Genomic DNA, 72,089 nt, shown 5'->3' on the forward strand with positions numbered 1-72,089 from the left:
TTGGCGTGTGAGAGGATAGTCCCAGAACAGATAACCTTCACTTGATAAAAACAAACAAAAACTTTGCCAACCAAAAGCAGTCAACATCTAGCCTCAGTAGCAGCGACGATGAGCTGCCAACAAAACATTAGTCTTTTTTAATTTTTAAGTAGCGTTGACTTTTATTAGCCTTTGTTGCTACCTTTTCGTCAACATTAAATATAAAAAAAAAAAAAAAAAAAAAAGGGTGAAAATCGGTACCTTTACACTTTTGACTTGCATTCATTTCGATTTTTTTATTTGTTGTTATGCGCAGATATGTAATTTTTGCGCAGATATGTAATTTCTGCGCATATATGTAATTATTTTGCGCAGATATGTAATTTCTTCGCAAATATGTAATTATTTTGCGCAACTATGTAATTTTGAGCTGCGCAGATATGTAATTAAATTTCTGCGCAGATATGTAAAACACGACCTTTTGGACTTAGTTATTTTTTGAAAAACTGACTCGATTTTAACATTAAATTTTCAAAGTATTTAATCGCATTGTTCTTGGACTATGACAGACATTTGGCGATTGTTGTTTTTCTTATAAGCATCATCAGAATTTTTGAAATTTTTCTCAAAAATTTATAATTTTTGACCAATCTTTCGAAAATTCTTTCACCATCAACCAAGATGAAGAAGATTCTTCGCAGTAGCCGAGTCAGTCCACCATCACCATCACCCTCTGCATCTGGCGAGCTCAATACAAGCATAGAAGAAATTCAAACATGCCGACCATCGCATTGCATCACAGATCGTAAAAAGGACCGTTTTAACTGTACCGAATGCATGAGAAGTGTACATTACTCTTGCACTGAACTTCCAGCTTATTATATACAGCTTATCAAAGATAAAAAGAAGGGCATCAAGTTTATTTGCATAAACTGTGTCGAAATGTCAAAGAATATTGCCAACAAGTATCCTTCTACAAGTCAACAAGTCAAATCATTAAAAAGAGACGTTACGAACTGTGAAAATATCATAAAGGTGAAAGCAGAAAAGGAGAAAGAAATTCTCAAGAAATGTGAAGCTAGCAAGACTGAAGCTGATTCAAAGAAAAAAGAACTTGCAGAACTGAAGAAAAAAATGGACAAGAATCCTGCACTCCATACTTTGGAGTACGTCGAACAAAAAATGGACGCGAACATGGAGAAGTTCAAAGAGGATGTAGAAACACTGATCAAAACTGAGCTAAAATCCATTTTAAATAAGTCGTACGCTGACGCTACTAAGATCTCGGGAACATCCGAATCAAACCAAACAACAATGAAGGAAGCAATTCGTGAAGCATGGCGAGAGGAGGACGCGGAAGAGAACGATAAATTCAAAAGGTCTTCCAACATCATTGTTCACGGATTAACTGAGCAAGAAACTAATGACGACCTCAAGTGGGCAAAAGATCTTGTTAGAGATACACACTCCCGGGTTGAAATCAAGCGTGTCACTCGTCTTGGAAGTCCATCACAAGAGAAGAAGCGACCTCTTTTGGTTTGTCTCTCAAACGAGAGAGAAAAGTCCACACTCTTTGGCAATCTTTGTCTTCTTAAGGGTATTGAAAAATATAGGGCAGTCAGTATCACTGAAGATCTAACACCCGATGAAAGAAACCAATTAAAAAAACTTTCGAACCAAGCTAAAGAACGTAACGCAAATAATAACTCTGAAAATGAAAAATGGAGAGTGCGGGGAAATTCAAAAAACGGATTCTTCCTCATCAAGATCAAGACGAAACCCCAAATAGAGAATGCAACCAAGAAAGTTGTGTTCAAAAATCTCACTCAAACACAAAAAACAAAAGAACAATAAATCAAAAAAGTCTGAATCAAGTCCCTCGCCATGATCTAACAATAAATGGTATCAAGTTTTATTACTGCAACGCTGATATTCTAACATCAGGCAAAAAGAAAGAACTTATACAAAACGTAGAGAAACAACAACCACACATTGTTGCCATATGTGAAGTAAAACCAAAACATGGAACACTAAGAGAACTACACGAGTACGAATTCAAAGATTATAAAGTTGTTTGTCATACAAATATGGATACCAACATTGGCCGCGGAGTTATCATTCTTGCCCACGCATCAGTTCAGCATTTGATTGTTAATGTGACCAAATCAATAAATCAAGTCAACTTTATTGAAGCTTGTATCATAGAAGTTCGCCTAAGTGGTAATGACTTACTGGTTTTTGCATGCATGTACCGCAGCCCTACCAGCAGTAACATGTCGAATGAAAACAACATCAGACTTAATAAGCTCATTTACGATATTTCATCCATCAAAAAATATTCCCATAAATGCTTTGTAGGGGATTTCAACTTTCCTACAATTAACTGGGAAAATTGGACGACAAAACATCAGGAAGAAAGCAAAGAAGAGAAGTTCTTAGATACTCTCCGGGACTCTTTCCTCCATCAGAACGTAGACGAACCAACACGATGCCGTGGAACCGATGAACCATCTTTGGTTGATCTCATTCTAACAGGAGAAGCCAACCAAACACAAAATCTGGAATATCTCAGTCCATTGGGTAAAAGCGATCACAGTTCCCTGACCTTTAGCATAAAGTGCAATGCATATGTAAAGCCCACATCGGAAAGGTACAATTATGATAATGCTGATTTTGAAGCAATGAAGCAAGATCTTGAAACAGGTAACTGGCAAACGATTTTTCTAGATGCGGCTAATGACAAATCAGTCGAGGAACTTTGGCAAGTTTTCAAGAATAAAGTAAGCGAATTGCAAAACCGTTTCATCCCGCTCAAAACGATTGGAGGCGAGGGTTGGAGAAAGAGAGGAAGAATTCCTATTCCAAAAGATCTCAGAACTGAAATAGCAAAGAAAAAGCGTCTACATAGAAAATGGATGAAATCATCGCCGCGAGAGAAAGACGAGAATCGCGTGAAATACACCCGTGTACGCAACCGAGTGACGAAAATGATGACACAAGCCCATAGAAATTACGAACGGAAAATCTGCAACAATTCAAAAACAAAACCAAAAGTTTTCTGGTCACATGTCAGGAGCAAAATGAAATCTTCCAGTACGGTATCATCATTACTTGAGGCACCAAATGACAAAAATTCTTTGAAACATGAAGACCATGAAAAGGCGAATATACTTCAACGTCAATTCTGCAGTGTTTTCACAAGAGAGCCCCCTGGGGAGCTACCGGACTTCGAGAAAAGAACTGAGTCCGAAATCGATGAAATCCATATAACAAAAGAAATGATCCAGATCGAAATAAAACATCTAAATCAAAATAAATCATTTGGTCCTGATGGAATACATCCTAAGATGCTACTGTCGTTATCTGACTACGTCTCTGAACCTCTTGCAGTAATAATGAACACATCATTAAAGGAAGGGTCTCTACCAAAGGATTGGAAAGAAGCTCACGTAATACCCATATATAAGAACAAAGGTGCTCAAAATCTTGCAGTAAATTATCGACCTGTAAGCTTGACATCAATAGTATGCAAACTGATGGAGTCAATAGTGAGAAAGCATATTATGGAGCATCTTCTTGATCAACATCTTTTATCGAACAAGCAATATGGTTTTATCAAAAATCGATCCACCGTTACGCAACTGTTGTATTACTTGGATACGTGCTGTGAAAGTACATCGGAGGGAAAAGTGATTGATAGTATCTATTTTGATTTCGCAAAGGCCTTTGACACTGTACCTCATCGTCGTTTATGCCAGAAACTACTAGCATACGGCATAGATGGTCCGATAATGTCTTGGGTAAAATCATTTTTAAATGGACGAACCCAATCAGTGAAAGTAAATAAATCATTTTCGACAACGGATCACGTGGTTAGTGGTATCCCACAGGGTAGTGTCCTTGGACCGTTATTGTTCGTTCTTTACATCAACGATCTTCCTGAAAGAGTGATATCATCATTTATACTCCTTTTTGCTGATGACACCAAAATCTTCCAAGAGGTCAACACTATCGAAGACTCTATTTCCATCCAACAGGATATAGACGCGCTAGTTAAGTGGTCGAAAGAATGGTTATTAAATTTCCATCCCGACAAATGTCACGTACTAACTATTGGCAAATTCTCTGACATCAAACATGCCTATCCATATTGTTTGGATGGAAATCAGCTTGAACATGTTTTTGAAGAGAAAGATCTTGGGATTGTGATCGACTCAGAACTTACATTCGAGGAGCATATTGCAAAGCAGGTAAAGAAGGCAAATTCAATACTAGGAGTGATTAACAGGAGCTTTGAACATCTGAATCCATCCATCTTCCTAGTACTATATACTTCGTTTGTCCGTCCGCACTTGGAGTATGCTCAGTCGGTATGGTCACCTAAACTTCGAAAATATGTTAATTTGATCGAGGGTGTACAAAGACGCGCCACAAAACTCGTGCCTATCTGCAAAGATATGTCCTATGAAGAACGCTTGCGCATACTTGACCTCCCCACGCTTGAATTCAGGAGACTCTTTTGTGATATGGTCCAAGTATACAAACATCTCCACTACTACGATAAAAATACTCTTCCAAGTAAATTATCGACTCGAACACGTCCGAACAGGAGACACAAAGATGAGCTGATACCAAATTTTGGTAAAGATGGATTCCGAGGCGCACAAACCAACTCGTTCTTTTACAGGAGTATACCAAACTGGAATAGATTACCAAGATACGTTGTAGAGGCAAAGACTGTCAAAATCTTTAAGGAAAGACTCAACGAAGCTTGGAAAAAACATCCGAAAAGATTCGAGACAAGACAATTGTAATCAAGATCCGGTTCTCAGAGGCCCTCGTGTGCCTTGAACTTGTATACATTATTATTATTATTTATAAGAAACAAGTCAACATCTTTTTATCAAAGTGATATTGGCTTTCGGCGATTGGTTCTATCAAAGCAACTAGGGGACAGTGCTAAATGACTTATAAGCATCAACTTTATAAGAACACAATTCATAACTCTTAAACCAATAGATATTAGCTTTTGGCGTTTGGTTCTCTAATACAAACATAGGATAGTGCTTAAGCTAGAAATTTTTTTCTTATAAGCATTGACTTTATAAGAGAACATAATTCATAACTCTTAAACCAATAGATATTAGCTTTTGGCGTTTGGTTCTTTCAAAGCAAATATAGGATTGTGCTTAAGCTAGAAAAATTTATTTTTCTTATAAGCATCAACTTTATAAGAACACAATTCATAACTCTTAAACCAATAGATATTAGCTTTTGGCGTTTGGTTCTTTCAAAGCAAATATAGGATTGTGCTTAAGCTAGAAAAATGTATTTTTCTTATAAGCATCAAATTTATAAGAACACAACTCGTAACTCTTAAACCAATGATTATTAGCTTTTGGCGTTTGGTTCTTTCAAAGCATATATAGGATTGTGTTTAAGCTAGAAAATTTTATTTTTCTTATAAGCATCAACTTTATAAGAACACAATTCATAACTCTTAAACCAACAGATATTAGCCTTTGGCGTTTGGTTCTTTCAAAGCAAATATAGGATTGTGCTTAAGCTAGAAAAATGTATTTTTCTTATAAGCATCAACTTTTTAAGAACACAATTCATAACTCTTAAACCAATGATTATTAGCTTTCGGCGATTGGTTGTATAACCAACGAGGGGACTGTGCTAAATCAGGAAATTCTTGTTTTTCTTATAAGCATCAACTTTATAAGAACACAATTCATAATTCTCCAAACAATAGATATTAGCTTTCGGCGATTGGTTCTCTCAAAGCAAACATATGATTGTGCCTAAAAAAGAAACATTAATTTTTCTTATAAGCATCAACTTGATAAGAACACAATTCATAACAAACCAATGATTATTAGCTTTCGGTGATCGGTCTTTCAAAGCAAATATAGGATTGTGCCTAAAAGAGAAACATTTATTTTTCTTATAAGCAACATTTTATAAGAACACAATTCATAACTTTTAAACAATATTTGTTAGCTATTGTTTGATAAATCAAAGCTCTGAAACTTAGAAAATTCTTATAAACTAATGTTAGATTAAGGAAAATTCTCTATTTCTTTCGATAGAGCCGTTGCAGAATGCTGATTCCACATAGAAAAAAAATTTCTCTCCTTTTAGATGGCTTAAAGTTGAATATTTTGCCTTGGTTTAATTTATAGGGGGAAAATAAAAAAGGCATGTAATTTTTTTAAATATCTTTAACAATCAGTGTCAAAATATTCCTGAAATATATAACATTCTTCAGAATTTAAGTTCGAGCGAGAATCACACCTTCAATAACCCCACTCTATTTCATTGGATAATTCAATCAAATATAATGACTTTGCTCGTAGAACCATGAAAAGGAAAAGGAAGTTCTTTTATCATAAATTAGTCCATGTTTTGGTAGAGACAACCAATAGAATTTTACTTTATCTCACTGTAATGTAAGGAAATGCAATCCATATCTACAAAATCAATAAAGTTAGCTAGTTACATAGATGCGAGATCTCGAGTCGAGGTTTTATCGAAGATCTCATTATGTTGTACTTTTTTATTAGGTTGTACTGAATCTTTTGCTTACCTTGCTAGATGGGTTCGCATCTTTTAAAAGAATTTGGATACTCTTTTTTTTTTAGGTTTCAGCCTAAAGATATTCTTAACATGTTCTCCCTTGTTAATTTTTTAATATCTACTGTATTTTTTCAAATAAACGCCCTGGGCGTCTTTTTAATTTTAAGACTTTCAGGATGGGTGTTTATTCGAGGGTATATACCATTCTACCAAGAGTTATTTGATTCTCATAAAGTAGTTGCTTATGGGAAGAATTACTATGCTCATAATATTATACGCCTTTCCTTGTTACTTTGTAAGAACTAATTACCGAAGGGTAAATGACCGTCTATCAAGAGTTATTGCTTTGATTCTTATAAAGTAGTTGCTTATAAGAAAAATAAATATGCTTATCTTATGCGCCGTTCCTTGTTTACTTTGTAAGAACTAATTACCGAAGGGTATATCACCGTCTATCAAGAATTATTGATTTGATTCTTATAAAGTATATGCTTATAAGAAAAATGATAATGCTCATATTATGCGCCATCCCTTATTTACTTTGTAAGAACTAATTACCGAAGGGTATATGGCCGTCTATCAAGAGTTATTGCTTTGATTCTTATAAAGTAGTTGCTTATAAGAAAAATAAATATACACATATTATGCGCCATCCCTTATTTACTTTGTAAAAACTAACAAACGAAGGGTATATCACAGTCTATCAAGAGTTATTGCTTTGATTCTTATAAAGTATATGCTTATAAGAAAAATAAATATGGTCATATTATGTGCCGTCCCTTGTTTACTTTGTAAGAACTAATTACCGAAAGGTATATGGCCGTCTATCAAGAGTTATTGCTTTGATTCTTATAAAGTATATGCTTATAAGAAAAATAAATATGGTCATATTATGTGCCGTCCCTTGTTTACTTTGTAAGAACTAATTACCGAAAGGTATATGGCCGTCTATCAAGAGTTATTGCTTTGATTCTTATAAAGTAGTTTCTTATAAGAAAAATAAATATGCACATATTAAGCGCCATCCCTTATTTACTTTGTAAAAACTAACAACCGAAGGGTATATCACAGTCTATCAAGAGTTATTGCTTTGATTCTTATAAAGATGATGTTTACAAGAAAAATAGTCATATCCATTTTAGGCGCTATTCCATGTTTGCTTTGAAAGAACCAATCACCGAAAGTTAAAACTTACTGGTTGAATAGTTATAGATCATGATGCTTAAAAGAAAAATAATTATTTTCATTTAAGGCCCTATTCTATTCCATTCAAAAGTTATGGATATTTTTCTTATAAAGTTGATGCTTAGAAGATATTACTTCTTGTATTTGATAGATATTAGCTAAAATACCTAAGTCTTAAAAAAGGTAAAAGTAATGGTAAAATCTATCAAGGGGGTACCATTGATTTTAAAGATCGTGTTTTACATATCTGAGCAGAAATTTAATTACATATCTGCGCAGCTCGAAATTACATAGTTGCGCAAAATAATTACATATTTGCGCAGAAATTACATATCTGCGCACAACATTTGTTTTTTCATATTATGTCGACGTTTCAAGCTCATTTCAGGTGGCTTCAGTAAGATAAGATCTGAAATCAAACTACACTGTAAGGGTAAGAAAGGTTGTGAAATGCACTATAAGGGTACCTTTTTACTGCTCCAAGAGATGCACTGTAAGAGGGTCTGATTTTGAAAGCCTATTTTTTTGGCGGCACATGCCCCTTCAGCAAAGGTTCTCTTCCCTTGAGGGTTAAATGATTCACATAGAGGTTATACAGTTGTCATTGCTATCATTCACTAGTGTGTAAAGTTCATTTTACATAAATATCCAAAGAGTACTTTTTCCTATCAAATATCAGACTGAAAAGTTCTCAGAATAATTTTATCTTCTAGGTAATTTTTTACGACTTTTATAGTTTACGTGAGTAATAATGTATAACAGTAATTAATGATGATGTTACTTTAATTGAATCGAAATAATGACAGACTTTGTGTTATATGATTTTCTATCACTGACTCTTTTTAAAAAGCATCAATGACGCATTTTTGAGTTGTGTTTTCAACAACAGAATTAAAAATATTATCTTTGAACTTAAGGGCTCTGACCATAGTCAAAAGATCTGTTATGAGATTTGAAGCTATAAAACTTGTGTCTTGAGTTCCTTGACATTTTAAACAAAAAATAGTCTTTATAAGTTGTTTCTGAATTTATTTTATCAAGAGTAATTAGCAATTGAATTACAAATAAACCAGCTGCGCTGGAAAGTCAGCCCAAAAGGCTTAGAAGGCTTAGAAGTACCATGGAAGTACAAATAAGAAATCTAGCTTTGTTAAAATCTGAAAAGCTTGAAAGAGCGTATCTATTTGCTTGAAACGCTCAGACGAAAAAGTAGTGGTGCATAGTGGGATCCGTCCAAAGCAGAAGTCGGTGAAACAAATTAATACCATTGTTGTATTGAATTTGAATTTCGCTCCTCAAAATGACAGTTGATGAATTAGCCAATGAAAGCTTGTTTTAGTTTCTCTTTTCAAACTGCCTCAGAAAAAAGCGCGATTTTTTGTGGTCCAGTCGTTTACTCATTTTTATTCAGTGAGTGAGTGCTGCGCTTGTTCAACTGTTAAAAATGTGAGTCCAAAATATACATAGAACTACAGATCCAAGGATTAATTTTTCTTAGAATAGGTACACGTTTTTTTTTTTTAGAACACCTAAAATTTGGCTGAGCCTGGATGTGCTTATAGCCCACTCCTACTTAAATGCGTTCTTAATTTTTCAGACTACTCTAAATCGACAATATGATACCAAATAAAGAGCACTTAAATTTGGCAAAATTTGGACAATATTTGACTCTCGACTTTTGAAGATCCACCCCTAAATTCGGTTAAATTAAAACTGCTTAAAAAGAGGAAAAAATTGTAGTTTCTTGTCATTTTTTTCCAAACTGAGGCTGGGTATGTTCTTAAGATGCTCTTAATTTTTCGACGAATTTCAGCCTATGTGTTCTTATAAACTAGGTTCTAATAAAAAAAAAACGTGTACTAAACACTTTCTATCAAATATAAGTCCCGGGGGGGGGGGGGGGTACTACCCTTGTCGACCGACGGGGGTGCTCCGCTGAGGTTCGAAAAATGGACCCTACGTGGGACTCGAAATTTGCGAAAAAAGGGACCCTGAATGGGACTGAAATTCCAATATTTCCTACTTTTTCCCCAAATTTTCCAAAAATAGGCACCCTACGAGGGACTGATTTTTCTATTTTGGTGTTTATGCGACCCTACCTGGGACTCGTGGAGGTTAAAAAAGGTACCCTGACCAGCGGAGCATCCCCGTAACCCATTTTGCCCTAGTACCCCCCCTGGTATCAGGTCAGCTGAAAACTGCTGTTTTTTTCTCTTTTTTTTAAATTAATTTTGTGACGTATTAATGATGGGGTGATTCGACTACACGTTTTTTTTTATTAGAACACCTAAATTTTGGCTAAGCCTAGGTGTGCTTTTTTTGCCAGTTTTCAGCCTAAAATGTTCTTAAATTAAGAGTGGGCTATACAGGGTGATTTTTTCAAAAAATGTCAAACTAGATTTTTTTGAGGTCTAAATTATAAGTGTAGACAGGATCAAATAGAATTTTTGAACAAAAATGAAAAAAAAAAAAAAATGTGGGAAACTTTTTTGTAGACTAAGGTTTGTGCAAATCAATCTTTTTCCATCTACCCAACTACCCAAATTATGTTGGAAATGAGACACACAGTGATTGAATTCCGCTCAAATTTGGCACATTCACTTCTCAGGGACAAAAATAATCATCAATATATCAAAACATTTATTCGAAAAATATAATTTTGGACATTTTGGGCGTAGTCCAAAGGCTTTACGCAGGCAAAAAAGAGGAAGGCTTGACTATGAAGGCGAGAAAACATTTTTTTCTGCTTAAATTTGGCACATTACCTCTTCAGGTGAAGATTTGTCAGTGTAAATTGTGAAATCTTAAAAGTTCTATTTTTCCTAGCTAGAGGGAGTGACTTCTCGTCCTAAATATATGAAAACTTGACAACCTTTTATTTCTATGATCTTGAACATTCAGAAAATCCATCAAAATTTATGTTTGTGAATTGTATGAACTTCTTTTATATCTGAAATAATGTAAATTCTCGTAGAACTTCCGACAATTTGCTCTATGTGATCTTAATTTAGCACTACCTCAGTAAAGTTCAGAAGACATAAAAAGGGATCTGAAAGCGGAAAATTGAAACTTTTACATGAATTTCGACTCTGAAAGGCTTCAAAACTGTTCTTGGATCAAGAATACCAATTTCTAGAGGGAATTTCAATTGAATTACACGATTTATGAATGAGCCCTAGCCCGTCTATATTTCCCCTTTTCCTACGGACATCGAAACAATTATTTACGAAATAACGAATTTACTTTGGGAAATATTCTCAGGATTCGTCAAGATAGATAACTGAGGGTAGGTATGCAAAACTTTAGGGTAAAAATATCATTCCAAAGTTTTCTAGAGCTACCCAATCCTTTTTGCCCTTTTTGGGGTTTGGCCACGCCCTAAAACGTCCGATAATGAAAATTTTTAAATAATACTGACAAAATGTCATTATTGTTATTCAAGGAGGACTTGTACCAAATTGCAGCAAAATTGAATGATTTTTAAGGTTTCCAGGTCAAATTGGGGATTTTTTGTCATACTTTATATGAGTCTAATAGGGGGCCAGAAAAGGGGCTCCCACATTTTTTATATTTAAAATATCTCAGAAATTCTTTTTGATCCTGGCTAGATATGCCATACGCCCGCCATACGGAGCTAAAGAAAATTTAGTTTGACATGATTTGACGAAAAAAATGAAAATGACCCTGTATAGCCCACTCCCACTAAATGCGTTAATTTTTCAGACTACTCTAAATCGACAATATCATGCAAAATAAAGAGCTCTTAAAAGTGGTAAAATTCGGACAATATTTGACTCTATTTTAATCTATCCCTAAATTCGGTTAAAACTGCTTGAAAAGAGGAAAAATAAATTGTCCTCAGCTAGTTAGGATCTAGTCAGATTAGAAACTTACCGTCTCCGTCGCTGAAAAACACACATACATAAACTCGGTACTAATAAAAGGCGGACACTTCTAATTAGCGGACATTAAACCTATTCCCCAACGGTGTCCGTTTATTGGAATTTCACTGTAGAAGAAGTATCTTAAGCTGATTATCTTATAATACACATACCTTCTAAAATGAAAAGATAATTCCACTTTATTTTTTAATGCTAAGAAAACGACACCATCATCCAACAAAAACCAACTTTGAACTATGTAGACGTTTTGTTGGTTTTTTGATGAATATATAATGTTTGTATAAAGGCACTGAGACCAGTTTTGGAAATAAACAATACAAGAAAAACGAACAATTATAATTGGTCACCTTGTTTTAGACTGAAAACCAAATATGGTCAATCTTTTGTTAACGTTCGTTTTATTATTCCCCAATGAATAGAAATAGAATGATCATTTGGTGTTCACGTGATTTTTCGTTAGCAAGAATCGAGGCCTCGAAAACGATGTAAATTACTGGTATTGGTCTTTTTCAGAAAAAATTGTATATGGGGGGGGGGTGGAGGAAATAATATTTTTTGGAAATATACCCCCCGGACATTGTGACTTTTGACCCCCTCTCGGACAGCAAGTCTTACCCCTGGACAAGCATCAGTTGACCCCCTGGACATTCAAAATTACCCCTAAAGAGCAAAATTACCCCAAAACAGAGCAAGTTTACCACCCGAACTAGGCAAATTTTGTAGATTTTTCACTACCCTCGGATACTATGCATCCCACATGTACGAAAATTTTCTGGAAGAGCCCATTTCAAGATGATAATATCAAAACAGCAAGACAATTGTGTTGATAATATAAACAATATTTTACTTTTCTTTTTGTGCTTATACGTAAACAAATAAACCAATAATCATTGCTCGTTTTTTGCTGTTGTCATTTGAAGGATTACCCTTATTAAAGAGAAAAACGTGTATGCACGCTTTTTTATAAGAATTGTGTTTTTTCAATTCATCATGTATATTCTTTTTTGGGAAAATCATCCTAAAGTATTCTTAGGGTATTTTCTTAGATTAGGGTCGAAATTCAATCAAAGTTTAACAAGAAGTACACACCTGAAGCAAAAAATGGCATTATTTTTTGTGAAGGAATTTTGAGCCTTACTGGGGGCAATTTACATTTAAAAGTGCTCTGTAAATGGCATTCTTAGTTTTTTTACCTAATTCCATGATGGTGATATTCTTACGATATCCTTATTTTTTGCCATTTTCATCATGGACTTTCTTATAAAGTATTCTTGTAAAAAAGGCGTGTAATAAAAAAATAATCCAAACAAAACAACGGGTTTGTTGTTTATCTAAAATTGTGTCAAGTGGATATGTTAGAGCAAGCCTCTTTGTCAATCTTGGTTTTTGTTGCCACAATAATAGCCTTGAAATCCAAGCTCAGTTCACAATGCTATTCTAAAATTTTGTAGATTTTATTTTATTTATTTATTTTGATTTTATTCTAAAATCCAGGTAAATCAGCCTTATACAGAATGTTTGATACAGTCTGTGTGTAAACCCTTGTCAAAGAATTATGTCAAATCACATGTAAGAGCGAAAAGCCATTATGGATTTGTTGTCAACTCCATTATGAAAGGGAATTGACAATACCTCATTAAAAGTTTGACGAGTACTGAGCGATCCTTTGAGATCGATATTTTGTTATAAAATTGCCGTGCAAAACGAAACAACCAATCTTATCATTAACTTTAATCACATAGCAACTTTGAAAAATGGTAAATATGAGTTGCGGCTTCTATGAGCTATATGTTGGTACCATTTTCAACTTTGCCCAACTTACCCTCCTCGAAAATAAAGAACAAGAACTTGGCAGCGACACGTAACAGGCGCATAACGTAACCCACGTGGTATATTAAGACTTACGTTCAATTAAGTTATACTCGCTATTTGGTAACCTGAGATCAGGTTGTTTTCTGCACACCACGCCGAAGCTCTAAAGGGATGTATGAAAAAATAACAATCTGACCACGTTGGTCTAAAAGAACTAGGAATGACAACAAAGTTTCGAGATCGTGTTTATGAATAGGGCGCCGTATCAGTTTTTGACTTTCCGGCGCACAACAAGAATTTTCCGCGGGATGACTATTTTCCTCAGATGTATAATTTTCAAGCGCCTTAAGGGCTCTGACCATAGTCCAAAAATTGATTTTGGTATTTGAACATAAAAGTTATATTTCAGGTTCCTTAACACTTTTAACAAAGAATTGCCTTTATAAATTGCTTTTTAATCGAATCCCTTATAGTCCAGGAGCTGGGGGAGGTCAACTATGACAGTCGTAGAGGCACGTGCAAACATATATCATCATGTAGCACTATGTCTGAAGTTTCCGAATTTACTTGTTTGCTGTCCGAAATTTTCTTGTAGGTGTCTATTTTACGGACCAGAATGCAAAAATAGCAAGATTTTTTGACGTCAATTGTGTTTACTAAATTATATCTAACTTCTAAACGGTTTATAGAATTCAAACGAAACTTTGCTAATCTGTTACTGATAAATAGCGCTAACTTTCAATAGCAAAAACATTGCTGTGTCCCTACCACTTTTGTTCATCTCCTGGTGATTGTGCAAAAGTTTCACCTTTTTTTCCAAACATGTTTTAAACTTAATTTTTGACGTATTTTTACATCGAATTAATCCTTAGCATATAAGTAAGCGCTGTTGAAAGTTTTGTTACAAAAGTGAAAGTCAAGATATTAAATTTTAAAGACCACCATGTATAAAAAATAATCAAAAACATAACAAAATAATAAAACTGACGTCGAAAAACGAAAAATAAAAAATACAGACCTAGACGTCAAAATTGTTCAAAAATTGTTCAACAAACCATATCCAGCTTTCGTTTTTTATATTCTAATATTTGGAAAATTCCAAAACGCCGTACAATGTAATGTATTACTAAACAATTTTCCCCCAAATATGCTTTTGCGCATTAATAAGACAACTTTAGGGAAATTGGGCTATGGATTGAAAGTCTAGTGGTAGGAAATTTCCTAGGGGTTTACCTGCATGAGGTGCAAAAAGACGATGGTTCAACGCCGTGAAGAGGAAGCTTTGTAGAGCTTTGTTAGATTTTCGAAAACTGTTTACAGAACGTTGTAAACACACACGTTTTAGCGCATTAATATATAGATGCTTAAGAAAAAAAAACAAGCTCATATATTTACCGCCATCCATGACAAATTGTTTCAAATTTTCTTTGGCACTTTGTGATTATCTATTTATAAATAGACTGATTCGGCAATATCCAATTAGGCGCTATCTTCAACCAAATCTCAAGCAAGCTGCCTGTTTCTAACTGACTAATTTTCGCCAATGAAATAAAAGCAAACAAGAAACTTTGCGCAGGTCCAAACGGGTACAATATATAAGCCTTGGAGCTAAGCAAGGTGTTACTAAATCATCCTGTAACTATTGTTTCTGCCATTTCTTACAAAAATCACACGGAATCGGTCTATTTCACTGTAAGAACATATTGAAAAGTATACCACCGTCTATCCAGAGTTATTTATTCCAGTCTCATAAAGTAGATGCTTATTTTCTGCCATACTTGGTTTACATTGTAAGAACTAATTTTAAAAAGGAATATACACGTCTATCAACAGTTATTGAAAAGGTAAACTGGTTATCTGGTACTAGATGTAGAATATCTCATCCGACACGCTAAAGCTCTAAAGATCTGGAAATTTTTCAACAACAGAAAAATTTAGAGATTACGGAATTTCGCAAGACCCTGTCAAAGGTTTTCCAGCGGGAGACTAAGTAAGAAAGCCCTCGTTTTCGGGGATTGGCTGGTCTAACCGAAATATTCTTAAGTTTACGCGCAAGGGCAGTTGAACGCGACTGGGGGTACGGCACATCAAAGACCGACTATCAATCATTTCCGATGGGAAAATGGCTCCCTCCTTTGAGCTTTAGCCTGGTCGGCCGCCAATCTACCATTGGAATATCAAATAAGTAAACTCGGCAATAAACAAAAAATAAACGGACATACAAAAGAAATACTTTCGAGTATATATTCGTGAAGCCACAGTGACTTTCAATCTCACACGCTAGAAATCATTTAGCAACCATGCCACCATGCAACCTCATACTCATTTAACAAAAAACTTTCCAGTACGCATCTCTTTATTAAAAGTGATTACTCATTAGAGATTGTTTTGAAAAAAAAAAATATTTCAAAGCATAAAACAAAAGCACAATGGACAATGCCTGCTAAAAAAATGCTTAAAATCATTCCGCCTTGTTGATTTGCTATATATTTTGATAAATGAATTGTAATTTATGATTGCTTGACTGAAAAGTACCATATTAACTTGATTAACTCGAACTTAAAGTTGATTGAAAAAATAACTGAATTAATATCTAAATGTCGCCATAGCAACTCAACAGATTCTATTTTAATAGCTTTAAAGCAGTCCCTCCGGAAGATTAAAACTTTTTACATTTTACAACGGCATTTTAAACTTTTTACATTTCACAACGGTCCCTTTTAGCATTTTATTATCTTTTATTATCTCTATAATGAATATTTATGTTCCCTATGGGAACAAACAAAAACAACGTTTTGTACATTTTGTTGAGATTTTTTTCGAAGTAGTTTTCCACTTGACCATAGTTGCCAAGTTTCAATATTCTGAATGCGGGACAAGGTGTGCGAATGAAACGAGTGCAAAATTGAGCTAAACATTTCCAATGAGGTTTTGGGGGCAGAGAGCCCAGAGAAAATTACAAAACATGTCTAATTTTCCCCTTTTTATCATTAATCAATCTTCTTTCTCGTTATTGGCTGTGATTCTTCATTTTTATGTGACTTTGAGCGTAATTGTACTGAATATTTTAAAATGCAGGACAAACAGAGGATGCCGGCGTTCAGCGGGACAAAAGGTCAATTTGCGTACATGTCACTTGGTAACTATGCTTGACAATCGCTCAACGTGAAACAAACAGTAGTGTATATTTTTTACTTTTACAAATAAAATTATGAAATTAAATGAATACTATAATAGCTTTTGTATGCGAATAAGTCACGTCAGCATAAAAACAACTTAGGGTCGTGGTAAAAATACCTTGCAACCAACTGTGCCCTTCAAAAGAGTTTCTTAATTATTATTTTCTTCGAGTTCATAAAAGATCTAATCACCCATTATTTAATCAACGGACGAATTTCGCATGTTAGCATTGCCTCGATAATATATACCGGTACAGCACCTGACCCCGAGAATGTAGTAAACCCCGAGAATGTAGGTTTCTCATTTTTTAGCATTGTAGCCCTAACGATAGTTCAAATTCATAAAAATTTGTTTCAGAGCATACTGTTACATCTTACTGATTATTTCTGGACAGAAAATTTTAACTTGAATTGATTTTTTCAGGCGAAAGTCTGAATCGAAGTTGATTGGATACTACTCGAATTGAGACATTTTTTAAATAAATCCTCTCTAAATCGAAATCTATTGGAATTAAGTTATGATGATAGGGTATTTTCTTATTCCTAATGAACTAAGGAAATGTGGAAAATAGTCCATTTCAATATTTATTGTTCTAAGTTAGATATTTTAACGAAAATGTTTGACCTACCTTTTGGGGTTAGTTGACCTACAATTTGGGAGCCTTCATAACCCGACATAAAAAGTCTGTCAAATTATAAAAAACTTTTTTGTTGTACTTTCATAACATGAAAGTATTACCTGAGAGATGATTAATGTTGGCATTTTAAGCTTTTACGACGTGTCCCAGACCCGCTGGGACCCCAGCCCAATCAGAAAATTTGCCTAAGTTTTGAACAATAGAATTTCTATCCCCATTGGGAATTTAGTAGAAATTTTTTGACCCGATGTGGGAAAAGTTCCACCGGGGCTGTGAGGCAGGGGTGTTGTTACATTATTCACATATTTTAACACAGAATATTCAACGTACAAAATAAAAACAACTTTCTTGTCTCTTCTTTTCGTCCTTTCTTTTACTTTTCATCATTTGTAGCACGATAAAATTAATATCTTAGTTAATTTTTTGTCAGAGTATATTTCTAAAGTACGAATTTCACTTAGAGAACAAAAATTTCCGATGAATACTGAAATTTCGCTCTCAGCATACGAATCTTTTCACCTACATATTCTGGGGGTTAAAAAGCGAAAAAATCCAATTTTCAGAATAACAAAAGCTCTTTAGAATATTGTTTTGGCATAAAATGTTTCTAAAATTTCCTGTTATAATTAATTAATCGAAAAAATATCAACATTTTACTATTACTAGATTTAAAGCCATAAAACCAAACCTACATTCTGGGGGCTATAACGGAAATGGGAGTCAACTTCAAGGACCAAAAAAATTGGTCTATCTATCAAAAGTAATGAAACTAACCCCTGGGAAAGGATTTTGGGAGTTCAAAATTTCGTTGAAAATATTTAGTATCTTTTAAAATGCAAATCTACATCTTTCAGGTCTGATTCAAATTTCAACTACATTCTCAGGGTCAGATGCTGTATAGTATATTTTGGAATTGCTTTGATACTGAAAAACTTTGCACCCAGCCGAGTAAAAACATATGATTAGTCTACAATAAAAACATACCACAGTCCAAAGCTCCAAAAAAAATTTTAAACAATAAATTTCCTCTAGAGGATGGTTGCAAACGATAGCTATAGCCCGATAGCATAAATATGGTATAATATCAGGGGTGGTCAAAGCAGATGTTTGTGAAAATGAGCTTGAATGCTTAGCAACCCCAGCCCTGACCTGAAAATCGGAGTTGCTTATTAAAAAATATGTTCATGCAAAATCTACGCAGACTTGCTAATGCTTAAGCTAATGCTTTATAAAAAACTTTAGGCCTTTTCTTACAAGATAATTCTACTTCTCCATATCTTTGCAACAAGCAAAATATTGCAATCTATCCAACGTCTTTCACTGTACAATCATGGTGGAAATATTTGAGACAAAAGGGAAATTCCCAGCAAAATTTGAAAACCATAAATATTTTTGAAGCGCTCTAATGTTGGAAGGGTAGAGTTTTAACATGAGACTTGAAGGGACATAAAAAAACTGACGAAATTAAAGTACATTTCAAATCAGCTTGCAGTAAATTTTCAATTGCGTATTATTTTTGATAGATTTCGAATTGGATAGCGATTTTATACGTTTTGAAAAGGCAATCTAGAGTGGAATATTATGCGTATAAAATTGTTTTAAAATTTTCAAACACGAAGATGAAAAACGAAAAAGAAAAAAATCAGCTTTTTATCTAGAAATGCTATAACCACCATTTTTGGACTTGAGAAACTTCAATCTTTGCCCATCCAGCTGTGAACTTTTTTTTGGAAAAAAAAACAATTGAGTCGAATGATATTGGACACGAAAGGAAGCTAGGTAGGCTTTTCACCACAAAGTAAATTTTCTGTTTCTTTGAAAAATACGGGGGTAAATTTCTAATAGTGTAAGGCGTAATTAACATATAATGTATTTCTCATGAGATGTAAAAACATTTATTTATCGTATACAATAAAACGAGTTGTACATGTTAGGTAATTAAGACTTTTCAATTGTGAATAAAATTTTGCCCTCGAGGCATGGGCCCCGGCAAGCCATTTTGAGTGTGGGGGCCAACATTTTCGAAAGAAATGTCACCCACCATGGTTGGGCGACGAAGAAAATTTTTGACTTTTTAGACCCTTAGGAGCTTATGATCTGAGGATCCAAATGCTCAAAAATACTCCAGCAAGGCTCCAAATATAGTCTAGAAGCCAATAAACCCCCGCCAAATAGAATTGCTCGATTAGAAAAAGTGGAAAGCCTGAAATTGCCATTCTCGCCCGAACTTAAAATTCTGAAAAACGTTAAAATACCTAGAAATCACAGATCAAATAGAATATCGGAACAGAAGTTGAAAGAGAGTTAAGGTAAGAGGAGCCTAAAAATTTGAGATCATTTCCATTAGGGTAGAGATGATTGAGATTAACTCGTCTTAAGTTAAAAGACGACAACGTTCCACTTTTCTGCGTGAGAAAAGGTTGAAGTTGTTTAAGACACAGTCCTTAAAGAACAGGGTTATTCTAAGGTTTTGTATTATGGGATTAAATTTTCTATTAATATGCAATAAGCCCTATGGAAGGTTAGCTAATTCCATCCTTTTATATATTGTGAAAATCAGACTTGAATGGATTAAGGAAATAGGATCAAGCTAGCTTCTACACGGCTGGATATATCTTAATTGCAAGTAATCCTTTTAAATGTTCAATTAAAAGTCTCTAGAAGTGTCCCTACCTATTAATGATTGAAAAAGATAAAGAGATATTTCTTCTCTATTTTTTCTTCTTTGGCCCAGCGCTAGCGATAGGGCCTTTCATTTGCAACTTTCCGTCCGTCCTTCCGCTGTCTGTCCGTCCGTTTTGGTAGAAACGGCGCTTAAAACTAGTACCGCACTTTTTAATTTTGCCGTTTGGAGAGGGAAAAGGTTGCTAAAGTCGGATACTGGCTACAAAAGATATATTTTCTGATTCCGCGCTCTTTCAAAAACAATTTTCAAAACAAAAAAAAGATGGCGGTCGAAGCGAGGAGGTTGATTCATACTTTCTTGAACATTTTCTTTGCTTTAGTGGTCAAGAGACTTTCAAACCAAAGATATTTTGTAATGGTTTTCTTTTATAAACCTTTTTCAACATTCTGCCATATCTTATAGTCTTTGCTCAAGTTTTCATAACGTTTTATGAGTGAAAATTCTACCTTAAATCACTTATATTTTTAGTTTATTGTTTTCGAAAAGACTTTATTTTTAGGAAATAATGGCTTCTGATATAGAAATAAATAAACTGAAATGCAGCTCATTTATAAATTGATTGGAACTTTTTCCTTGATGCTACACAAGAAAACAGTCACTTCTGGATATGTCGCTAAACAGCGGTCAGTGGTGGGACGTGGTATGATTTTCAAACTCAACACATGATTATTAAAAGTAAACTGATTCTGGAATTTGGTAATGGACACTAAAATGGACTGTTCCACGAGGCTACGCATGAAAATGGTTATTTTTGGATCTGTCTCGTTTGACGATTGGTGCAGTTGGCAGTGGCTTGATTTTTCAAATTCGACACAGAATTATTTCAAGCTGATTATGGAATATGTTAGAGGAGACTAAAATGCAGCTCATGTGTAAATTTGAACAAGATTGGGACTTTTTTCATGATTCTACACATTAAATAAAATGATCAATTCTGGATCTGTCGCATTAAACGGACGGTGGCTTGATTTTTCAAACTCGACTCACATACCGTCAACCGTCTCTAACTTGGGACGATTTGTCGAAACATTGGACTGTTGCATATCTGGTCTGTATTTTCACTTACTGTAAAATCGAAAGAGAAATCGTGTATTTTTAAATACGCCTTTCCTTAACTCAAATCAAATGACTTTGGAAGTTTGGTGAAATGGTGGCCGAATTGCCGTCCCATGTTTTTTCAGATAGTCCCAAGTTGAAGCAGTTGATAGTAATTATTTAAAGTATATAAACTGATTCTGGAATCTGTTAATGGACACTAAAATGCAGCTCATGGGTAAATTCAAACTAGATTGAACATTTCTCATGGTTGCAAGGCATGAACAGTGAAAATGGTCATTTCTGGATCTTCGCATTAACTGTTAACTCACATTAACCACATGAATTTTATTAGCTTGGATATGCAGACCATAAAAACTATTTCACCGTCTAGTTCTTTAAAGATCATTTTTCTGGTCTACGGTCTGGTCCAACTAACATGCCTGCAGGGATATTTCTCCCTGCATATGTGAGTGCACCTAATTCGTTAAAAAGTGCCCACTCACTAAGCAGAATATTCGGGGAATTTTTTTATTTTTTTCTATGGGCGCGCATAATTTATGGAAAAAGCTGACCTTGTGAAAAAAGATGAACAACTGAAAATGAACACAGGCTCATTTCTAAACAAAATGGCCGCTGGAAAGGAGCCTTTTTAAAATGTGGCTGATGTTTTGATGAAGTTTAGAGTAGTTTTGAAAGTTTTTTGAGTTTGTAAAAGAGGTTATATGGTAAGTTAATTATGTGTGTCTGCCTGGGTTTTGATAGTCTGTCAACAAGGTTCACTCACAGGCAGTATCAAACAAACTGTACCCGAAATTTTTAGTTACACCAGGTAAGATTTTTTTTTCTGAAATTTTGAGTCTGGATACACAGGCTAGAATTTTATTGGAAATTTGAACCTGCGTCTGTGTAGGCCCGGTTGGTAGGAGACCATTCAATAAAATTTCAAGCGTCTAACCAATGAGAAGTACCGCGGTGATTTTGAAAATTTTTTCCTGTCTTCACTTTGATCCATGTCAACAGGGTCATACATTTGCTGTTTTGCACGCTTGTTTTCAACACGTTACTTTTCGCTGGGCCTTCACGCCCAACGGGCTTCTTGTCTTGGATTAACTCGTGGATATTCCATGCGAATGCCAATAGATTTATGCACTTTTTCCTCAATTAAATGACGACTTTTTTAATAAGAACAAGAAAGCCTAAGCGGCGTAAAGGCCCAGCACTGTTGGCACTATCAACATATTTTTCCGTTGCAGAATCGCCATACAACAGGAGCGAATTTTTTCAATGTATAGACTGGAGTCGGGCGAAAAATCTATATATTAATACGCTAAAACGTGTGTGTTTATAACGTTCTTTAAACAGTTTTCGAAAATCTAACAAAGCTCTACAAAGCCTCCTCTTCACGTCGTTGAACCATCGTCTTTTTGCACCTCATGCAGATTACCTACCACTAGACTAACTTTGAGACGCTAAGACACTATTTTCTATACAGGAACATTGGAGCTGGATGGGTTAAAATTAAACTTCACCCCAAATATATTTTGTGCTTTAGAAGAATTCTTATTCAGATGCTCTTTAAAACTTTCTGTTTACAATAGCGGCTCCCCATAAATTTCAAAACTTTTTAAAACATCTTTATTTTCTACTTTGTCCCGGTTTGAACTCTGATCTACATGAAGAATGTACATTCTTTTGAACCAGCAAGCCAACTGTGGCATGCGTAAATTTAGTTTTTCTTATTCAAGGGTATGGCAAGAGGGCCTATTAAACTGCCACTTTGAAATTGTCTCTCTAATCTATATATTATATTCTATATATCAATACGCTAAAACGTGTGTTTACAACGTTTTGTAAACAAAAAATCTAACAAAGCTCTACAAAGCCTCCTCTTCACGGCGTTGAACCATCGTCTTTTTGCACCTCATGCAGATATCCTACCCCTAGGAAATTTCCTACCACTAGACTTATTCAATCCATAGCCCAATTCCCTAAAGTTGTCTTATTACTGCGCAAAAGCATATTTGGGGGAAAATTATTTAGTAATGCATTACATTGTACGGCGTTTTGGAATTCTCCAAATATTAGAATATAAAAAACGAAAGCTGGATATTGTTTATTGAACAATTTTTGACGTCTAGGTCTGTATTTTTCGTTTTCGTTTTTCGACATCAGTTTTATCATTTTGTTATGTTTTTGATTATTTTTTATACATGGTGGTCTTTAAAATTTAATATCTTGAGTTTCACTTTTGTAACAAAACTTTCAACAGCGCTTACTTATATGCTAAGGATTAATTCGATGTAAAAATACGTCAAAAAATTAAGTTTAAAACATGTTTTTTTGAAAACGTTTGTCGGTAGAAGTGGAAAAAAAGGTGAAACTTTTGCACATATCACCAGGAGATGAAAAAAACTGGTAGGGACACAGCAATGTTTTTGCTATTGAAAGTTAGCGCTATTTATCAGTAACAGATTAGCAAAGTTTCGTTTGAATTCTACCATGGATTTATCAAGGAATTATAAGAGACACTGGATAAATGACTCATAAAACGATGGAGAGCGACCATTGTATTTTCTTTGTTTCAGAAAACAATTGATGTTCTAGCTATGTCCGCAAAGGACAACTGTCATGGCGGCTCAAATGTATCTGATTTTGAAAAATGTTTATTAATCTCATTTTAAAAAAGTTCTCTAGCGTTTTCTTTTCGTACCTTTGCAGGGAAAAAACTTTGAAAGTAAGGCTAGAATACGAAGTCGGATACATTTGTAAAAACATCATTAGACAAGGAAAATCAAACAAAATGCTTATAGTAACACGAGATATTCAATTGGGAATATCTTTCCAAAACTGTTACCACAAGAGCTAAAGTTAACAAACATTAGACCTGAGCTTCTTGGTGTCACTGTGGTATGAAAATCTTTTGGAGGCACGTGGTGGCAAGGTGGTTTTTTTTGTGGTTAAAGTTTGTAAAATTTCCGGTGTCAGCATTAAATTTCTTATACACAACACATCTTTTTTACCTTTCTCACAACTTGAAACGTCATAACGACTTATAATTGGCAATTAAATAGAAGAATCTGACTCTCACGGGAAAGTTTTAAGCCTCTTTTGGGAATTGGATGAATGATTTTTGATATAAAACGCAATTAAAATGTGTCGAAAAATCATTTAATGAGGGACGGAGAGTGAACAATAATATCATTACTGAGGACATAGCTAGAACATGAGAAATCAGCAAAAACCCAGGTATTTGTATATCCAGTGTATAATAAATCCTTGGATTTATCATAGAACTCTGGATAAACATCAAATAAAACGGTGGAGAGCGACCATTGTATTTCCATTGTTTCAGAAAACAATCAATGTTCTATCTTTGTCCACAAAGGACAACTGTCATGGCGGCTCGAAGGTCCCTGATTTTGAAAAATGATTAATAATCCCATTTCTAAAAAGTCCTGTAACTTCTTGTTTTTGTATATTTACCGGATGCAACTTTGAAAATGAAAGCAAGAAAGCTTAACAAAAACATTTATGAAATTAAATGTTAAAAAAAACTTCATCAAACAAGAAAAATTGAGTAAAAAACCTAGAATGACGCTGAAAATAAAGTTGGCAATATCTTTCCAATTTTTTCCCGGGAAGAGCTAGGATTGACATATGTTAGACTGGAGTATCTTGGCTTCACAGTGATATGAAAATCGTTTTTTATGAAAGTGGTTTTGCCGAGGTAAAAGTTTGAAATTTTCTGCTGTCAACATTCAATTTCTTATACATAGCATGTTTGTCGCATCTTTCTCGCAGCTTGAAACGTCATAACGACATATCATTAGCAATCAATTTGATGCATTTGAATCTCTTGAGAGATCTTTAAGTCTCATATGGGAATTGTATAGCTGTGTTTTGATGAAAAATGCAATAAAAAAATTTACGAAAAATTATTAGTGAATGGAGGAGGGTGAACAATAATGTCATTACTGCGGACAAGGCTAGAACATGAGAAATCAATGAAAAACCAGCTCGTTGTGTATCAAGAGTTCTATGATAAATCCATGATTCTATTAACCGTTTAGAAGTTAGATATAATTTAGTAAACACAATTGACGTCAAAAAATCTCGCTATTTTTGCATTCTGGTCCGTAAAATAGACACCTATAAGAAAATTTCGGACAGCAAACAAGTAAATTCGGAAACTTCAGACATAGTGCTACATGATGATATATGTTTGCACGTGCCTCTACGACTGTCATAGTTGACCTCCCCCAGCTCCCGGACTATTAAGAGTAATTAAGAATTTAATTGCAAAAATGACGTTATGAACTTTAGAAATATGTTAATAATATGTTGCATCACCCTCTTTTACAAGGTGCTTAGTTTTAATGGGTAATTAACTTTTTTGTTTCAAAATTTCTTTACACTGTCCGCAAAGAATTGAACTATTTTAAATTTTGCGGAAAATTTTTCTAAAAAGATGTGTCGAAAGTTATTACTGTTTTTTTAAGCAAAATCCGGATGAAAAATTGATTAAAAACCACTATTTTGAAGATTTCGAGACAAAGAAGCATTTACAAAAATTTTCCGCAAAAATTTTTATTGTTCGGTAAAAGATACACCATCTACTGCGAAAATTTTTTCAAAATGTTTTTTCTTCGCCGAAACTAAGCTCTTCGAAGTTGAAATATTCTTCCTCGCAAAAGTCTTCATTTTCTTCTTCATCAAATTCTTTCAATGCAATTTTTGAATTTTCAGATTCAGGAATAGTTTGTCTAACAGAAAATGTATAACATGCCATAGTTTTGTTGGTTACATCAGTCAGAAAACAAATTTTAAACACGGCAATTATGAAAAATTCACTATATGGTCAGAGCCCTTAAGAGGTAAGAAAATGCGTGCGCGTAAGAAAATCATGAACAGCTGTTATCAGGTTACCATTTGGTGGATTGGTAAGGNACACATGGTGAATACATTTCGACTACCAGTGTTCAATGGAGAGAAGCCCTCGTCTCAGGAATCTGTATGGAATCCATCACAGAAACATTCCCACAATATCCATTGACAGACGTCAGAAAGATATCCAGCAGGCATCACCGCAAGTGGATCTACTCATGCTCCAAGCAGAGCCACAGTGGTGGGCTGTACACCTGATGGTGGGTATGAAATTCTTCTTTATTCCTACTTATCTCCACTACCATCCGGTCTTGGAATTTACGAATCTGTTAACAACTTTGACGGTGGAAGAGGTGTGATCGGAGGACACATGAAATCTTCCTGCAATTCATCAACAACTCACTGAGGAAAAAACTTTCAATTTCTCACTGATCAACTCAAACTCTACAGATGGGGTATCCGACAAATCCAGACATCAGAGATTATCCTTCACCCAAACTCAACCTTTGACGAAGTTGCATCATCAGGCACATCAATTATCGTTGTTGAAGTGTAGGAATGCAATCATGTAAGAATCAGACGTATGAGATAAGCATCAAAGAGGAAGCTGAGCAAGAACTCATCAATTCATCGATTACAATCGATTCCAATACTCAAACTGTAACTGCCATGCTTCCGCTCATCAAAATCCATCAAGACTGGCTCCAAACAAGGACATGCATGAAAGTCTACAATCAACAGCTCAGGAAACTTGGAAAACCTGAGAACAAACAGGACAAGCTCGATATACTTGCATCTGAGAAAAACTAATTCACTGGGATACGTTGGTTACGTTCAAGATCTCCCATATCCCAACAGGAATGCTGCATCAAGAGCATACAAAATTTCAACCCTGGCGAGCCGTTTGGAAGCCTTTCTCTATCAGACTCTGCCGCATCGTCTTGCGCTCCCAAGCACAGCATAGGGACGCGTCTGAACGACATTCTGGCAAAGGGAAGTAACAACCTAAAGCTTCAAGGATCATGATCGATTAATCGTCCAGTAGGAATACACAGGTATGTAGCAAGATGTACAACACAGTCAAATCTCAAGACCATGGACCTTCAACGTACCTTGGCAGGAAGACTTAGATCCAATCAGATTCAAAGGAAAGTCATCAAGACTTGATTTGGATCAATCAAGTGGGATCATCAGACTTCCCTCAGACGCATCGCGAGATGACAAGGGAATATCCAGAAGTCATGAAATCATCCAACATGACGTTTATGTGGACGATTGTATCACTGGGATCACACCATTGAAGCAGCTCACATACGAGCTGATGAGTTACAAATTGTGACATCAAAAGGGCTTTCAATCTGAAAGCATCACCTATCTGGAGAAGATCCACCATCACATCTACAGAAGACGGTGTTTCGTGGTGTCGAGGAATGAGTGGTCTCCAAACGACGAGTTATCATTGTCATCAAGATTAACTTTGCGCGAAACGAAGGCAGAAGAATACACAGACTCGAATGTAATCCCTAACGTGTAACTCGACGACATTGCTCATCTAAAGTTGCCGAAGTTTTCGACATTCTTGGTAAAATCGCACCATTGTGGCCGCCATGAAGATCGATCTACGAGACTTGTGCGACAGACAGCTTGACTGGGATGACCCAATACCAGATGAGCTAAGACCAATCTGGCTGTCTCATTTTGACACAATCACAAAAATCGACCAGTTAAGATTCCAACGACTTGTTGTACCTGCTGATGCTGTTTCACTCAATGTGGAGACCTTGGACTTTGGTGATGCTAGCAAGACAACAATGTGCATCTGCATCTATGGTCGTTTTCTTCGTAAAGATGGATCATACTCTTCTCAATTGGTTTTTGCCAAATCAAGGATGGTTCCAAAGGATCTGACTCTTCCACGTGCAGAACCACTTGCATCACTAATCAATGCTCACACAGGAGAGATTGTTCGCCGCTCATTTCGATCCTTCTTCAAATCATCCTTAAAGTTCACAGATAGCCAGATATCTCTTCATTGGATTTCAAACGAGCAAAGATGTTGAAACATGGTTAGAAGCAGAGTCATTGAGATTTCATCGTTTCACGCACAAGAATCAGTGGCTCCATGTTGGATCGAAACAGATGATTGCTGATGTTGGCACAGAAAGGGTGCAACAATCAGTGACGTTGATCAACACTCGCATGGATAACGGTCAATCTTGGATGCAACTACCTATCTCTGAATTTCCAGCAAAACGTGCAAATGAGATAAAATTGGACAATCAGGAGATAGTCGAAGCCAGGAAAGAACTATCCATCAACCAGTTTGATGTTCACGTAACAACATCTGAGTGGTTATCCGAACTCAAGAAGAGATACCAATCTTCCAAATACATCATCGACCCAAACAGACACAGCTTTCAAAGAGTGATCCGTGTCCTCAACATTGTCCTGAAATTCATCTGCATGAAGATATGGAAATCAAAAACTCACAAAGAAACAGATGCAGAGGAGTACTTTTTTCGTAAAGGTACTCTGGAAGTCAAGAAGTTTCTCAAACCACCCCAATACCAGAAGATATCAAAGGAAAAGAATGGCATCCTCATCTACACTGGTCGGATCCTTCCACAGCAAGAAGTGACGATTGTCGGAAAATACACAAATGCCATGAAAGACTTGAGTCAAACTTTGTTTTGTGTTCCCATCTTGGAGAAAAATTCACCAATCGCACTATCAATCGTCATGGATGTTCATTGGAATCACCCCACAGCAAAACATTCTGGCATTGAGACAACACATCGCTTTGTCATGATGAAAGCCTACATCATTGAAGGAAGACAACTGGTGAAGCAAGTACGTGAATCTTGTGAAAGATGTCGTTACCTCATGAAACGTACAGTTGATATGGCAATGGGCCCTGTCTCCATCTACAACCTGACGATAGCACCAGCATTCTATCATACACAGATTGACTTGTCTGGTCCATATCAAGCGTATCATCCACATCACAAACGTACAACAGTCAAAGTATGGTTATTGGTTCTATGCTGCTGCTCAACATCTGCCATCTCAATCAAACTAATGGACAACTATTCAGCACCAGCGTTTATTTTTGCCTTTACTCGATTTGCTTGCGACCATGGGTTCCCTGCCAAACTTCTTTGTGACGAGGGTACTCAACTAGTCAAAGGATGTAAAGACATGAAACTGAACTTCTGTGACATCAAATTCCAACTGAAGGAGAAAAGAAACGTTGACTTTGAATTGTGCCCTGTACAAGGCCACAATATGCATGGAAAGGTGGAACGCAAAATCAAAGAAGTGGACATCTCCATCCAAAAGAACGCCCACAATGAAAGATTATCACTTATGCAATGGGAGACCCTATCAGCAAAAATTGCAAACACAATCAACAACCTTCCATTGGCAGTCGGTAATATCACCGGAGACTTTGAAGTGATGGATTTGATTACGCCAAACCGATTGCTGCTTGGACGGAATAACGATCGCAACCCTGATGGCATCATGATCACAACTCAAAATCCTTCAAAAGTCATGAAGGAAAATGAGAAGATATACGAAGCATGGTTTGAAGCATGGCTTATGGTCCATGTCCCTAAACTCATGCACCAAACGAAATGGTTTAAAAGCGATTCAATCAACGTTGGTGACATCATCATCTTTCAAAAGGTAGATTCTGTAATCTGCAAAACTTACACGTATGGTCAAGTTGTTGAACTTGACTACTCAACTGACGGTATGCCGAGGAAAGCAACAATCAGGTATCAAAACCCAAACGAAAACGTATTTCGGACGACACATCGGGCCGTGCGTGGCTTAATCATTATCCATCGAGCAGACGATTCGGATGTAATGACTGGGCTTGGCAAAGTGGCTAAAGATATTGATTTAAATTTGAGATAAATGATTTTCCCTTTTGGGGGGAGTGTAAAATGAACTGAGTTAATGATAAAATTAACTCCTATTTCTGGTTTGAAAAAGAGAAAATAATTTATTTTGTTAGAATTTAATTTATAGAAAATTTCACTTGTTCCTAGTTAGTTCTTATAGAAAATCTATGAAAAATCACACAAAACACTTTAATTTATTTATAAGCATATTTTTTTCTTATAAAATGATGGTTCTTAACAGAGTGTTTATGCTTATAGGAAAAACGTTTATATTTTTTAATTACCATTTAATTAGTTTCTCTCCTTTTTTCTGACACACTATAAATTGAGCTGATTTCACTTTTTGTGACACTCTTGTGTTAGACATGAAAGTGTCAACATGTCAAGCATGAGAAGAAGATACAAATTTTGAGACTTAGAATTTGTTTACATTTACACTTGCACCACTTTCTATTACATTGACTGACTTGTCTATATGTTGGTTGTGTACACATTGGCTTTACTTTTCACCAGCTCACACATGTGGCCAATTTGGTAAGTTTTTTCAGCCACTCCTTTTGCTTTTCTGTTTGCATGGCCACATTTTGTTTTGTTTGCCTCATCAGCTCATCAGTCCAGTGTTGAGGCACAACACCTGGACTTAGGTTAAGTTAGGTTAAGTTTTTCTTAGTTTTCTTTACAATATATTTTGATATCTTGATAGCTATACATTTTCCCAGATGCCTTTCTTACAGGATCTGGACTTAGCCATTTTGTCATGTTCTGGACTTAGTCATTTTTCACATTCTAGTCTTAGAATTTAGTTCTTTTTATCTATTTTGTTTCTAGTTACTTATGTTTGTCTTAATTTCTATTTACAGTTTGAACCTCTTGTAATCACATGAATGAAAGAAAGATAGCTGACATGCTGATCTAAATCATTTTGCAAAGTTACAAACATCCCCTACTTGTGTGTAGTCTGACACCGCAACACTTCAAATCCCTTTTTTCCAGCCGCCGCCGCCGCAACTTAAGAGTTTGGTTTTTTTATTCCGATTTCCCGATATCACTTTGATTTCTAAACTTTCTTCCGATCGGGTTAACTTTTTGCGTACTTTTAGCGTGCGTTGTTTTTACAGATCATAATGTGGTGTTTCAAGATGGCGGCTCAAGCAATAAGTCTTTTTCGTTCGTTCGATGTTTATCTCTTGACAGCTTTTATTTATACAATCATTACATCTTGTTGAAATGGCTTTTAAACTTATAACTAAGGAAGATGCAACACTGGAGTTAAATTATAAGGATGTTCTTTTCTTTAAAGTATGAAGATTTTAACTTATTTGCTCAAGTTTTTTCCTGAATTGTGAGTTATTTTTTTACATGCTAAACTGGGCAGGGTACTCTAGACCTCATTTATTTATTTTGTAGCATGAAAACATATTTTTTCATTTTGGACTTGAATATAGAATAACCACGTGTGTATATATATTACAGTTCACAGCTTAATTATCTGATAATTCACAAAAATAATGTTTTCTCGAACTTGAGTGTTTTCTATCTGATAGGCATTTTATATGCTTGTTCTTCTGGACTTGAAGATAATATTGATAAAGTGTAAATGGAAATTGATCAAGTATATTAAAGTACCGCTCCTATGTGAATTTGAGAAAGACCGAAGTTCTTCATCAATTAATTATTGACGCAAAAATGATTTTTTTCTAGACTTGCGTTTTTCACTGGCAGTTACGTTTGTTTTTTCGGACCGACTTGGAGATAATTATGATAAAACGTAAATGGAAATTGATCAAGTATATTAAAGTACAGCTCCTATGTAAATTTGAGAAAGAACGAAGTTCTTCATCAAATTATTGATGCAAAAATGATTTTTTTCTAGACTTGCGTTTTTCACTGGCAGTTACGTTTGTTTTTTTGGACCGACTTGGAGATAATTATGATAAAGCGTAAATGGAAATTGATCAAGTATATTAAAGTACAGCTCCTATGTAAATTTGAGAAAGAACGAAGTTCTTCATCAAATTATTGACGCAAAAATGATTTTTTTTAGACTTGCGTTTTTCACTCATGACAGTTATATACATTTGTTTTTTTGGACTGACTTGGAGATAATTATGATAAAGCGTAAATGGAAATGGATCAAGTATATTAAAGTACCGCTCCTATGTGAATTTGAGAAAGACCGAAGTTCTTGATCAAATTATTGACGTAAAAATGATTTTTCTAGACTTAAGTTTTCACTCCGATTTGAAATAGTCGGTCAGCTAGACAAATTTTTCGGCTCCGGAGAGGGAGTAAGCCTATGGTGGTTTTTTGGCATCCTTAGATATCCTAGTTATGGAAAAAGTTGGTCGGCCTGTTCAAATCGGTAGCTTTTTATGAATTCCAGGGTCAAATGTAAGATTGGTTGATCAAAAATATTTGAAAATTTTTCGCAATTTTTGGGGGTCGGGCAAACTTGTGAATGGCATAACTCTTGATCAAATAGTGCTAATTACTTCAAATTTGGAGGAAATCTTCATTTTATAATGTGAAATTGGAGTGTAAAAAAGAGAATTTAAAAAGTAGCCTTTGGGACCCTTGACTGGCCCCAGAAGGCCGACTCTGGTCAAAAAATGAAATTTTCGAGTGTTGATCAATTCGTTGGGGTACACCCACATCAGAACACTGAATGATATTGAAAACACGTTGAAATAGTATAGAATAAGGTACTAAAGTATAATAAAGTGAAAAAAATGACAATCTTGTCCCTAAAAAAAATAGGGCGGAAAAGATAGAACTGAAAATATCAAAAAATGACATTTTTTAGCATTTTTTCGTGAAACTTGAGTAACCCTTAAAAAAATAATCTTATCCTCTTCGGATTTGGAGAATATTTTCACTTTAACGAATGCCCGAATAAATGGAACACCATTAAAAGTTTTAAAGAATAAAAAAAGACTTGTGGGACCTGTAACTGGCTCCAAAAGGCCGAAAACAGGGACTTTTATCGCTTGACCAGATTTAAAGGTTGAGACTGTTTGTAAACGCTAAAAATATTTCAAATACTTAGGTTAGAAAATAAATATGAAACATTGTATAACATTTATTCAAGTAAAGTCTCAATAAAAAAACATCATCCTCCTTGTCATCATTAAAATCGTTTTCATCTTTGCTTACTTCTCCATCAATGTCACTCTCCTCGTAATCACTCTCCTCATAATCACTCTCCTCATAATCACTCTCCTCAATTTCATCTTCACGATTATCATCATCATCTTCATACGCTTCTGTGTATTCTTCTGCTGGTTCCTCATTAGATTGAAAGTTTTTGCATTCGTGGTTCATGCAAGCATCTGTACATTTCAGGGAATTATCAACACAAGGGCACGATCCAGGGAGACACTTCTTCAAACACGTACAGAAAATCATTTCCAGGACTTCATCTGGAGCAGGATTTACGTTATTCCATGAAACAATCAGATCGCCTTCCTCATTCTCACCCCAACCAAAGTTAACAGGCGACGGAATGATAGGATGGCTTTGCAACGACTTTCTCCATATGTGAACCTGATATGAGGCACGTAGGCTGTGTTGTCGCAGGCTGTCGGCACATGGCGGGATGGTTTTGGGGTCGAGATGGCCATGTTTGGCTGCATACATTTTGTAACGTACGTTGTTTGTGTTGATGTCTTTATGCCCATACATGTCACAAACAAATTTTTGGATTTGAATAAACTGTGTCTCTGTTAAATCCGGTGCATCTCCAAAAGAAGCAAAAAGGCTGATATGTTGTTCATCTTTCATCATTGTTTGGAGCGGTTTGACTTTACCTTTCCCAGCAAAGGAACTGATCGTGTCACACCCTGTAAAGCCATGTAGACCAAGAAGGGCTCTTGAAGCTTGATCAACATCTTTGATAGAATATCTCGTCTTCAAAGAGTCCTTGATAGCATCCAGACTGATAATCCTTGTTTTACTTTTTACGCCAGTTTTCATGTAAAGCTTTGCCCCAATTTCTGCTGAAAGACCAAGAGCGATTAGTAAAACATCAGTATCAGGCGTATGGATGACTATTTTCCCAAAGGATGTTGAAATTTGCTTCGTGTGAAATACCAAGCGTGTGTCTGCTTCCTCGTGGTTACAAGCCAATGTTGGGTCTATGGTGCCGCAGACACTTGCATTTGCATTTGTTCTTTTTGACTTGGAGATAATTATGATCAAGCGTAAATGAAAATTAATCAACTATATAAATATTTAAAGTGCAGCGCCTATGTAAATTTCAGAAAGGCTGAAGTATTCTTCATCAAATTATTTACAGAAATTATGTTTTTCTAGACTTGCATTTTTTCACTGTGATTTGATGGCGGACACTTATACATTTTGGACTAATAGTAGGGGGAAATTTGTTCGTTTTTTTGAGGTCGCTCGATTTTTTTAGTCAAAGCACTTGTTATACATTTTTGGAAAGCTAAGGGGTAGGGGAATCAAAATAACTTGGGTGGCAAAATTTTTCACCCTATGATTTTTGCCCGAGACCGTCGTATTTGTCTGAAAATCACACCGAAGTGTCCGAAACAAAATTGGCACCCAAGTTATTTTGATTCCCTACCCCTTAGCTTTCCAAAAATGTATAACAAGTGCTTTGACTAAAAAAATCGAGCTATTTTACAAATTTCCCCCTACTATAATAATGATAAATAATAAATGTATATAAATGGATTAAATATTTTTTACTAGATAAATATTGCACTTTTAAGCATATTTAGGCTCAGATTAGGGAAAATACAGTACAATAATTAGTCTTTCTGGGACGACACCGGGTATGCTAAACATAAAACTTTAAATTTGAATAAATTTTAGATCGGTGTAAACTTTTTTTGAATTTTTCATTGCTTATTAATTATAAAAAACATGTAGTTTTAAGCTAAACTATTTCTCTGCAGTTTTAAGATGAATAAGAATGGCACCATTTTAACTTTTAATGATTTACAGCATCTTTTGTCCAGCTTAGGCTAGAATATAATTATAAGTCTAAGCTTAGTGAAAAATGAAAAGTGTATACAATTTTGTGATTTTTTATAAGTACAGTATGCCTTGCTTTTAACTTCCTTGCAAGGATTTTTATTTTCATGAGTCTGTTGTTGATGTAGCCTCTTGTTGCTGTTCATCTTTATATCTAATTTTTATTATCTAAATATCTATCCTAATTAAGAGACGAATAATTATTCTGTCATACAGATTGTAACATGGCATATTTTTAATCCATATTGTATACAAACGTAAATTTGATGATTTTTTCACTCTCGTTTTAGTAAATCATATCAATTTTTAAAAACATATCTTTCTAATCATATTAAGCAATTTAGGCTGACCTTCCAGCGCAGCTGGTTTATTAACAATTATTTTGAATTTGTTTTAAAGTTCGACCCTTACAGTGCAATCTTACAGAAACACACCCTTACAGTGCATTTTGGGATGCTGAAAAACCCCACCCTTAAGCGCGGCACATGACGTAGGCCAGATCATATGAGTGCCCCCCCCCCCGGAGTCCCTGACTCGAGTCACATTCATGAAAATCTTATTGAATTGTATATGGATTCCATTTATTGAAAGTGAGATAAAGTAAATATCTATTGGTCGTGTCAATATATCCCGTACTTAATTTATGACCAAAAACAACCTGCTTATGTTTTGGACTAATTTTGGTCGTTTTTGTCGCCTTTATGAAAACGTTAAAAACTATATTGAAGCCTTCAAATGTTATTGACTTTTTCGAGTTTACGCCTAAAAATGTTCTAAAAATGTTCTTATTCTCAACATCTTCTGAGCAAATTCTGTGCAAATTCCTAAGAAACAGCACGTTTTCGAGTCCGCCAAGCTTCAGATTGCTCTTAATATGTTCTTAATTCTTTGGCAATCGAAGCCTTATGTTCTATATAGTTTGTTCTTATAAAGAAAAAAACGTGTAAGTTTAAAATAATACTACAAAACCTACCTGTATTATAGAACCACATCAATTAATCCACTTTTCTTGGCAAAATGTCTGGTTTGATTTTAAAGATTAAAAGCTCGTAAAACAGTTGTAAATTTTTTCCACTATAAACGCATTTTTACTGTGTTTGTTAAGTTCGGCAATCTGTTTGATTATCGAGATGTATAGCCATGTTTGGCCATCCATTCAGAAATACAGACTATGATTTTGCGTTCGGGTAGCGTAATTAGAAAGTTCAGCGTGATAACTTTCAGTAAAATTTTGTGATATTTTAATCCGCTATTTCAGTCAAAAATTTATGATGTTTCTGTCTAGTAAAAATATGTCCGAATTTTCGAACAAAAGGAAAACAAAGCAAAAAAACTGCAGGGGTTGCTTCGTGAATCAAAATTGTAAATTGAGCCATATTACACGTGTTTTAAAAGAATACACTCTATGATAATGTCCATGATAAAATGGCCAAAAAATTAAGAATAATGCTAAGAATATCACCATCAGTGAATTTTGCTACTTAAGCTAAGAATGCCATTTTAGAGCATTTTCAATTGTAAATTGTCAATCATCCCCCAACTAAGACTCACTCCTTTCAAAAAAACGCCATGTTATGTTTGAGTATGCAATGTATGAATTAGGATCCTAACCTAAGAATGTTGTAAGAAAATTTTTTCCCAAAAAGTTAAGAATATCCACGATAAAATGGATTTACACCATTCTTATAAGAAAAGCGTGTACCTAACATGCTTTCGGTTTTGGAATGACTTAGAGACATGACATCATACTTCTTATGAAATCACAACACTGTCGACAATGAATCGGCTCTAAACTCAGGTATTAGCAGATTTCCAGGAAGAAAAACTAGACTAGGCAGGCACAGGGACTGAGGAAGTCTAAGTAAAACCTACATTATCAGTAGCATCAAGCGTATCTCGGGACGTAAAATTGAACAGAGACTGGAACCCACACCGTTCTTGCCATCCGAACTGGAATCTTCATCACTCGATTTACCATTCAATGGTACAGGATGTCCACCAATCGCATGACGGTACTTTACTTGTGGTGATCTGAAAAACAAGTACCTTAAAGGAAGAAATTTTGGCAGAAAGAAAATTTGGCGGATTTGGCGGATTTGACTGAAATCCGCCGTATTAAGTTCCCGCCAAAATTTCTTTTTTCCGCCATCCGCCAAATTAAATTCCCGCCAAAATTTCTTCCTTTAAGGTATGTAAAACATGTTCAACAAAACAAATCTTGCACAGAATTATGAATCAAAGCGTGTGATTATTACGTCACTGCTCAAATAAAAGAAAATGGTAGCTGAAGCTACTAATGGGATTATTGGTACTGATTAGTACTTTTCCAGAAATAGTCCGTGCCCTCCCCCTGTTGAGGATATCGGATCCCTGCATATCGATATCAATCCCTGGTTTACAATTTTTGTTCAAAAAAGGATATCCAGGGCGTAAAGTGTCTTTTCAAGTAAAAAATATGATATCCAGGGGTAAGCATCTTTATAAGAGAGGATATCCAGGGGTTGAACATATTTTTAAGAGTGGATATAAAGTAGTATAAGCAAAGTATATAGTCAAAAACTTATACTTTTTTATTCACAGAAATAAGCAAAAAAAACAAAAACAAAATTTTTTTGTTGACGTAATCAGAATTTCGAAAATATTCTTTTTCAAATGATTGACTTTGGCGAGATACATCCTTGGTGAAAGTTTCGAGACGATTGGATAAAGCATGCTTGAGAAATTCAATTTTTAGTTAATATGACGTCATCGATTATGATTATGAAATTTTTTAACATTTAATTTCGAGTGGGATGAAAGTCAATTTCTCAGTGGGGCTAAAATTCCAGGGTATTTTCCTACTGAGGACGAAATTTTTGCCAGATCTTCCAGTGGGGCTGGGGCCCCAGCGGGTCTGTGTCACAGGGGTGTGTATATGGTTATGATTACAGAACGTATCGCTAAATATACCCCTGTGTCACAGACCCACTTGGACTCTAGCCCCACTGGGAAATTTGGCCAGAATTTTGTCCCCGGTGTGAAAATACCCTGAAACTTCAGCCCCACTGGGATATTAATTTTGATTTCATCCCAATTAGAAAGTTAAAGTTAAAATATTACACTCCAAAACCATCCCCACTGGATTTCTTAACCTTGGAACAAAAGAATTTCTAACCCAATTAGAATTTCGATAGGAGTTTTTCCCCACTGAGGTAAAAAGTTCCACCGGGGCACTCCTGTCTCACAGGGGTGTTTAACTACAGGGAACACGGTATATAGAACGGTATATAGAGAAAACAAAAGTGTAACTGATATACCTATGAACCATTAGTGATCTGCCATTTTGTAAATTAAAGGTGTCACCATGTGCTTCAAATAATTCTTCAAGCATCCTAAAAAACGAGTACAGCCAACTCTCTCTAATTCGAACCTCTACTATTCGAATCTTTCTATATAATTCGAACAAAAATATTTGTCCTCTCAGCTAGAAATCAGTACAAATACTCTCTGTGATTCGAATTCTTATCTGAAGAAAATTCTTGATCCCTCCATGAGCATTTAAACGAATGGACATCCATCTCCTTTGTCTTTTTGTAGAAAAGGCTGCTAGCTTCGTTGCCGCCTCGTTAAAAGCATAAAATGAAACAATAGAGTTTGATGATATACTACTTGGGAATACCTTGCTAACAACGTCAAAACTTCGACAAAAGTCTCTGTTGTTCTACTCTTCTCAAGTCTTTTATCCATATCATAACAAAGATAACAGAGGCAAAATCATCGTCAGCCTGTCAACACTCCGACTAATATTTCTAAATTTTGACTTAAAAGTGTCTAATAATTTTAGAGAGTGTCACATTATAATTTCGATATTCTTATGACACAGGCTCTCAACTTTGGCAAGCTATTTTTTTCAAGTCATAAAAAAAATTATTGGAGTGACAAAAGGGATTCAAAAGTATACACGCAGTTGAAATTCTGCATTTTAGAGTTGAAAATGTTGATAAAATATATTACAAACTTGTGAAAAAATTCAAAATTAATTTTTTTTGTGCATTAGGAGTAATGTTCAAGCTCTATCAATTCTTTTTCCTAAATAATTCAAAGAAATAAAATTATGACGGAATATTGTCGGATTTTTCATTCCAATTTTGAAAGACAGGCGGCAACGAAGCTCGCTTCAAAGAGACAATAAAAGATGGATGTCCAGTCGTGGTCCCTCGAAGATCGAATTAGAGTGAGTCGACTGTATTATAACACTACTAGAAACGAGAGCCAAGCAAGAGAAAAAAGGGTAAGATACAGTCTCTGTTATTAAATTCTATATTTACATGTTTTTTTTATAAGCAAGTGTCTGCCCCTACATCAGGCTCGCATTATGCTTAGCATTCTATTGTTCTTAAACAATAGTCATTGTTTAGGTACCAAAAACTGAGCCTTCATATGCTTATAAACGTTATGCTTATAAAAGAATAAACATGTATATGCTTAGGATGAATCAAGACATATGGCTGACTGCTACTGAAAATGAATGAGTGACAAGAATCTTAGTGCAGAAATGAGAAACTTATGGGACCGTAGCAAGCAACAGTGAAATTCCGACTGTTTTGAATATTCCTGTTATGGAAAAATGAAATTTTTAGTCACGCAAATACAAAATTGCTGTACACAAACTTTTTTGTGAAACACGCTGTATATTAGCTAAGAATTCTGAAGTACGTCCGTGAAAGATTTAGAGTACATTATTTTTTCTGTAAATTTCTATCAATACTATAAATATTCATTTGGGTTCTGTAAATAATCTAATAATTGTAATGAATTGAATGTAAACAATTTGTATTTAATATTTAGTTGCTGTACACAAACTTTTTTGTGAAACACGCTGTATATTAGCTAAGAATCCTGATTATGAAGTAAGTTCCCAATAAAAATCACGTCAGTCAATAAATTAAAGTACATTTTCTTTTCTGTTAATTTTCTATCAATACTATAAATATTCATTTGGGTTCTGTAAATAATCTAATAATTGTAATGAATTGAATGTAAACAATTTGTATGGAAATAAAAGCTACATAATTTGAATAATATTATTAGGTTCAGGCCCGGCGGAAGTGGGGAGACTGGGGAGACTTCAGCCTCCTTATTTTTGAGCAGATTGGATCTTTTCTCGAATTCCTAGCGACTCATTCCCATCTCTCATTTTGAGCCTTCAGCCTCTCCACTTTTACGGTTTTTCCGCCAGACATGAGATTAAAATTCTTCTTGCCAAAATTGTGCACTCTTTTTTGTTACCACTATCAAGATAAAAAAATTAAGGGTATATTTGTTTCACTTAATATAAATGCTGTAGATGCTATCTGCTAAAAGTGCTACGAAATTCCATGAAAACTTTGAAAATGATAGCAAATATTGCAAGATTTGTTGTCTGCCATCTTGATGATCCCTGGTTGTGCTTTAAATTTTAAAAAGTAACTTTTAATCAATTGTTTATTCACGGCTGTGTGACCACTATCTCGCCATTATGAAAATAACTGCTATTTTGATTTCAGATATAGACCCGTGCGTGGAGCAAGCTACAGTTTCAGCTCTTCACTTCTCTAATTTTATTGGTTTAAAAACATCATACAGTCTGATTTTAGATGCTTTGCTTGCAGAAAGTTGAGATTTTTACTATTTTTGCTAACAGGGAGTTTGCAAGTTTAGTTAAAAAAGTGCTAAAGTTTTGGACAGAAAAAATTGAAATGAGTGCACTTATAGTAAATATTGCAAAAATAGTGATTAAACAAATAGGCCCAAAGAGTGCATAAACTGAAAAAAATTATTCTAAGGCTTGGCTGCACCCGTTGACGGATTACTTGACCCTGCTGCTGAATCTCCCACTGTATCTCCAATAGTGTTAGGGTCAGTTGTCGATTCTCCAATATCGGATCCAGTCGGTGCACTGGCCCCTTCGGGTTCGGCGTCATTTGGCATGTCAGGGTCCTCAGCTTGGACTTCAATATCTGGTTGATCACCGGCTGATGCAGTATCCTCAGGCAAGATTTCTTTGGATACACTCTTGATGACGATGGTTTCAATTATGTTAGAAATGACATCGTTTCCATCGATTCGGTCAACAGTCAATGGACCTTGTTAAAAAATAAGCATTGTACCCGTTTTTATAAGAACAAACTATATAAGACTATAAGGCTTCGATGGCCAAAATGTTAAGAACAAATTAAGAACATTTTAAGGGTTTGGGGACTCAATTTCTTAGAAAAACGCACAAAATTACCCACAAAATGGTGATAATAAGAACATCTTAAGAACATTTTAGGTTTAATTTGAAAAAGTTAAGAACATCCGAAGGCTTCAAAAATTTTTGTTCTTATACAAAAAAATGTGTATGATTTTTTTAATGTACGAACAATTTTATAAAAAATTTGACCAAATTATAGAGTTATAGAGTTAATATAGACCAAGTTATCTTCTTTTCAAATACAGCAAATTCACATGTGCCCCTGGTGCCCCTGGTGAGACGAAAAAATTGAGGTGTGGCAAATTTTCACTTATTACAACTTTTAAAGACCATAATTAGAACATTAGATAAAAAAAAATTGTCTACAAAAAAGTGAGCGGACCTGCTCCCCCCCGGCCATTGTCGACGGGGCACATGACCCGATGACCCGAAAGTTTGTAACAAATTTTCAAGTTTAATATAATATGAAGTACTGATTTACCAGCTGGCACACAACGTTGTTTCGACGTTTATCTAACGTTATAATGGACGTTGTGAACATTAAATAAACGTTGAAACAACACGTTGTGTGCCAGCTGAATTACCTTGATATGGTCCAAACATCTTTTTATTCTTTTTACTATCTTCTTTTGTATACAACTCAACCATCACATCATCAGGGACTTTCATGCTTTGCAACAAATTATACGCTTTCTTTCCACTATCTTTTAACATAGGTTGCCATATCGAATTATCAACATCATAATAACTATCGAAATTTTCAGTATGAATAAGAGCAGTTTCATCGGGCACCTTTTGCGTACCGATTGAATACATGGATTCCAGGGGCTTAATTTTCCCGTAAATGCCATTACCATTGATAACAGTAAGCTGTACTGTTTTCTCCTTCTTAGCTGTGATTTCAGTTTTCAGTACTGGAATCTCTTCACAGTAGCCCTTCAACTCAGCTTCTTTACAGATGGTCACAAACAGTTTCTTGTCAATAGTTTCACCTTGACATAGTAGATTGTTGTCTCCGTTGCATACTTTGTCATTCTTTGCAATGGCTGCAACTGTGCTGTCGATTTCATTTTTGTAAGGGTAGACGGTAATTGAGTCCCATTGGACACTGCCAGGAAGCTGCATCATTGGGAAAGGGCTGAAGAAGGGTCCCCATCTAGCATCAAGCTTGTTGATATCTTGTTTACCACTTTTATATGTGCCAACAAACGCCAGATCTGGTTCACTACATGAAAGACTGATATTCTTTCCTTCCCATTTCGTTGGTGATTTGATTTCACTGAATGAAATGGTCTTCACAGCTCCTTTGTACTCATCCGTGATGCAGACGGAAGAATGATGTCTTGGGCTTTCTTGCAAGTAATCCCTGGTCACACACATTTTGAATGATTTCTTCGATGCTTGTTTAGGTTTTCCTTGGTCATCTTTTAAAGGTTCTTAAATGAAATTTGAAAAAAAATACATTTTAAAATCTCGTCACTTTTATACAGTTCGACAACTCGCATAGAGGAAAGTTTTCGTCCGTATTTTCTTTCAGGAATTTGGAAATCGAAAATTTTTATCGCGTGGGTAATCCATTATTTAAAGTCTTTAATTTAAAGTTCACGAACCAAATCGCGAAATTTTCTGGACTTAATTTCGCGAATAAGCCTCAAAAAACAGCTGAAAAATAGCCATATTTTGCCACAAATGGAGACTTTGGACTGGTTTCTTCGTCGAAAACTCAATTTCAAAAATTTTGTGGTGGATTTCGTTTCGCGAGTGAAAAATCTTACGCGTTTTCGCGAGTTTGAATTTCGCGAAATCGCAAAATTTAATCTAGCGAAAGTTAATCCGATTAATAAGCAAGTAAAGCGCAAACCTTCTTCATCAGCCACAGTGATTTGTTTAACGTATCCATCAAATTTTTTCATCTCCTCCACTTCGTTGTCGTAGGCATTATTTGTACTCAATAATTTGGTTTTGAATAACATTTTCATAGTGAATAACATGCCCATTGAAGCAGGTCCAATCAATTTGATGGGAAGTCCTTTGGCTGCATTGTAAGTGATTGCTTTGTTGGCTTTTAGCTGATATTCCACTGTGATACTTTTACCTTCAATGAGAAAATAGAATCATGCTTTTATAACTTTTTATAATATTTTCATTCATTCTATGGGCTAGGACCCTGATAAACTGTATTTCCGGATATATTTAGTGACTCTCTTGTTCGCTACTAACAAAACGAAAAAATAAACTAAGACTTACATTTTGATGAATTCGAGAAAAAAGTCGTAAAATTAAATTTGCGATAGAAAATGTTACTATGCCTTCTTATTTTCTTCAAGCCACTTTTAGTGCGGTCGTTTAGCATAATCTACAAACAGCCTGTATTTTTGTAACACGACCACACTATTTAGGGCATTCATTAGCATGACAAAGTTTACAAGTATCTTTACCTTTTGGGACATAAGCCGATCTCCAGGGTCCAGGGTCTTGTGCTTTGGGTCCGTCTTCAAGATAACAGGAACCAAGGAGTGATTGTTGACTGCAAAACATGACTTTCTTGGGGACAGTTTTCATCGTTTCCTTATCAGTGAAAAAGTCTTTCAAGTATGTTGATAAATGTTCATACATTTTCTCATTGTTATAGTAATAATTGACTGTGTATCGCATCTTGTAGTGTTCGAACGGGTTCAGGAAAGGTTTGAAAACTTTCTTGTTATATTCTCTAGAGTTTTGGATCATGTCTAAGAGAAGATGCATAAAAACGTATGCTTTTCTTCTTGATTTTTCCTTTTTGGCTTGGTCCATTGTTCTCTTCGATGGTTTCTTGTTATTGCTTTTGGATGGTGCAGGATTGTTTTTGGATGGTGCTGGATTGCTTTTGGATGGTGCGGGATTGCTTTTGGATGGTGCGGAATTGGTTTTGGATGGTGCGGGATTGCTTTTGGAAGGTGCGGGATTGCTTTTGGATGGTGCAGGATTGCTTTTGGATGGTGCAGGATTGCTTTTGGATGGTGCAGGATTGCCATTGGATGCTCCGGGATTGTTTGGAATTGCATTATCGTCGCTTTCTGAAGGCGTTTTACCACTAGAGACGTTATCAAAGTATTTTTCTCCTACAATCTTATGGATGACTTCCAGACTTTTCAAGTATGTTTGGTAATGGTAGGAGCTGATCTTAGAGTACAATTCATATAACTTCAAACAATTGGTAGCGAATGTATCTTTTTCTTCAATTTCATCTTGCGTGGGGATTGGCTCCCTTTCTTCCACGTGTAATATCTTACGTTCCGATTTCACCTTTCTGGCTTGGATATCAAAATCACAAACTTTAGAAATATGATGTTCAATCTTGCCAAGTAGGTGGGTGCTGGATGTTAATACTTTATAAATTTGCGGTGTGACTTCATCAAACAGTTGTTGCTTAACTTCCTCCTTCCCACCCATATCCTCAATATTGAATTGCTTCTTATCCTCACCAACCAACGGTTTCACTTCATCGAATTTCTCAATCATATCTAAATGTTTGAGATAAACTTCAGTCAATCTCTTATAACCATTCCAATCAGCACTTAACTGAGTCTCCGAGAATTTCCTTAACGCTTTTTCAATAGCCTTCTGTAGCTTGGATGCTTCACTCTCAGGAGGGCCATTCTTCTTTTTATCTATGATCGTCAAGATGGTTTTAATGATGTCTAAAGACATAGCAACGAGGTACCCAACAGGTCCACCCACCATAGATGCGATCCCAGAGACGATTGTGATACTTGAAATCGCGATCCCCATTTTATCTTTCTTCTCAATCTTATCGTAAAGTGATTCTGCAGCTCCTAAGGATGTAGCTAATCCACCTGGAAAAGAAAGAGAGTAAGTATGCCTTGATAACATTATACTTTTCCAAAAATTTCAAGAAAGTAAGCCAAAACAAGCTAGATGCTGAAAGTTGGATAGCAATGCGAGGAGAAAAAAATCAGTCAAAAAATATAGCGTTTAGCGAAAATGCATAACGCAATAAATTCATCATTGATTGTTGATGGGGGGAGAGGGAAGGGTTGTAGGGGAAAAATAAATAGAAAGTTCTGGTTGCAAAAATCATTTTTATTGACAATTGAATCATGCTTGATGGTGAGCATTGTTATCAATAATGTTTTTGTGAGAAATATAAAAATACAAGGAAAAAATCTAATGAAAATCTGCAAAAACGGCGATTTCCGGCATTTTCAACCGAAAAAAAAAATTTCTCAAAAATCAAACTCAGCCATGTTTTGAGCATTACAAATACGCATCTTTCTGCAAAAAATCAGAAAAAACTTTTGATGAAAATTCGAGAAAATGTAAAAAAAACGGTTTTTCCGGCATATTTCCAGCACTTTCTAAAATCGGGCTCCGTCACATTTTAGGTATTGTCATATTGCATCAGTGTGCAAAATTTCATGAAAAAATATATAGTACAGCTCGAGAAATTCAAGAAATACTGTCTTTCCGGCAAAAATAGGTTGTTCCGGCGATTTTTATATAGCTCCGGCTTCAAAAGTCAATTTTATTTAAAATTTAAACATGCTTGATGGTGGGCATTGCTATTAATAATGTTTTTGAATGAAAAAACAACGAATTGAAAGTAAAAATTCCAATGAAAATCCAGAAAAACGGCGATTTCCGGCATATTTACGGTATTTTCGGCCGGAAAAAAAATTTCTTCAAAAATCAAACTCACTATATGCACTGATGATGTTTTTTAATAAAACGAAAAGCTTATGCTGAAAAATATTTGTTGAAATGTTTTTTGAATAATAATTAATTTTCTGGCTATTTTATTACAACAAACTCGGCCATGTTTTGAACAAAACTAATACGCATCTTTGAGCAAAAAATCAGAGAAAAACTAATGATAAAATCTCGAGAAAATGCCAAATAAAACAGTTTTTCCGGCATATTTCCGGCATTTTCGGCCGGAAAAAAATGTTTTTCGAAAATCGGGCTCCGTCACTTTTTAGGTATTGTCATTTTACATCAATGTGCAAAATTTCATAAAAAAACATGAAGTACAGCTGGAGAAATTCAAGAAATACTATTTTTCCGGCGAAAATCGGCAGTTCCGTCGATTTTTAGTAAGTTCCGGCTTCAAAACCAGTTTTATTGACAATTGAACCATGCTTGATCGTGGATATTGCTATTAACAATGTTTTTTTGTGAAAAAACAACCAATTATAAGGAAAAAGTCCGATGAAAATCTGCAAAAACGGCGATTTCCGGCATATTTCCGGCATTTTCGGGCGGAAAAGAATTTTTCTCAAAAATCGGACTCTGCCATGTTTTGGACATTGCTAATACGCATCTTTGTGCAAAAAATCTGAAAAAACTAATGATGAAATCTCGAGAAAATGCCAAAAAAACAGTTTTTCCGGCATATTTCCGGCATTTTCGGCCGGAAATGATTTTTTTTCGGAAATCGGGCTCCGTCACATTTTGGGCATTACCATTTTGCATCATTGTGCCAAAAATCAGAAAAAACTAATGAGCCAATCTCGAGAAAAGCTGGTAACAGACGGACGGACGAACGAACGGACGGACGAACGAACGGACGGACGGACATCGGTTAATTTATAGGACCTCCAAGGTAGGTCCAAAAAATTAGTATTCGGTTTCTCAAGATGTATTTTGTAGCTAAAACGCTTCAACATAATTTGCTCGATAATGCTCAAGAATTTCATATTCGTTAGTCTTGACTCCATGCCTATAAAATCCACTAAAGAACCACCCAACAAGCCCCTCCCACCCACTCAAACAACATTATTTTTGTCCTAACCTTTAGTTTTTGTCATCTTTGTTGAAGTAAACTCGTTCAGGTTGACATTTCCCAATTCTTTGACAAGTTTTGCAACATCAGTGTCAGCGGTACTTCGCTTGTTGGCCGTTTGATCTCTCTTCCCAGCTTGCCCGATGGTGATCTGTTATAAAAACAAATTGAAAAAACTCAAATGATGTGAAAAAACAATGACAACAAACGTTACGGCAATGAATTTTGAAACAAGCCGTAGATACTGGGTTTGTGTACAGACAACCTAAGTGTTAGCAAGAATTTAGACTAGCAAACTTGTCTGTTAATTAATCATGTCAGAGGGCGGGAACATAAAGACAGCGTGCCTTTGCTAGAATAGGAGCTGCGTAGGCGAACGAGCAAAACTTGGTGATAGGCTGCTGATTAACAGTTTCAGCCCTTACCACCGACAAAATTTCTTCCTACGCTTACCTAACTCCTACGCTCACCTTTCACGCGTGATACCATTCCAGCCAGACTGGCGTGCATCTTGCGTTCTTTTCTCCTCGACGGAAATTGGAAACACGGTTTATTAAATTGATTATTTACCAATTTATTGTTAGCTTATTTTGGGTTCCTTCCTCCTGGCGGTATGATCTGGTGGTCCCTTTTTCGTGAGGTTAGGAACTTTAGTTTTGTACTATTTGTTCGTGTTACCTATACTATAGATAAAAAAAAGCCACAAAAGAAACTCAAAAAATTCAATTGATAATAATTACCGTGTTGTTTTCAATCCTTCCAATAGTTACGTCATTGGGTAATGCTGACTCAGCATATTGTTGGATGAAATGTAAATTGTTTGTATGTTTAACTCCATGGTGGTGTCGTGTCCTGTGCTTTCCATTGACCCACATTGAGCACATCAACAAAATGACGAGGGCTTTCACAGACAGCATTTCTTAAAAAATTGACTAAAATTCAGTGAAAATGTGTGATGTACAGAGAGTGTGTCCGGAAAAAAGCAGAACATTATTTTATACAAATTTCCATCATCTACTTAAGGCCACTCAGCATTTTATGGTCGGCGAACAAGGCGTACGGCTTAATTATTACATGAATTACATTTTGTTTTTTTATAAGCATACTAAAGTCCGAAAACAGGCTCAGAGATGCTTAGGTCGAAAGCTTAATAAGGCTGAAAAAATGCTTGAGGGATGCTTAAATCCAAAGCATAAATTTACGAGGGAAATACTGAAAATCCGTAAAATTCCAGCCAAAAAAAGCCAAATCAGGAAAAAACATTTCTCGTAGGCTCAAGTAATGCTTGCCATATGCTTAATTTTTCCCCATATCTGAGCCTAGACATGCTTAAAAGTGCAATGCTCATAAAAAATAAAAAATAAAAACATGTACATAAATTAAGCCTTCAAAGGCTGTCGCTTTGAGCGTAACAAGAGTTGAAACTTTTCAACTTTTTTCGCTGAGCTGTGCAGCTTCCCTATTGTTCTTTTTTATTTAGCCAATCAGAAACTCAGAAGAGACATTTAACTCTCTTGTACCGTGTGCAAAAAATATCCACAATAGCAAAAAAAAAAATGTGCAGCATATCTCTCCTTTAAGCCTAGTTTCCATTCACCTAGCGGGCAGTGCGCTGCAACCAGAGTTCTAAATATAAAAGTCGTCGCAACGCACTAGTGAACAATAGTTGATTTCCATTCATCTTGAGATTTAAAAGAAGTGCTCGAAATCTTCAAAAGACTTCATCACAATCTGTATACATTTTTATTTATTTTTTTTCATATTTACTCTCTTTCTGATTGGCTGCCAAAAAATCGCAAATCATAAAAAAAACTAAAACTAAATTGCCATTCATTCACGGACAGCACTACAAAACAAGCAAAAATAAATTTTTCCAAATAGTGAAATCTTTATTTAAAGTATGTTTAAAATGACATTTGAAAAGATGAGGTTCAACCAAGCATAATGTTTGTTTGTGCTAAACCAAGAAATACTATGTAAGAAATTGAAGATAAGCATTTTGAATGTCTTATTCAGTATGATTTCTTATCACCCAGCACGCACACAACAGAGGAATACAGTTTCAACAACCATTTAAAAGAGATTATTTTTATGATAAAGAAAGCAACAACGTAGAATGGGTTTTTCTAGAAAGAATTTGAATTGGGGGGGGGGCTTATAACAATTATCAGTGATTTACCCCACGGAAGAGGCAAATTTTGATGATTTTTCACTACCCCCCCCCCCCCCCCCGGACAATATATCCTCCACCCCTCATGTACGGACATTTTCGGGAAGAGCCCAATAAACAACAGAATTTCTCGAAATTTGTGCTTGCGTGGCACGGAAGGGGGAATACAAGGATTTCGAATTAGATTTTTCTGTTGCTTTTGCTTTTATCCCATGTAATTTACACGAAAAAAAATCAAGTAAACAATACAGAAAGTGGTATTCTGGCATACTGTATGGGCCACTATAACAACCAAAAACATAATATGATAAAGGCAATTTCATAATCTTACACGTTTTTTTTTATAAGATCATACAAAATTTTTGAAGTATTTGAATGTTCTTAGCTTTTTGAGTTTTAAGCGTAAAAATGTTCTCATCATGTTCTTATTATCACCTTTCTGTGACCATTTTTGGTCTTTTTTTTCTAAGAAATCGGGTATTTTTGAGCCAGCAAAGCCCAGTTGGCAGATAAATGAGCAAAGTCCAACTAATTGAAGACATAAGGGGTTAAATTGGGTCTGCGGTACAGGGTAAGTGTAACAAGCTACACACAGAAGAAAAAGTTAGCAGAAACATTCCAGTGAATTCACCCAGCTGGCACACAACGTTGTTTTAACGTTCAAATGACGTAGTTTGGACGTTATGAATGTCACATGGACGTTGTTTTAATGTTGTGTGCCGTTTGGGCAAGGTGGACAGCTGCAATTGCATGGAAAATCCCGCTTTGCATTCACCTAAGACAGGAAAAATTTCGTTGTTTTCCCAGTTTTCCCTATGACAGGTCAGGAGTAGCCAGGGATCCCAGCTGGCACACAACGTTGTTTTAACGTTAATCTAACGTTAAATGGAATACCTTTGAATACGTCATGGATTCATTTGTCTCTCGCATCGATGGTCAACGCTGTCTCAGTGAACCGATGGGCACCCTTGTTTCAGGAAACCTCTTGGCAACCCCTGCCTCAGTGAACCAATTCACATCCCTGTCTCAGTGGACTGGTTCAAATTCCTTATAGCAGTTGGGATAAATAGTTGGAGATATTAAATACAGATGAGGTGGGAAATGTTCTTTTTATAGTAAGTGTGAATCTGATATTGTATAGAGCTAGGATTCTATAAATTTTAGTATATTTTCAATGGAGCAATCGGCACAAAATTTCGATAAATTTCATTATTAAAATCTGCTTTGTCAGCATAAGAGGCACATGAACAATATCTTTAGTAATTGGAGTATTAGCACTCTGGTGACAGCCCTAATTTTGTGACTTTCATATAGCCAAACTGGTCAGTTGTTTTCAAAAAATATATCAACCTCTGAAGACCAATAATTAAAAATTTTATCGCTCATGTGTCAATCTAATCACTGTCGATTGGTCGGCACAGGTCGAATATGATACCGGCCTGTATTTTTCACGGTACTTTACCTTCGCACGTGACGGAGTATTTAGGTGGACCAACCAATGGACCTTTTGGAGTAGTGTCCTTTCTTAAAACGGTACTTTTCTCTCGGATATGGTTTGCGTTTATATTGATCTGAGAACATGATTCTGTAAGTGAGTAAGGGTGATACGTAGACGGCACACAACGTCAAAACAACGTCCATGTGACATTCATAACGTCCAAATAACGTTATTTGAAGGTTAAAACAACGTTGTGTACCAGTTGGATATGGAGCGTACGTCTGCTCATTCTTGTGAGGATACACTGTCCGAGGTTAATGCATTAAGGACTACACGTTTTTTTTATATAAGAACAAACTATATATATAAGAACATAAGGCTTCGAGGCCCAAAAATTTAAGAACATTCTAAGAACATTCTAAGGCTTTGGAGACTTAAAAACATGCATTTTCTTAAGAAATTACATCAAAATGCTCAAAAAATGCTGAAAATAAGAACATTTTAAGAACATTTTTAGGCTTCAAATCCAAGAAACTAAGAACATCCGAAGGCTTCGAAAATTTTTGACGTTCTTATATAAAAAAAACGTGTAATTTGGAAAGAGTGTATAATTCATGATATGCACCACTGGAGAGTCTTCTGAGAACATTTAAAATTTTCCACCCAACACGTCACTTAAACAATAGAAAAAATGACGTAATGGGTAGAACAAAACAGAAAAGTTGCATAATTTCGTCAAGTCATTGCAGTGGTACATATCATGAATTCTTTGATTTTGATTAAGTATTTCATAGCTGAGGTATAGCACAGTACAGGATATCCATAGAGAAAGAAGTATGTGATAGTATGATTTTTGATCATAGAATTATTAGCTCCACATTTCTAATACAGAGGAGTCTCTTTAACTCGCATCTCTAAAACTCGAATTTCTCCTTAACTTAAACAAATTTTATGGTCCCTTCAGTTAACAATAACATATAAACATTACTCCGTAACTCGAAACTTCCTTAACTCGAACAAATTTGTGCTTCCTGTGTGTGATCGAGTTATAGGAGACTCCACTGTATTTCTAATCCGGAGTCCAAGATAAAAAAGTCCGAGAAAGATAAGGAAACAGCATTGGGTATGCCTTACACCTTTTTTTATAAGAACAAACTATATAAGAACACAAGGCTTCGATGGCCAAAATGTTAAGAATAAGTTAAGAACAGTGTGGACTCAAAAACACTGAATTTCTTAGGAAAACGGACAACGATACTCAAAAAACGGTGAAAATAAGAACATGTAAATTGTATCCCATATTCCCTCTAAAAAGGTTTTGTTGGCTTAACTTACTAAGATCTTGAAATATTTCATCGTTATCATTCTGATCCAGTTTTTTTGATGTTCATAAATTTGCTGTACACGGTGAAGGCGGATGGCGTCTGATTTTTCTGGTCCTGATTGATTTATGACGCGTTCGTGTACAATTTGTTCGTGGAAATGTTGTTCATTATGTCGTAGGCGTCGTTTCTGCTGGGTTTGACATCGTTGCTGTTTAAGAACTTTTATTCGAAAATCATTGACAAGTTTATCCCTCGAAAGTGAAGTATCCCCATTTTGTACAAATCCATGGCAATAGTTTATTGTGAACACCGCAAGGAAAAACGTGAAATTTTTTAAATCGTGCTTTTAAACTTTTTCAGAATTAGCAAATGACTCGTTTTTTTATGTAAGGAGTTTTCTATTTCTAAGGAAATTTTACCAATTCTCCGTGAGTTTGATAAAATACTTCATAGCAATTTAAAAAGCGCTTTCATCGAATTTTGAATTGCAAATTTGTTTGCATATATCACTTTTTTATAAGAAAACCATATTTAGACTGAGACTCGGCTGTTCTTATTTTATTCTGCGTAACCTTCCAACTGTTCTTAAAAATGTAGTTTATTATACTTACTTTCTTCAATTAACAGCCCGATTGCCATTTTCATAATCTGAAGCTGCGGAATTGTTCTTTAAATGAGTTTTTAGATTTTTTCTAAAAAGAAAAATAGGACATCAATTTGGTATTTTACAGATCGGTCAATTAATCAATTTTAATCTGGCCACCTCTGCAATTGGCATTTTACAGGCTGGTCTATTTCATTCCTAATCCACAGGAAATCCCAGGCCTGCGAAATGGCCATTTTCGGGGTGGGAAAGTTTGCATAAAATTTCTCCCAGGGTTGTAAAATGGCCAAAATCACCCCCAAAATTTAATCGAAATATGTAATCGTTAAAAAATCTCAGGGCTAAAAAAATCCCACCCCGAAAATGGCCATTTCCCAGGCCTTGGATTTTAAGATTCTTTCCTGTGATCGCAGACCTCTATAGATATAAATCCTCTAAGAAACTCTTTTTGAGCAGAAGCCGAGTCTATTTTAAACAAAAATTAATGAAACCACAACCACTTCGTCTGATCGGGCTGAAACATATTCAGTAAGTTTGTCTTGATAATATCTTACGTTCGCCAAAAATTTCCAGCTTTGAAAAATTTACAATTCTGAAAATATTCGATTAATCGGGGCCCTTAATCTATTGGGATTTCGCATTCGATTATTGCATTCGTTGAGTTGTTACAAAAAATAACCCCCATCTTTTCCCTGGGAATTTCAAGCATCTATAATCATGGTCAAGATCTATTGAGAATTTCGATTATTTCTTCGTTTTTCGAAACTTGGAGTTCGGGCAAGAAAGTCACTTTTGGGCTAATTGATAAATTTATTCGAGGATTTCAATTCGGATGGGGTTTATAGACTTCCAGGCTATATTCTGAGCCGAGTCTGCTAAATTGCGTGGGTTGCGTGGGTGCGTGGGTGCGTGGGTCAATATTTTTGCGTGGGTCATTTTTTTGCATGGGTGCGTGGGTCAAAATGATTTTTGCGTGGGTCAAAAATTTTGCGTGGGTCAAATTTTTTGCGTGGGTCAAATTTTTTGCGTGGGTCAAATTTTTTGCGTGGGTCATATTTTTTGCGTGGGTCAAATTTTTTGCGTGGGTCAAATTTTTTGCGTGGGTCATATTTTTTGCGTGGATCATTATTTTTTGCGTGGGTCAAAATTTTTGCGTGGGTCAAAATTCTCTCTGTAATTCGAAAAAATGCCTTCCCTTGAAATTCGAACTGGTCACATCCAAAATGTTGGATGTGTTTTAAATAACACGTTTTGGTTTATTTTGTTTATTTTGCATAGCTGTACAGTATCCGTACTTTCTGAATATGGTGAATTTGTTCTAATAAACGAGGTCGGAAAGAATGTTTCCAACAGGGGAGTGTCTTTTTATAAGTGTAATTTTCCCTTTTGGGAGATTTCTTCCAAAATTAATACTGTAGTTACGTTTTGTATATACCTAAGAATGGCCAAAAAAATGTACACAATCAAGCGGCTTTATTATATTTTTTAATTCCGCTGACTGAACATGTCAGCTTTTATAGCTTCTTATAGCACACTTTAATCTTTTGGGTTTCCTTTGAGTGTGAAAGAACAAAGCAAATGGCGACAAAATCTGAAAAATTTTCTACAAAAGTTATATTCGTTAGGCGACCGATTACTAAACAAGTTAATCCTTGTCAATTATTTCGTCCACCCCACTTGTAATTTCTTTGATTTAAGTACATTGAAGGCCAATTTAAAAAACTAGACGAAATAAAGACGCTGTACTTTTTTTCAAAGCAAGAGAAAAAGGAAGGAAAAGTTTCAATAGAAAGGAAAAAAGCAATGAATGGTCATATCTCATTTTTTTGCTTGAAGTTATTGTGTTTATTTCGATGACACTGGAATCCAGAAATATAACATGTTAAAATTCAAAAGTGTGATCCTGAAGTGTGTCTACAAAAATTAGACGGGTGTGTGTTGATTCTGTATAATATTATAGTAAATAAGTGCAGCTATGCAAAATAAACCACAACGTGTTACATAAAAACAGTGTGCTTTTGCTTAGTTTTCGTAGATACACAACAAATTTTAATTTGACAAAAAAAACGAGTTAGCTAACTCGAAAGTTTTAATTTGGTAAAAAAATCGAGTTAGCTAAAAAATCACCAAAAAAATAGTGACCCACGCAAAAACTTTGACCCACGCAAAAAATATGACCCACGCAAAAAATAATGACCCACGCAAAAAATATGACCCACGCAAAAAATATTGACCCATGCAAAAAATATGACCCACGCAAAAAATTTGACCCACGCAAAAACTTTGACCCACGCAAAAAATATTTTGACCCACGCACCCACGCAAAAAAATGACCCACTAAAAAATATTGACCCACGAGCCCACGCACCCACGCAACCCACGCAATTTAGCAGACTCTTCTGAGCCCTATTTGACCATTCTTGAACTTTTGGATCCTTATATTCTAAGCTCCTAACTCTTAAGCCTAGTGTTAAAACTCTACCCTTCTAACCTAATTTAGAACGCTTCAAAATCGTTTGTGTTTATAAGATTTCGTATTCCCTTTTTTCTCAAATATTACGACCATGATTGTATCTTACAGGAAGATATTTTAGTAGAAATGTAATTTGGTGGTTGCGAGATTTATATTTTTGTATTTTTGGGCAAAAATGTTTTATTGTAGAAGTAAAATAACCTGTTTTGCGGGCATAAAATAGCCCTGGTAGACCACCTTAAAAATCATATTTTTGGTGAGTACTTGATTTGGCTGTGAAAATATCTTTCCTTCCAGGAACACTGTGTCGTCAAACCAGAAAATTGTCGTTTCTAAAAATTTAGGAAAAATGCATCCATTTGTTTCTATACTACTGTGAAAAGTCGGCACAGAATAAAGGAAGTCTAATCGACTCCTATTTATTTTACTGCTTCTGAAAATCGAAGAAGATCAGCCTAAGAATACTTGAATTAATCGGATTTAAGTTATAACTTGACGGATGTTCAGCTTGAATAATTGTCTTAAGAAATTAACCTGAATAGACATTAAAAATGAAGGTACTTTCTCATAGAAATATGCAAATCTGATTCTCATACTTTTTTTAAGTCATAATTCTAATAAAAAAAGTAGCGGATTGAAGATTCGTTAACTTTTTTAGAAAGAGTGAACACTGTGCTATTTGGTGTAATTCTTTTCTGATTTAAATAGATAAAAAAGATAAAGCTTTACTAATAATTCACAAATAAAGAATTATGTTGAAGAAAGTACTAAAATTTTAGAGTATAATATGATCAAAATTTTTCACCATAACTCAAAGATATTCAGGAGTGAAATCTACCAAAATTTGAAAGTAAGATAAAATGAAATTCTTAGAGGTGAAAAATTCGGAATTCCGAAAATTCAAAAGTTTAGGAAACATTATGATTAATTCAATGAATAATGCGTAGCAAACATCCAAAGAGTGCACAATACAGTTGTAGTGCTTCATAAATATGTATTTTCCAAAAATCAAAATGTTAAAAACATAACTAAAAGTTTCATGCACTTACGTACAATCATCAGATGTGACTAAAAACAGTGTTGAAAAGAAATTTATGTACAAGAAAAAAATTCTGATTCATTAAAAAGTGATTAAAACATGTGATGGGTAATTATTAAAAGATCGTTAAAAGATAAAAAAGACAAAGGTAGTAAAACTGTAAAATTCTCAAGGGTCTGGTGGGACCTCTTTGAAGTTTTTTAATAAATACTTTGCCGCATGACGACACGTAGAAATTAATTCAGATCGTTTATTTAATAGTTTTTCCTTTGACGAAATAATGTGGTACTTTTCCGTAAGGCATAGGTCACATGATTTGCTTCCATTTTTGTACGGTTGGGCGTGGTCGATAACTTTCCACTTCAGAATTGGTTCGATGTTCTTATTCTGTAGAGACCATACATATTTTGAGAGCTCCGTGGAATTTGACTTGTCTTCGTGACGAAAAGTGTATTTGTGTTGGTACCATCTTGTTTTGAACGTGTTTTCCGTCAAACCGATATACTGAACCCCTTCGTCATTTTCTGATTTTTTGACCGTACATTGGTAAATCAATTTGCTCTTTTGACAGTTACCGTCAAGTGGGCATGATGCTTTTTTGCGGCAATTACACATTTTTTCTTGAAGAGGTTGTGGTTTTACTGAAAGCACTTTCTTGTTGTGGCCGGTTATGATTCTTGCGACGTTAGGTAGACAACTATAACTCACTTTCACATTATTGCGATTGAACAATTTATGTAGTCGATGGTGTTTTGGAAAGTTTTTGTCGAGTATTTTGAGAAATCGCTTTGCTATGTCCGTTCGAACGTTAAGGCTGTAGGGAGGGTTGAACCATATGATATTTCTCCGTCTTTGTCGTTTAGGTCGTTCGGCTTTTTTGTTGAAACATTATGATTAGAAAAATTCGGAATTCCGAAAAATTGGAAATATTCAGAATTTCGAAAAGTCAGAAGCAATCGGAATTCCGAAAAAATAGTAAAAATTCGGAATTCCGAAAAATCAAAAGATTAGAAATTTTGAAAAAATCATAAAAATTCGGAATTCCGAAAAAATTGGAAACTGAAAGTGATTAAATTAACAAGATTCAGATTAAGACGATGTAACTGCAATACCAATATTACTGCTGATAGTTAGGGTATTTACAAAGTATTATCTGATGTGATATATATGTTGTTGTACTGACAGGAGTCTCTTTGAATTCTTCGTGTATTACTTTCTTAACCCTATTAGCCCCAGGGGGGGTAGAATCTACCACGCTGGAGTTCTTTTGTTTATATCTCGGAGAAAAATTTTTTAAACGACTTGAAACTTTCTGACTTTTAATAAAATCTTATTAAGAGTACTTGTGCAAAATTTTAGGGTCATAGGTTGTCCAGATCAAGTTTTATGACTTTATTGTGAAACATGACATAAAACCGAGCTAAAATCGCTTAAAACTCAAAATTTTAAAGTGCTGATAACTTCTAAACTATTTATTCAATCATTTTCAAATTTTGACACGTGATAGGCATTGATAATACAAATTTAAAAAATTAAAAGAAAATTTTTGAAAATGATGATGTCATCATTTATGACGTCATCAAATTTTGAAAGTTTTACTCATCTTCAGCATAGATTTTAAGAAAAACTCTTCATAAAAATTGCAAAACCGGCGATTATGTTAAAGAACAGTCCTTTACCTTTCAGAATCTTCAAACAGAATTGAAATATCTTTATTGGTTCGACTGTAATAGACATTTTTGTAAACCATATATTTGGGCTTTTTTTCCGACAGGTGGAAATTTTGTGATGACGTCATCAGTTTTTGAATGACGTCATCAATTTTTTTTTCTTCCTGGAAAATTGTATCATGATGGAGAACATCTGTACCAAATTTCATGGCCATAGCTCTTCTAGATCGAAAATAATCGAGGGTGGTAGATTCTACCCCCCCCCCCTGGGGATACAAAAGTCAAAAAAGCTTGGGGCTAATAGGGTTAAATCCTGTAATTTGCTTTTGGTCGTATTCACCATTTGTATTTGTCATAGCAAAAACTTATTGATCTTTCCTTTGCATGACCACCTCTTCATTGAAATCTTTCCAATAATTCACATTAGCGCTCATAGACGTTTAATATGGAAATGTACTTGATCGAAAAAGATCTATGAGATATTGCCAACGGTACAGAAACTTTGAGTGAGGATGAGGCTGAAAACTTAGACAAAGGGTTGGCAATTAAAAAGGTTTCCATCTCTGGTGTTTGTTATTATTTATTTTCTTGATGGTGGGACAGTGCTTCAGTCGAAGCTCCAGATGGAACTCTGATTGATAGCATGTTTTCTTCGATAAAAAACACAGCTCTGACTACCTCGCTGTCATTAAAAAGGCTGAATCCACGAGAGCAGACTTTTTAAACATGCTGGCGCTCTAACCCGCTCTGATATCATATCTTCTTTTGCTTATACTTTTATACATTCAGTATTTCAGCAACTTTTTTCGTAAATGAAACCTCATGATTAAACTCATACACGTTGTTTTTTTTATAAGGAACCTTAACTTTGCTCTGAGCCTAGAGTTCCTTATTTTTACAGAGAATTTCAGTCTCAGAGTTCCTTATCGAGTTCCTTACTACATAAGAAATTTTGAACTTTTTGCCCCTTGAAAGATCAAAATTTGAACAAATTAGTCCCAATAAGGTACATCATTTTCAAATCCACTTATTCTCAGCCTGAGCAGTTCCTTAACAATTCCTTATTTTTTGAACCATTTTCAGCCTCGAGTTCCTTATAAACGTGTTCCTTATAAAAAAAAAAACGTGTATCTTCTGTTTTTCGAGAAAAAAAAGAAGAAAAAAATTGTCACCTATGTAGTCTAGCAAGCTAGACGACTAATTTATACATAGTAGAAATAAAGCAAAAAGTAATGAATGGAACAATTTTAGTCGTCTAGAAACCTTTGTGCACTAACTCCAAACAAAAGAAAAGTGTCAATATTATATATATATTATTATAATTATTTCCTGCTCAAAATAATTCTTGAGAAAAAAGAATATATGTGGATTTGTGTATTGAAAGTTTTTCATTTGAGTTGATTTCGTTTTGAGAGTTTGTTGTTGCTTGATAAATTGTTTTCTCGCTATGCAAGTTTCTGCGTAGCTAGCCCCTGTATCTATAAGGCTGGAACACCGGATTCTTCCAGTCGTTTATACAAACTAAATCCCGTATTATTATTATTAGTATTGGAATTATTAGTATTACACGCATTATAAACGACTCCAGTCTATCACCTATGATACTTTGAAGTATTTCGGAATGATTTTAAAATTCAATTAAACTAATTGGTTTCTTCACACAAGCTAATTTTTTCGTGATTCATTGTATTCTTTTGCGAAGGCGTCAAAATTTCGTTAACAGAGCCTTTTGTTATTAATAAAGAATTTTTAGTTACCCCCTGTCATTGTTCGAACTTATATGCACATAATAGCTGAGAGGATGATAAAAACAGGGGGTTATTGAGAATATATTTTTAATCTAATCAACTGAAAAAAGAGCTCTTGCTTATTACTATCAGCCACGAAAGATTGTTGTGTAGCTGTGATATGAAAATGAATTTCAAGAAAAGATAACATTTTAGCATCTGAAGAAAAATGGTAAGATCGCAATTTATAATTTATTTCATACATTCACCTTTTTTAAGTACTTGTGGTTGTACCGGTTCGTAAATTTGAAAAGATTTTGTCAAGAAAAACCTGATTTCTCTGTTGTAATTCATAAAAAGTTTTTAATCGAGATTTGCAATATATTTCTTTCAAGAATTTTGACAAACCATGTTCTGACTTTGTTAACTTTTTCTTTGCATTGGCATGATTGCTTGATTGCTGTGTAAAATTGCGTACCCAAACACATCGAGGAAATACATTGTCAAATTTCTTCTGACATTTTGGATACAGCATGAAGTGCAGTGCCACAAATACTAATCATTTGATATTGCTCTTTTTTCGTTACAGCTGATATGTCAACACGCACATCCAAAATGGCCATTTTCGAATTGACTAATCTGTAACTGAAATCGATGTCTGTCCCGATCACCCCTTCTAACGAAAAAAAATCTGGAAGACTTGGAACGATTATGATCAAAGATTCCTCGACGTTAATTACAACCTAGCCAATTCTCGATCGTCGTGTTTCTTGTAAACTCTTGGATATGTAGTGACAATAAAAACGGCGTGTGATGGGTACAAGCTGGCTAATATTAAACAACGATCTTGCTCCACATTTGATTCTTCAATTGTTGGAAATGTTCGAACATTATTACTTAGAAAACTAAGCCTGAGCTAATGCACTCTCAAAGGCTGTCAGAATTCTTATGTTAGTACACGTTTTTTATAAGAACAATCTATATAAGAACATAAGGCTTCGATGGCCAAAATGTTCAAAACATGCTAAGAACATTTTAAGGGTTTGCGGACTCTAAAACGCCCGATTTCGAAATGGACAAAAATAAACGCGAAATTGGGAAAATAAGAACATATTAAGAATAATTTTAGGCTTTAAAAGTTCAGATTATCCAAGGCTCCAAAATTTTGGATGTTCTTAAAAAAAGAACTTGTACAGGTGTTCTTGAAAGTTAACCTAAATAACCTAAAATTCAAAAGCATGCAAGCTATTATTTTCTAAAGTATGAGTGGCGTAGCAAAATTCGACTTGAATTCTCTATGCTAAGTGATTCAAGGTATAAAAAAATTTATGATCCCTGACGACAATGACCAAATTTGTTCGTCAAATTTAGAAAATATATGGGAAGTGTTTGGATATTTTGTTATTTCTAGTTATTTCTAGAACAATTTAGAAGCTATTATACTTTTGAATATTGTTTTATATAAATAGATATCTTATTATATTGTTGAAAAGAACTACAAGCATATTACTGTCCAAAGATTTTTACAGCATCTTCAAGTGTAGTAATTTTTAATGTTAATCCGGATGTTAATTTTTCGTAATTCCGAATTTTTTATTTTTCGAAATTCCGATATTTTTATTTTTCGGAATTCCGAATTTTACCAGACTTTTCAGAATTTCGAAATTTCTTTTGAAAAATATAACAAGGAATGCTGATTTGTTTTATTTATTTGAATTCTGACCTAAAATTCAATTTGTTTTCCTTTGGGGGACATTTTAATAGTAAGATCTGCCATCTTAGACTTTTTTTTACTGAAATGTTGTAGATATTAAATTTGGTAAGTAAAATGATCTCTTTTTTGTTTTTTCCTAGCCTTTCTCGACTCTCATCGATTCTTAGGAATCAATTGAACAAATTGAAAATTTACTCCGAAAAACTTGCTATTTTAGTAATAGATCCTTGAATCTCGTTTATATTCAGAAAATTAACTGAAACGACAATTTTCTGGTTTGACGACACAGTGTTCAGGTAAACAGAACTTTACACCAAGCCGGCACAATACGCTTTTTCCACGTTTATCTAATGTTCACAACGTCCATATAACGTTAGATGAACGTTGAAACAACGTTGTGTGCCGGCTGGGCAGTTAAGGATTTGAACCATAGTGCAACTGTGCAAAACAAGGATACCACTGAATCATGGCTTATAATGGTTTTGTGGCTTTATTTAGAAATTCTTCATTAACAACATGTAGTTTCCTTGCCAAATATTTTTGCACAGCTTGAGACAATTATAGTTGTGGTAATTATCTATGGACAGTACCATTTTCAAAAGATTGCCAAACGAGATTTGGTTTAACCTGACTACAAGGTACAGGCTACATATGACTGTAATTAAATATAATGACTGTAGTATGTAAAGTTGCATAAATGCAGTTGGAAATAATCTGCAATGACACCTCGCAGGAAACAAACAAATTATTTTTGAAGGTCATTTTTTAAAAAAACATCCAACATTTTCGAAGCCTTGCGATGTTCTAAACTTTTTGATTTTAAGCCTAAAAATGTTCTTAACATGTTCTTATTTTCCTCATTTTGTGGGTGTTTTTGTCAATTTTCCTAAAAAAATTTCGTGTTTTAGGATCTGCAAAGCCTTGTTCTTATCATTTGGTGCATTTTGGCCATCGAAGCCTTGTATAGTTTGTTCTTATAAAAAACGGGCATAGCTCTTTTTATTTGAACCGAGAGGTCCCAAAGCAAAAGAAAATTATGAAATATAGAATGAACAAAATTTTTCATTCCACCTCAACTGTTCTTACTATTTTTGAGATTTTTTTAGTCTCAAATTTTCTTTATTTTTTAAAACCTTTTAAAAAGCTTGGATGGAAATAAAGTCGTATAAAGTTTTAAAAAATTACGAAAATCTGAGGGTTCAGGTTGTTCTTAATTTGTTCTTTATAGGTTTAGGCCTCGTGTTCTAATCCCGGGGGGGGGATAGGACAAAATGGGTTACGGGGATGCTCCGCTGGTCAGGGTACCTTTTTTAACCTCACGAGTCCCAGTTAGGGTCGCAAAAACACCAAAATAGAAAAATCAGTCCCTCGTAGGGTGCCTATTTTTGGAAAATTTGGGGAAAAAGTAGAAAATTTGAGAAAATTTTGGAATTTCAGTCCCATTCAGGGTCACTTTTTCGCAAATTTCGAGTCCCACGTAGGGTCAATTTTTCGAACCTCAGCGGAGCACCCCCGTCGGTCGACAAGGGTAGTACCCCCCCCCCGGGGTTCTAATAAAATCTTTCTTAATAAAAAATGTATGGGCCCATCCATGGCTTTGAGTAAAGGCAATATCTACCCATTACAACTACACAACAATCATAATTAACTGTTAATTTCCTAAAAAAAATACAACTGAATTCCCTAATTACTGCACAAGCTGTTTCAGCAACCACATAACCATTTACAAGACCCTTAATTGAAAAGAGTTCGTGTTTCCTAGGGTATAAATAGACCTAAGAACCTCATCTTAAATATTCATTTTATGGGTAGGTAAAGCGGAGTGTAAGCGAAAATGTTGTTAATATTTTTCACTATCACAGCCTTATGTCTTTGCAATGGGCATCTCTTGTTTGAAGACCAAAAACGTAGCCCACCTCGGGGCAGAGATGCCCCCTCTGATGCCCCACCTCTTAGCGGAGATGCATTTAAAGAAAGACTTCTTAGAGATTACCGAATGAAATTACTTCAACAACAACGAGATCAACAACAAGAACACGATGACGAAGTATACTTTAATCACGGTAATGCTTTTCATGCTTATATATACACCTTTTTTCTTTATAAGAATACATTTTATAAGAATCTCCATGATGAAAATGGCTCAAAAATTAAGAATAATGCTAAGAATATCACCATCATGGTATTTTGCTCCTCAAGCTAAGAATGCCATTTTTAGACATTTTCAATTAAAAATTGTCAATTACTTAGGCTCGACAATGGCTTCTTCATAAAGACAAAAGACAGAAATATATTTTTCGAATCCGGCATTCGGGAATAGCGTCAGGACCTACAGGCGACCTAGTAGGGTTGGGTATGGGTGTGGTTTGGGTGTGGTTATGTATCAAATTGGCTAGGATTTGGGTTATTATCAGTTAGGGTTATGGTTGGATCGAATCCCATCTGCCCATCGGTGGCGATCTTTCGCTAAATCATTCAATCAATTGAAAAACATAAAAAAAGCTCACTAAGTCCCAGAAAGTTAGAAAAATTACGAACAAGAGACTGGAAAATACGAAATAAGTCCAGATATGTCTTTCGTCTTTATGAAATCCTCACTGAAAATATTCAAATAATTCTATCCTCACTGCTAAATATTATGCTATTTTTCCCATCCTACTGAATTTTCTGACTTGAAAACAAAAGAAGGCCTGGAAAGCGTCATAACTCGAGTTTTTCGTTACCCAGGTTTTATTCATAACTCTATTTCAGGCATCCAGTTAAACAAATGAAATCATTCCGAAACTGCATTTATATTATATGTTTTCAATTTTGATTTTATATTTAATCATTTCCCTAAAATGTTGTTTGCTTCTCGAAATGGAGCACCTTTAAAGCTCTAGGTAGCAAAGTGTATTCATATAAATAAAAGTTCGCGAATCAACATCTCAAGTCTGACGGGTATAAATTTTAAGAGATATAATTTAATGAATAATTTCAAGTCAAATTTCTGAATGGGCTTCGGGAGGAGAAACGATCCATCTGAATACAAAACACGCCGACGAAATGAAAACGACCCGAATACACTAGAAAAGAAACAACAGGCTAGTTTAGACCAAACCAAAGAACGATTAAAACGCAGCCTTTAGAAAGATTTCTACAAGTGTGAAAGTGTAATGAAATTTCGACTAATTTCAACAATCCCTTCTTTCATAGGTTTCAGAAGGAGAAACGACCCATCGGCATCGGCGATTAGACGTCGGTATAAAGATCAAAAAACGGGTCAACCATTAAGCGGTGGTCGTAATCAAAAATTGCACCAAGATGAAAACGCCCGGTACACACTCGAAAAGAAACAACAGGCTAGTTTAGATCAAACGAAAGAAGAATTAAAACGCAGCCTTTTGAAAGATTTCTACAAAAAAATGATGACAGAAAAACGGGAAAAACAAGAATTCGCAAAGAAGAGTGATGCACCAGTGAGCGATGATTTTGATGATGAAATCCTTCGGCATTTAGGTAGGTGATTGGTTCTAATTTAATTAAAGGGATAATCAGTGAAAATCGTAAATTTTACTGCAAAATTTGTTGTAAAAATCTGTCAAAAAACTCTAAGGGATAATCAGATGGTTTAAGATTCTTCCTATAATCCTGAGGGAAACCTTCAAATCCTTTTTTGTGTAACTCTTCCAAAGCCCTTAGGGGACTTTCAAAAAACCTGGGGGTACTAGGGTTGGCGGATGAGGGGTATGTGCGAAAAATTAAGAACAATTTAAGAACAATCATGAGGCCTGAAAATACTCAATTTCAAGCAATTTATGGAAAATATTGTAAAAATTAATTACACCCTATAAATAAGAAAAGTATAAGAACAATTGGAGGCTCAAAGCGACAAAAAAATAAGAACAGAGGAGCCTCAGCAAAATTTAAATTGTTCTAATAAAAAAACTGTAAACTTGTTCTTTTAAAAGCGAATGTTTCTGGTTTATGAAGCTTATTTCAAATCTCTCTAAAAAGTAGCTTTTAAAAATAGGCTCTTCCAGAAAAAAAATTTAATATGGGGGGAAACATTTTTTGAAAATTTACTCCCGTACATTGTGAATTATGACCCCCGGCCAACACATCTCACCCCCGAACAAGCATCAGTTGACCCGGAAATTCAAAATTTACCCTAAACAGAGCAAGTTTCCCCCAAAACAAGACAAATTTTGCAGATTTTTCAGAATTTTTTATCCTCTACCCCGTGTACAAAAGTTTTCTGAAAGAGCCCAATATAAGTATTTAATGTGCCACACCAATACCAGGTTTAAACCAGGATTTTTAAATATGTACAGAAGTGGGTTGTTGGATCTTGACGAAATTTGTCACATTACCATTTTTACAAAACAAAGAAAATACAGCAATAGTTTAATTTTTCTATTTTTTTTAACAGTTGAATTCAAATTAAAGGATCCAATTATGCTTGGGAGAAGAAGAAGATTGTAGATGTTAGATCTGGGGATATCGAAAAATCAAATTATCTGGAAAATTCGTCATTCGAGTTATCCTATTTGCAAATGGAAAAATATTCAAAAGTTTTTGTACGAGATTAACATTCATTCACTAGTATTATATGTTTATAGAATTGATTTGATTTAAATTTCAAAGTTTTTTAATACTTTTTTACATATTTTTTATATGTTTGTCAATATATTCGCAAAAGAATTATTCAATTTTCATCAAATAATAAAGTTTACCATGGTACATATTTTGATCAGCCCTATTCTTCTTTGAACTTCCCCTAGAGGCTCAAATTCCCCATTTTATTGAGTCCCACCAAACTATAAAGTCTTTCTTGAAAAGTTGGATCCCTAAAAAATACGGGGGTCAATAGCAACCAACAACTTGAAATTAAAAATTATCTGCTCGGAAAAGCAACTTTTCCTGTTCTTTTTTTGCCAGACTCCTAGATAAGTTTATATGTTCTTAAAAAAATGTTCCTGGAAATTTACATATTATGTTCTGATTATGAATAATGACTACTCGAAAAATTCATTTGATGAAATGTTTTAATTGAGCGCCGAGATGCTCCTGGAAAAAAAGCATTGCTTCTACTTAAATTTTTACCTGGATTCTTTAAGCAGGAGATATCCGAGATCTGCTGGAAAGGTAAAGTGCAATTTTTCAAAAGCAATCGATAGTTGTTTAGGGTCCAGCCCTGAAAATGGCTAAAAATTAATTAACTTGGCTTTAGCAAATTAGCCCTGAAACTGAGCATGAACCGAGAACGCAACCAAAAATAACTAAAAAAGGGGCGTTTTCGGAATTAAATTTTGAGGTATTTTGGACATAAAGTGAGATAAAAGGCCAAACACTTTTAATTAGCTCGTCTTTTTTGGCTCAAAATCCAAAAGCAACATTTAGGCTAAAATCCAGAAAATCCTTAGCAACTCCAGGCGTTACATATTTCAGCTGCGGCTTTCTTATACTATGCTCGCAAACAATAAGTTCGAAAGCTGAGTGGTCACAAATCGCAAACTCGCTGTAAAAGCTGAAAGAAGAAGTGCAAAGACAGAAAGGTCACAAAGGAATATGCGTGATGAACATAGGCAACCAAGACGTGGAGATTTTATCAAACAAAATAATAAGCACTAGGGCAAAAGCGGTATAAAGTTTATTAATTGTTTTGAGAAAAAAAATTTTGCTTGTCCTGAGATTAAATAGATAATTTTTTTGTTTTTCTTTGCTGCCTTGTGTTGAATTTGAGTGCAAGATACGAAGAATTTTGGGTTTTTAACAAAATTATACAAAATGTCTGTTAGTCTGACTGGTATCACTTAGAAAAACACCATTGTAACCGACCAAATCTCATTATACTGTATAGAAGTTTCTGAAATTACATTAATCTGAAAAAGTCGAATGTGTCCACCGCGCTGAGCTCAACTTCAGTATTCTTCTAACTATTCAAGGTCCAACATCCAATTGTAGAAAAAAAGATGTGCTGTCAGACAGACACCGAAAGAATCTTTCTAAATCCGACCAGATCATATTATATTCCAGAGTGCCCCGAAATTTTAGCCTCGTTCTGTTGAAAAACTCGTCTCCAGGCTCCAATGATGTTTTTCCCCATATCTGAGCCTAGATATGTTTACAAGTGTAATACTTATGAAAAAAACATGTAATTTGAAATAGAGATAAGAGATAATAATTTCATTTAATTATGGGTAACTCTAATCGTGACTAAAAATCATTTGCAGCTTGCTCAATTATAAAGATGATTATTCAAAAAGAAAGTTGATCAATTTGTTGTTTTAACGTTCAAATAACGTTATTTGGACGTTATGAATGCTAAATGGACGTTGTTTTGACGTTGTGTGCCGGCTCGTCACCAGCCCACTCAATTCTAGTGAAAATACTTTGATTACAAACAAAATTAATGCAGTCTTCTCTACACCCTCAAGACAAGATGGCGAGAGAAAGTTTACTATTTTTCCTGTTGGCTCTCCACTGTTGTGAAGCCTTCTACAATGGTGATGTACCAAGAAGACGGAGTGAGGCTTCAAGACTTTTGATGGCTAAAGATGCTTCACAAAAACATGCTTCAAGTGATACCTCAAGACTTTTGTTTGGTAAAGATGCTCCACAAAGACATGTTTCAAGTGATTCAAGACTTTTGTTTGGTAAAGATGCTCCACAAAGACATGTTTTAAGTGATACCTCAAGACTTTTGTTTGGTAAAGATGCTCCACAAAGACATGTTTCAAGTGATTCAAGACTTTTGTTTGGTAAAGATGCTCCACAAAGACATATTTCAAGTGATTCAAGACTTTTGTTTGGTAAAGATGCTCCACAAAGACATGTTTCAAGTGATTCAAGACTTTTGTTTGGTAAAGATGCTCCACAAAGACATGTTTCAAGTGATACCTCAAGGCTTTTGTTTGGTAAAGATGCTCCACAAAGACATGTTTCAAGCGATACCTCACGACTTTTAATAGGTAAAGATGTTCCACAAAGACCCGCTGGAGGAAGCGATTCTCGTACCTCCTATACGGCTCACCTAATGCCCACTTTAGGTAAAGATGAATATGTAAACGCTCTAAAAGAAAGACTTCTCAATGATTACCGAATGAAATTACTTCAACAACAACGACAACAACAACACCAGCAACAAGAGGACGATGACGAGCTATACTTTGATCACAGTAAGTTTTATTACCGTTATTAGAATCTTTTGTAGGTGACCCTCTTCTTTTATTGTCACTCTTTTTCAAAGATAAAAAATGTATTAGAAAGGACGGAATCTACTTTGATCTACTTTGGGAAAACGACTGAAAAAGAGAAAGATTTGTGTGAATTTCTGACGTCAGAAAAGAAAAATGAAGACACAACCTCGTCCCCGTGTATTCCAGGCTTTATTTATGTTCCTAATGGACGCCAGAGAATATTATCTAACGCTGTCAGTAAGCATCAAAAAGCCGAAAATACGTAGGGAACGAGGTTGTTGTCAACGTAGCGACCATTTTCTTCGAGAACAACTGAAGTCACAATGAATTTTCTTGACGACGAACAACTCCTTGCTATATGTAAGCCCGTCGTTATGCCAAAAGAACCAATTGCATCGCGTAAAAACTCAGACCAGAAAAAATTGACTGCATAAAAATCTGAAATGCCAAAACTGTCTGCACAAATGGAAATCCGCATTTCGCAAAAATGTGATGAAATTTCGACTAATTTCTAAATTCCCTTCTTTACATAGGTTTCAGGAGGGGAAACAACCCATCGGCATCGGCGTTTAGACGTCGATATAGTGACCAAACAGGTCAACCATTAAGCGGTAGTCGTGATCAAAAAGTCCATCAAGATGAAAACGCCCGAGACACACTCGAAAAGAAACAACAGGCTAGTTTAGACCAAACGAAAGAAGAATTAAAACGCAGCCTTTTGAAAGATTTCTACAAAAAAATGATAACAGAAAAACGAGAAAAACAAGAATTCGCAAAGAAGAGTGATGCACCAGTGAGCAATGATTTTGATGATGAAATCCTTCGACATTTAGGTAGGTGATTAATTTGATTTAACCAAGTTTTTTGAAAAATGTTACTTACCCTGAAAGGAAGAATTTAATTGGGTGGACGGCCGAAAAAGAATTTTTAGTGGGAATTTAATTTGGTGTTTGCCTCATTAACCCTTGTCGTATATATCAGACATGGGCTATGTAGGGCTATGTATGTTATTTTTGGTCTAAATCGTAGGAATCGGATTGGGCTTCATGGCCAAGCTAAAAAAAATCAAAAGGGAGTCTTTTCAGTGAGATTGTAATCTAATAAGTCAAAAAATGCAAACTTCCCTTACCTACCCCCCCCCCTTAGCCGCCGCCCACCCCGCCTTTCCTAAATCGGGCGGCGCTGAAGGCGCCTAAAAGAAAGAGAAGACTCTAAGTTATCCAACGGACTGTAAACGAGCTTCTAACTCCTTCTAGATCCGGAGATATAAGCCTTTAAAGTTTGAACTACACTCATTTTGTTTTATAAGCATACGGTAAATTTCGGCTGAAGCTCACTATGCTAAAGTAAAGCTCAATTTTGAGCCTCGACTATGCTTAACCCTATGCTTGGTAAAAAAATTATGAAGGGTTGGGGGGGGTAAAAATTTTCGCGCATTTTCCCCTATCTTCAATCTTGAGAGAAATGAAGACATTCTACATATTGTTTTCGAATTTTTACCATATGATTTCGAATCTTTATAGTGTTGTGTTCATGTTTCAAAAACAGACTGCTACACTTTCTCTCTTGACTTGGTGCTTTTTTATATATAAATAGTATATAGGGATTAATTTGGATTCTGTATAATACAGTACTACTTGTTTGTAATTCTCTTCTTCATTCTTCTGTTATTTTCTAAAGTTTTGGAAATTATGATTCTAAAAATTTCTTTGGCTGAGCCTCAAGGTATGCTTAGCATATGCTTAATTTTTCTGGAAATTTGAGCTTCAGTATGCTTATAAACGTTATGCTTATAAAACAAAATGAGCGTAGCAATTTTCTTTAAAAAACTTAGAAAAAAATGACCGTGGCACTTAAAGGGTTAAGTAATCAATAAACCTTTTTTTTAAGTCCTGAAATAACACTAATTCTGAAAATGCCTGGAATTGGTTATTCCAGGTATAGTATGTACCCTCTATGTTGAGGATGTTTGACATCCAGGGCAGTCTGGGAAATAGAAAATCCAAGAGGGTCTGTAAAATACGATGGTTAATCCAGGGTGGTCATTAAAGGGAGGTCGAAAGTCCAGTGTGGTCAAGAAAGGGGGGGTCGAAAGTCCAGGGTGTTCAGTAAAAGGAGGTCGAAAATCCAGGGTGGTCCAAAAAATGAAAAGCCAACTTTCTTAAAGAAGACCTCTTCGCATAGGGGTTATAATTTCGTTCTGGAATAGCCCTAAAGAATTAATTTGGTGGGAATATAATTTGACGGATGATGCAAAAAAAATTCAACGGGAGCTTAATTAATTTGGCGGATTTCAGGCGATTCTCTCCCTTCAATGGTATACTACAAAGGATTCAAAGAAGGCAGGAATACGAACAACTTTAGTTTGAAAGAAACAACAATTAATATAATTACTTTAGAGTTAGGACATTTTTGAAACAGAAAACAATTTCTATTAACCTTAAACACTCACTTCTAACAGATTGGGACCCCTTCTCACTGAAAAAATTGGCCAAAATAACGTCCCCAGTGGAAAGTTATCCACCAAATTTTGTCCCCACTATAATTGATTAAATTAACCAAGCCTCACTGCAAAATATTATGCTGTTTTCCCCATCCCCACTGAATTTGCTGACTTGGAAACAAAAGAATTGAAATCCCCATCCAAAAAGATTAATATGGGAAAATTAATTCCCATGGAGTTTCAGTACGATATTTTTATCCCCACTGACTGAAAAAATCCTACCGGGTCTGTGAGAAGGGGGTGTCCTTAAAAACCCAAAAAAACGGTATTTCTTTTTTTTTTCAACAGTTGAATTCAAACTGAAGAAAGAAGATCCAATGAAACGCATGAGACGATAAATATGTACAGGATTGATCGGTAACACCCATAACTCCATACCTCCATCTTGCCTGTTCTCTTCAGGCCTGTACAGAGCTCAAGTTTTCGTGGATGAATCTAACATCTGTATTTAAGAATGTGAACAGACAAAGTGGATTTTGAATATTGACAATGGATGTTATCAACCTTGACCTCAGTGATGTGATATACACGTTTTTTTATAAAATGTTCTTAACTTGCTCATGACATTTTGACCAGCGAAGCCTTTGTTCTTATATGGTTTGTTCTTATAAAAAACGTGTACGCAACCTTTCATTGTAAAGATTTCCATTTATAATATATATTATACTTTTTTAAAGATAACTTTGTATGGATCTAATAATATTAAATAATAAGTTGTCTGAAACTGTTTCAGATTATAGCTTGATCTTTTTTTATAAGAACAATTTTATAGGAACAATGATGATCATAAATGCCAAAAATAAGAAACAGTTTTAGGAACAATGCTGAGACTAGAATGAATATATGTTGAGAATTTCTTTGAAAACCACGCTGGTTACGCGCTTTTAATGGGTAAAACTTTCGCGGGGATTAAATTTCGCGGATTTCGCAGATTTGGGTGTCATCAGCGAAAATCCGCGAAATTAAGTCCCAATGGAAATTTGGAACGGCCTCGTCCGTGAAATATTTCTAAAAAAAACTCAAAATATGTCAAATAAATACTATTTCAATGGTTACATGCATCTAAGAAGCGCAAATAATGCGTAAGTATTTCAACAACCAACATGCATGATTTGACAGTAAAAGTCACAAAATCGTGAAAATATTGCCACCTAGTAGTGCCACCCGCGAAATTAAGTCCCCGCGAGATTTTCGAATTTCGCGGATAGGCCCAACCGCGAAATTTGATACCCGCGAAAGTTTATCCCATTAAAGTATCTCTTTTAGAAAGATTTATCTTATGATGTGAAAAAACCATCGAGTTTCAAGCTCAAAGGGCTAGAGGCGAAACTTTAACCCTTCTCAGGCAAGAGAAATTGAGGCTCATTATTTCCCATCCAAAACGCACATAAAAGGCGCCGTAATCATGGCGACGGATTGTATCTAGCGGTTCCTTTGTTTTGGAGGAATACATTTTTT

The 72,089-nt window shown here is 35.1% G+C and overlaps 5 protein-coding genes and 1 long non-coding RNA gene across 6 annotated transcripts; 5 read left to right on the forward strand and 1 right to left on the reverse strand.

Moving 5' to 3' along the window:
- The first annotated feature begins 27,492 nt into the window (after positions 1-27,492).
- Positions 27,493-27,945, forward strand: LOC136804740 (uncharacterized). The gene has a single exon (XM_067061345.1). The coding sequence runs from the start codon at positions 27,493-27,495 to the stop codon at positions 27,943-27,945; it is 453 nt and encodes a 150-aa protein (XP_066917446.1).
- Positions 27,946-28,024: 79 nt separating this feature from the next.
- LOC136804741 (uncharacterized) lies at positions 28,025-29,806 on the forward strand. Its single transcript, XM_067061346.1, has one exon. The coding sequence runs from the start codon at positions 28,025-28,027 to the stop codon at positions 29,804-29,806; it is 1,782 nt and encodes a 593-aa protein (XP_066917447.1).
- A 247-nt stretch (positions 29,807-30,053) lies between these two features.
- Positions 30,054-30,710, forward strand: LOC136804729 (uncharacterized). The gene is made up of 2 exons (XR_010846298.1): positions 30,054-30,327; positions 30,654-30,710. It is a non-coding gene; the product is annotated as an uncharacterized lncRNA (long non-coding RNA).
- A 9,005-nt stretch (positions 30,711-39,715) lies between these two features.
- LOC136804699 (uncharacterized) lies at positions 39,716-48,638 on the reverse strand. The gene is made up of 6 exons (XM_067061312.1): positions 47,528-48,638; positions 46,797-46,938; positions 43,444-44,841; positions 42,867-43,100; positions 41,590-42,441; positions 39,716-40,895 (listed from the first exon to the last, which is right to left on the reverse strand). Exons 1-6 carry the CDS (start codon positions 47,702-47,704, stop codon positions 40,591-40,593), a joined length of 3,108 nt encoding a protein of 1,035 aa, XP_066917413.1. The 5' UTR covers positions 47,705-48,638; the 3' UTR covers positions 39,716-40,590.
- A 14,076-nt stretch (positions 48,639-62,714) lies between these two features.
- LOC136804722 (uncharacterized) lies at positions 62,715-65,621 on the forward strand. Its single transcript, XM_067061334.1, has 3 exons — positions 62,715-63,010; positions 64,143-64,445; positions 65,359-65,621. Exons 1-3 carry the CDS (start codon positions 62,782-62,784, stop codon positions 65,409-65,411), a joined length of 585 nt encoding a protein of 194 aa, XP_066917435.1. The 5' UTR covers positions 62,715-62,781; the 3' UTR covers positions 65,412-65,621.
- A 1,689-nt stretch (positions 65,622-67,310) lies between these two features.
- Positions 67,311-71,669, forward strand: LOC136804716 (uncharacterized). Its single transcript, XM_067061327.1, has 3 exons — positions 67,311-68,107; positions 68,662-68,961; positions 70,920-71,669. The coding sequence occupies exons 1-3, from the start codon at positions 67,342-67,344 to the stop codon at positions 70,967-70,969; spliced, it is 1,116 nt and encodes a 371-aa protein (XP_066917428.1). The 5' UTR covers positions 67,311-67,341; the 3' UTR covers positions 70,970-71,669.
- The last annotated feature ends 420 nt before the right edge of the window (positions 71,670-72,089 follow it).

This window comes from Clytia hemisphaerica, unplaced genomic scaffold, assembly GCF_902728285.1.
Source record: "Clytia hemisphaerica strain Z4C2 unplaced genomic scaffold, Clytia hemisphaerica genome assembly, whole genome shotgun sequence".
NCBI lineage: Eukaryota > Metazoa > Cnidaria > Hydrozoa > Leptothecata > Clytiidae > Clytia > Clytia hemisphaerica.

Excerpts from the sequence above, each read along its gene's own strand:
- LOC136804716 (XM_067061327.1), top strand. The coding sequence starts at position 67,342 with ATGCAGTCTTCTCTACACCCTCAAGACAAGATGGCGAGAGAAAGTTTA. Across the intron at positions 68,108-68,661 it reads CGAGCTATACTTTGATCACA|GTTTCAGGAGGGGAAACAAC; the intron begins GTAAGTTTTATT and ends TTCTTTACATAG. Across the intron at positions 68,962-70,919 it reads TGAAATCCTTCGACATTTAG|TTGAATTCAAACTGAAGAAA; the intron begins GTAGGTGATTAA and ends TTTTTTCAACAG.
- LOC136804741 (XM_067061346.1), top strand. The coding sequence starts at position 28,025 with ATGATTGCTGATGTTGGCACAGAAAGGGTGCAACAATCAGTGACGTTG.
- LOC136804699 (XM_067061312.1), bottom strand. The coding sequence starts at position 47,704 with ATGCTGTCTGTGAAAGCCCTCGTCATTTTGTTGATGTGCTCAATGTGG. Across the intron at positions 44,842-46,796 it reads AAAGATGACAAAAACTAAAG|GTGGATTAGCTACATCCTTA; the intron begins GTTAGGACAAAA and ends TTTCTTTTCCAG. Across the intron at positions 43,101-43,443 it reads ATCGGCTTATGTCCCAAAAG|GTAAAAGTATCACAGTGGAA; the intron begins GTAAAGATACTT and ends TTCTCATTGAAG.
- LOC136804722 (XM_067061334.1), top strand. The coding sequence starts at position 62,782 with ATGTTGTTAATATTTTTCACTATCACAGCCTTATGTCTTTGCAATGGG. Across the intron at positions 63,011-64,142 it reads CGAAGTATACTTTAATCACG|GTTTCAGAAGGAGAAACGAC; the intron begins GTAATGCTTTTC and ends CTTCTTTCATAG. Across the intron at positions 64,446-65,358 it reads TGAAATCCTTCGGCATTTAG|TTGAATTCAAATTAAAGGAT; the intron begins GTAGGTGATTGG and ends TTTTTTTAACAG.
- LOC136804740 (XM_067061345.1), top strand. The coding sequence starts at position 27,493 with ATGAAGATCGATCTACGAGACTTGTGCGACAGACAGCTTGACTGGGAT.